Source organism: Helianthus annuus, chromosome 12 (genome assembly GCF_002127325.2).
Source record: "Helianthus annuus cultivar XRQ/B chromosome 12, HanXRQr2.0-SUNRISE, whole genome shotgun sequence".
Lineage (NCBI taxonomy): Eukaryota > Viridiplantae > Streptophyta > Magnoliopsida > Asterales > Asteraceae > Helianthus > Helianthus annuus.
In genome coordinates this window covers 150,073,556-150,145,644 of record NC_035444.2, presented here as the reverse complement: position 1 = coordinate 150,145,644, position 72,089 = coordinate 150,073,556, and the positions used below count along the sequence as shown (strand labels likewise).

Sequence of the window (72,089 nt, the reverse complement as noted above, 5' to 3'; positions counted from 1 at the left end):
TAATATCAATGTATTACAGAAGTTGAATATCCACAGTGGATCGTAAATAAACATAAAGTTTTGTTCCATCAGATACTGCAATCAAGCTTGCGAGACTTATCACGACGCTAGGGAGCTAATACCAGCCAATTTACGTTTAGGTACCTGCACTTAATCTTTTGGGGAAAATACGTCAGTTTACACTGGTAAATACATTCAACTGACACATTTGAAAATGTTTATTAAAATTGATTTGAATGCACAAGGCACAAACTCTTTTATAACTTGGGAAAATTATAATAAAATCTTGTGAACGTTTTACATGTTCTTTTATGCGTTCAGTAGCCCGGGTCGTGCCGGGTTAAAGATTTATAGACACACCACGTTTGCGTAAAACCGTAGTATAAAAACCAACGGCTACGTCTTTTAATTTAATGTCGACACTTTATACCGGGTGTACGCCTACACCGGGATGTCGATGGTCGTGGCCATTTCGTAAAATGATGCCAAGGATATCCGGGACAACGGTCATTAAACCCCCCAAAGGCTTATAAGCAACAAAACTGTTTAAATGAGCCGATCATATTTAATCAATTAACCACCTAAGCGATGGAATTATATAATGCTCAATCAAGCGGTATTAATATACCGTAACCCAAGCCCATATAGGGGAAATAAGTTAAAGTATTTACCTTTGCAAGTATATTTCCTTATTTTGGATTAAATCACCGATAGCTTTTACTGGGGCTCCTAATCTGGAACGAAGGTTTTAATTAACCTCTTAGAATCCTAACGGGTCGTTATAATGGCCGTGGCCTAGACCGGTTGGTTCCGATATATATATATATATATATATGGTTTAATCGCGTGAAAGGCGAAAACCGAGAATGGAGTGTGATTCTGACCCAACAAGTTCAGAGACTTGTTTTATATGGGTTAATGGTTCACACTCTGGATTTTGGGGTTCAAATGATAATATTTGACCCGTATCGGCTAAATTATGAAAACTAGTTTCATAAGCCGAACCGTGCGCGCAATAGGCGAAACGGTTAACCATGAGAGTCGTACGCTTATTTCCTAAGTCAATATGCCTTAAATAGGTTGTGGTATCAGTAGGATACCTTCCGTGACGCCCGTAACGAGTTTAAGTTAATATTATGCCCCGTAGGGGCTTTTCGGTCATTTTAAAGACTTTAAAAGGGCTTTTCGAGTTCTACAGGAAATCTGAGTTTCCCGAACAGCTTATTAAGCTTAAAATACTTTATTTATTATTTAAAACCAGTAGCAACTGGAATCGGGTCAAAAGACCTTGTAGAACTCATGTTTTGGCCAAAAAGGGCATATTCGGTATTTACCGAACCGTAGCCATAACCGCAGGTTATGAGCAAGGTAAAAATCATTAAAAAATCTTTAAAATTCCCAAAATATTATTTTAATACAGTGGGTAAAAGTTTTGGTGACGAAATCTTGGTTTAGATAGGTGTTATGCTAATTGCGCCGTTTATTACAAAAGTTTATTTAAATTGCGCTAATTAGCATAACTCTCATTCTAGACCTCGGATTGACGTGAAACTTTAAGGACATGCTTATAATTTAATAAGCAAGGTTTTGGTCCGTTCACGTGTCCGAAATACTCGTTTTAATTTTGAAAGGCCGTTACGGTCAACTTTTAGGCGAATGACGGAATTGCGCAAAAGACTCGGATAACTCATGAACCGACCACAGAGGTTTATACCAACATGTGACCTGGTCCTAAGAGAGTCCTAAGGTATATTTATACCTCACTAAAATGGGTCAGAACTGAAGTCAAAGCAAAAGTCAAACTTTTGCGACTTTCGGCTCCGAACCGGTTCAATATAGCAAATGATCGATTCAAACGAGCGCAAACAAGTTTATTTACTTATTATCATGTTTTATGATTATCAAAACAGGTTCCATAACATATACATTACAGATTATGCATAAATCGCTAAAATAGCTTTCTGTTGACTTTTTAACCGCACGTTTGACTCGACATTTGACATAGTTAGAGTGGTGATCAGGGGGAACCTTTTTAGAGGTTTATTACCCACATAAATACCAACTCATAACCACTTTTGATTCGTCATATGACTGAACCATTACTGATTTATTGTAAAGTCAAACCGTAGTTACGACGGTTTGGTTCTTAGCCATTTACTAAGGAAATGTGAAACCACAAAGGGTTAGATCACTTACAGAAGTTGTGTTCTTGCTTATAGAGCAGAGAAAAGGACTTGAGAGCTCTTGAAATGATCAGAGATGTGTGTTTTTGATGTTGTGAATGTTATGTGCCTAAGGTGACTATTTATAGCCAATGTCAAGCAACTATGATCATTGCAAACACTCACAATAGTCCAGAGGTGATGGGTAGGTGTCCCTGAGAGCTATGGGTCAAGTGTAGGGTGCCCATGCCTCATTGATTGAGGTTTGATCGTTCAAAGGCTCCAAAAGGCAAGTAACTACAACAATTCTGCATCTGGGCGTCTAATGCGGCCCGCATGGAAGTTCCATGCGTTTACAATGCGGGCCGCCTGGGATTTAAAGATCAGACGCGTAAAAGGGGAGGCTCGCGGCCCGCCTCAACTTAACCCAATTTGCAATGCGGGTCGCGTGAGGTTAAGATTTCAGAAATTTTAAATCTTTTGTCATGATTGCGAAATCCTGGTAATTAATAACGAAATCTTTCGTAATGATTTACCTGACCTTTCGGTTTTGAAGGGGTAACTTTGCGGTTTGGCCCTCGGTTATTTACCGATAGGGGCCTCGTGTTATTTACCCGCATTATTAAGTCCCCGGTTTATTTATTAATTATTCAGAAAGTCTTAACTTCTGTTATTGACGCTTTTAACCCTTCTCATACGAATCTGAGTATAACTCTCTCGTTTTAAGACGGAACTTCACGGAATTTATACAGTATATTCTAGTGAGCGTATAATACTGTTACGAAGTCTTGGGAACGTTAAAGGGTCACTCAGAGGTATAATTAAACATGTTGACACAGTTAACCCCTGTAGTTCGTAATCTCTCACTTTCTTCCGCGTTTCGCTTCCGTACGATTTATGATTTATTCGTTTGAAGGTACAAGCATTTATTTAGGGTTACTATACAGTATATTACCCTTGTTGACATTTATAACCCTCGAATTTATATACTTTCAAGGTTTGACAAAATTAGTCCTTTATTTATTATAGATGCCACGTGTAAACAAATGACACGTGTTAACACATCATTGGACACAAAAATTCGAGGTGTTACAGAAAGGCGCGTACAAATTGCAAACACTAGAAGGCGAACCTATCGCACGCACATGGAATGCACAACAGCTTCGACGCTGTCATATGTAAGCCATGTTCTTACATTTCTCTATGTAACCTATCGGGCCGCAGGCCATTTGCAAATAAATAAATAAGCAATTTTGTACATTATTGTTTGTTACTACTATTACAAATGCGTGTTCCACTTTGCGGTATCCCAAAAACAGATTGGCAAAATCTTCATTCGCGATACCCATACAAAGTGGTACCCACACACAAATATTGTAATAGGCCAGCAGAAGGCAAAAAGACTTGCATATTTATCCGGCCGGATAAACAAGTTTTTGATAATACTTAACACAATTCCTGAGCCCAAAAAGGCAAACAATGGAATTGACGCGTACCCATACGACAAAGGTATGGAGTACACTCGACCCCATTCACAAATGGGTAGAGTCCCGGATATATAAGCTTTTACAAAGCTTACACAATTCTAAAACCCTAACGCGGTAAATACCAGAATTGACGCGTACTCATACAACAAAAGTATGGAGTATACTTGACCCCGTTCATAAATGGGTAAAGTTACGCATACATACGTTCAGACATGCAAGAATTAAAAACACTTGTACAAACTGAACAAAGAAACTTTGTATTCAAAAAATTCAAGCACCCACATGATGCTTAATGAATTTACATAAAGTTCCTATTCTATACAAGAGGAACACAAAAAGGAGGCACACTAGCCAACCTAAACCCTATTTTGTACCGCTGGTTCCCGCATTTCCTCCGGCACCACCAGCGGGTTCTTCCTCTTACGCATCCAGATAAAGCATCCGCAAGCGATCAACATAGTCCGCAGCCTCCAAACAATCGTCCAGTTCCCCTACACAGGCAAGGGACGTATTATAAAAGGAGACTTCGGCCGCCTTAAGAAGCGATTCGGTGTCCACACCATGGAACCCGGATCGCTTATCAGTATAACCGCCCGCGGATAATACATTGATATGCCCAATGCAGCGGTTATAACCAGCTTTAAAACCAGCATCGCGCGCACGTTCCTTAACCAGGTCCAAACCAGATGCGGTCTCAGGGGCATTCATGATAGCCTCAACAATCTGCAATAAAAGGATCATAAGTCTTGGATACTAATCCAAGCAAATGTAAAGGCAACGGATACTTACACGCGCGATACCGTGAGTCCGCAACCACTCACGGTCAGCCTCCAACTGGTCAACAGAGGACACTAAGGCATCCTTGGCCTCAACAGCGGCATCAGCCCGCTCCTCCGCAACCGACACGCGGGCAGTAAGGTCTGTAACCGCGACCTCCCGGGCCTGAACCTCAGCCTGTCAAAAAACAGCAAACACTTCACTCGATAAGCATTTTCGAAACAATGGAGGAAATATACAACAAAGGTAACGAAACATACCTGAAGGCTGGCAACAACCTTACCCAAACGAATGCGCTCCGCATTCGCCTCTTCAAGAGCCTTAGAAGAACGGCTCTCCTTCTCTGCGGCCTCTTCAACGGCCTTTGCAGCACGCGCCCCGGCTTCCTTGGCCTCCTCAAGCGCCTTCAGGGCCTCGGCCTTCGCCTGCTGCGCTTTCACAGCAATGGCCTCCGCTGCAGCTTTTTCTTTACCCAAGGCAACGTTCGCTGCCTTGGCGTTTGTTAACTCCTGCCGAGCATAAAACAGAGTGTCATTCTGCTTAGCCCAGGATTCGTTCCACTTCTTACGCTCATTGGACAACTTTTCATTCCAAGTCTTGCGTTCATCAGCAAGGAGTTTGGTAAGAGTACGAACCTGTTTAAGCTGAGCAGCGGCAGCCCACTCCGCGGTCTGTTTCTGCTTCTCAAAAGCAGCTCTATCCTTCTCAAGCTGCTCCGCACCCGCACGGGCAGCCTTGACCAACTTCTCCGCTTCAGCCCGCATGCGAGCAGCCTCTTCCTCGCGGCGGCCCAACACCTTGTAATCTTCCAAAATGGCATTCGCCACAATGGAAGATCCTATCAACATTGTTGAGAGCTGGTTTATGCGCAGCTCCCGGGGTGCAGCACGGGCACGTTCCACTTCAAAAGGGGTGCCCAGACCACCCAAAATCTCTTTGCATGCAGAAGGGTCATTAGAAATATCATCCCCCTGCATAACAGTCCAGGGGGGTCGGTGATACACAGTACTGCGACCCTGCGTGTAAGTGCGGTAGTAATACTCCAATTCAGACTCCCCAGGCTGAATTGGAGGCCCATCATAACCCGCACCACCAGCAGACGAGCCGGTACCCTTCTCACCAGCAGGAGACTTCTGCGGCTCAGCATCCTGCTGCCGCACCTCAGCATCAGACTTCTGCTTACCAGTATCTGAAAACCTCAAGTCCAATCCATCACCCTCATTAGGAGAGATCAGATTGTCTGAGGAATCCACAGTGTCGAATATCTGGTCAGCAGTCGTTTCCACCGTTTTCTCCAAGGGGGGATCGCGAACCGGCCCAACAAAAGGGGCCGTAGGCTCCTTGGGCACGACAGTCTCCTTCGATACCCCCGCACCCGCAGCAGCGGTATGCAGAGGAGACGAAGGGAAGTCAAAGAAAGAATACCCTGCATCTCGGGATTCTGCAACACAAAGAGCATCAATGATTATTCCCACCTATTGTACATACAAAACAATGAAAAGGGATATACTTATCAGCAGCAACTGCAGGTTTCTTTTGCGCCGGAGCAACTCTCTTAGTCTGCAGTCTCCGACGCTTCGATTCACCACCACCAGCAGCCTTCTGCTCTGGTCCTCTTTTCTCACCAACAACGGGGGGAACCACAGCAGTTCCACCCGCAGCCGCACCACTACCTATAACACCCAAACCCTCAAGGGTGTCAGATACTACCACGTAATCGGTATATCCGCGATAACAAGATCGATAGGTACCTGCGGCTTCAGAAACTGAAGAAGGGGCAACTGAGCCTTCAGAACTCCCCTTGCCACGACCCCGCACGGTTTTCTTCACCGGTTTCTTCTCCGCATTCTTTTTGGGAATGCGCTTCTCAAACTTCCCCAAATCCGTAAGGATACCTGGATTGACACAATCAACAAAACCAGTCAAAACAATAAACTGAAAAAACTAATGCCACGTACGACATACCTCTTGCGTCTCCCAGCACCGGGGCATCCAGCACCGCACGCGACGGTACGCGGAAGTTGCTAAGAATTTCAAGGTTGAAGCCTTTCTTCAGCTCAACCGCAATAAGTTCAACCCGGCCCTCGAAATCGGGCTCAAACATTCTCCACAAGCCAACCGCATCCGCTGATACATGCATGCAGGTTACTACAAGGCTTAGGAAGTAAGGAAAATAACAAAGTGTAAAGAGCTTACCACCACTCTTTTCCCGCAAAACGGGCCTTGCCTTCCTATCTGGTCTCGTGAGCATCATCCGCAATACCCACAGTTGATTGTTATCCAACTTCTTGAGTTCAATAGGCCGCAGCCTAGAGAACCAGTCCACGGTCTTTGCGGTAGCAACAGGAATATCTTCATCGGAAACTCCAACGTTGACATTCCTGAAAGACATGCTGGCGTAGACCGCACAGGCTTTCACATAGAAGAACCTCTTCTTCAAGCCTGTCACACCCTTAGGAGGCGTCATCAACTTCAAGCTCCCATGCCGTTGAGTAAACGAGAAAAAACCGGTGTTCACCGTCAACTGGTAGAACCGTCGGAAATTTTCCACTGTAATGGGCAAGCCATGGGCACGGAATGTATATTCAAAGTTCCTAATTCGGAACATTCCAAAGGGACTAAGTTGGGAGATATGGATATGATAATACTCCAATACCTCCGCAACAAACACCGTCACCGGCAACCTAAGGTTGCCGTCGTTGAAAAAATCAGCCCACAAGGTTATATAACCGGCCGGAGCATCGGCACCGGTGTCCCCCTCTTGTGGGTAGGTGGCATCCCAATCGTCGGCCATCTGCACAGTGGCCATCAGGAGTTTAAAACCACCCTTTGACCACTTCAACACCGGTAACCCACCACCGGGAACGTCAACGTCATCATCTTCGTTTTCATCAGCCGCTACTACCGGCTGTTCAGGGTTTTCACCCTCCACATTATGTGGACTTGATGGTTCAGCCATCAGATATAACAGAGAAACAGACGACAGTGAGTGGAAAAACTAAAAACCTCACCGAAACTTCAAGAAATATTGTCAGAGAAGACAAAGAAAAGATTTTCTCTCACCGGCAAATTTTTGAAATTTCGAACAAGTGAGGGGAAACCATGAACGGTTTCCCCTTATATACCCATCGCAATTAATGCGGAGGGAGAAAACAAATCATCACGTTCAAAAAGAGCGAATCGTATGACACCACATGTCAAGCGCCGTTTTCGCTGACGGTTATCACGCGCGCGTGGCCGCTCACGCGCCTGACAAAAGAGACGTTTACACTCTTTGCTACAGTGCATTTAATGCCTCGGTGTCACACCCCGATTTCCACGTGTCACCGGTGGGCCCGGTGTGGGGTACAGTGACGTAGTTGGCATCGTCATAGACAATCAACACAATATAATAATGCACAGCGGAAGCAGAATAGATACATTTCAACTTTTAAATAAAATGACATAATAAATATCATAAGTAGTTGAAACGGATCCACAGGCGGATCAAATAAAAATAAGAATAAATAGTTCAACAGATATTTGTTGTCCGAGCTTGCGAGACTATAGTGGACGCTCTTAGGAAACAGCCAGCCTATTTTCGTATAGTACCTGCACTTAACCTTTTGGGGAAAATACGTCAGTTTACACTGGTAAATACAAATCAACCGACTCATTTTGAAAATGATTGAAAATTGATTTAAATGCACAAGGCATAAATATTTTTATTAACTTGGGATAATTATGCAATATAAACTTGTGAACGATTTACATGCACTCGTATCTTTGGTGGCCCGGGATCTGCTGTCCGGGCTAAGAATTAAATGACACACCACATTAAAGAGTTATACACGCCGAGTGTACGCCTACACCCCGTGCTCTGGTCGTGGCCATCTCGTAAGATAATGCCAAGGATATCCGGGACACGGTCAATAACCCCCCAAAGCCTAAAGTAAGACAAGACTGTTTAAACGAAGTCGCACAAGCTATTCAAGACTGTACACCCATAAGGCGCAGGACTTGTGCGCCCGATCAAGCGGTATTTTAAATACCGTACCCCAAGCCCGTATAGGGAAAATAAGTCAAAATGTATTTACCTGAGCAAGTATGTAACACAAACGGTAGGTGTGGTAGCTTTTACTGGGCCTCCTAATCTGGAACAAAGGTTTATAATAACCTATTAGATTTCTAACGGGTCTTTTATTTAAGCTTAAGCTTTGACCGGTTAGTTTTAAGGATGATACGGTTTACGCGCGATTAAGCGAAAGACCGGATAGATTGTGATTTAGACCCGACAAGTTTGAATACTTGTATAATATGGGTATACTAAATACATTCTGGATTTTGAGATAAAAATGATAACGTTTGACCCGTTTCGGTCAATTTACGCAAACTAGTTACGTAAACCGAACCGAACGCAAAAAGGGCGTTACGGGTAGCCAAAAGAGTAAAATGCAAGTTCCCTGAGATAATATGCTTTAAATGTGATATAACATCAGTAAGTTATGTTCTATATTGCCCGGAATAATTTTAAACTCAATTTATGCCTTATAAGGGCATTTTGGTCATTTAAAAGATCATAAAAGAGTAAAATTAGAAATCTGAATTTCGGGTCGGGTTCATACAGTAAATATACTTAGTTCAACATGTTATAACAGTAGGGAATGACCCATATATCAAATTTATCATTTAAAACCAAACTATGCACCGTAGGGGTATTTTAGTAATTTCACAAGGGCTAAAAATGCCAAAACTGGAAATCTGAGTTCAACATATTATACTTACTGTTATTACATGAAAATATGCTAAACACATCAGTAGGTATAAGTCTTATATGTTTAAAACGAGTATAACGCTTACTATGCGCTTAAAACGCTAAAAATGCGATTTAGAGCCGTTTCCGGGTTTATATATGAAAGCTGAGATTTTTATATTTCCAGAAGGCTCAAAATAATTTATTTAACATATAAAATCAGTAGGAAAAGGTTTCGGGTCAAAAGGATGTATAAAACTCGTTTTATGGCTTAAACGGTCAAAACCGACATAAACCGAAATAACTAAGCGATCTAAGATCCGTTCAGCCAAAAATTAATTAAAAATCATCTAAAATCCCAAAATATTATATATCATCAGTAGGTAAAAAGTTTTGTATCAAAACATGGCCAGAAATAGGTTATACGCGAAAAGGGCCGTTTATGTAACTTTAGAATATAGTTTTACGCTAATGACCATAACTCAAAATCTGGACCACCAACTGAACCGAAATTTTTGGTGCAAGTTTATATATTAGAAATAAAGATTTATACTCTTTCACTTTTCCAAAAATCACGTTTTATATCAAAAAGGGCAAAATAGTCAATTTTATCCATAAATCGGAAACATGCATTCGAATCGGCTAATCATAGACTTAATCAACAAAAATTCCAGAAAGTTTTACCAAAATAAAAATGGTAAAAAATACTCTCCAATACAGATCTCAAACATGCATGTACGAATCCGAATCGATAGTCTACGAAATAGTCGTTTTATAGGACTTTCAGTTCCGATTCGTATCTATACTAAAGATTGTCGAGTTGATCATAGTAAAACACATTCTTATATTCATTATAAAGCTATCTATGATGATTAAACAGATTGCATGTCATTTATATTACCATTTAAGCTATTTTTCTCAAAAATCACTTCTGTTGACTTTTTAGAAACACGTTTGACTCGACAATTAGCATGCATATAGTGGGATTCAGATAATACCCTTTAGAGGGTTTGTTTCCCACATAAATACCAATATATATCAGGTTTCAATTCGAGAAATGACTGAGTAATTCTCGTTTAATCAGAAAGTCAAAGTTTATGAACAAACAGTTTGACTTTTAGCAATAATCAAAGCAAGAACGGATTAGAGATCGAATTAGAAGCTTACAAAGGTCCTATAGATGCTTAGTGAACACTAGGATGCTGCCTTGACGTTCAGATTAGCTCCAGAAATCTGTCTTGAAGGTTCTTGCAAATGAGAGCTTCTTGTTACAATTGCAAATGCCCAAGAAATGGTCTTGTGAATTGATTTAAAGCTGGAATTCAGAGGTTACTGTGTCCTAGGCATGCATGGCATCTCATTGGAGCTTTTGGAAGCGAGATACAGCTGGTTAGCACTTAAATTCGGAGCCAAATAGCCCAAATTCGCGAATTCTGTCGCTGGCTGCCCCACGCGGCCCGCTTGGGTCAGACCAGACGGGTCGCCTGACCCCTGATCAGCCAAACTTGTTTCCATTTTGACAGCTTTAGTCCCTGAACTTGTATGCGATGTTTCGGCTGCTTATTTCGACTCGTAAACCCCCAAACTTGGTTTTTAAGAACCTTAGGACATTTACCAACATGGTAATGTCCTCGGATAACTTTGCGCTCAACCGAAAAGCCATGAAATTCGACGTTGACGCTTTTAGTCCTTTAAGTACGGTTTTGGCCATAACTTTCTCATACGTTGACGAAACTTCACGAAATTTTAACCACATATTCTAGTGAGTATATTTTAGCTTCTCAAAGCTTCGGGTCTGCCAAAAGTTCACTCAGAGGTATAAATTCAACATGTTGACACTTTTGGCCCCTATAGTTTGTAATTCCTCACTTTTGTGCAATTTCCGCGTCGTATGATCCATGAACCATCCGTTTAGGGTTATAAACATTATGTAGGGTTATCATAGAGTCTATTTATCCATTGTTGACACTTTGGACCCTTATGTTCCATAGTTTTCACTGTTTGTCACTTTTAGTCCCTCTAAAGTATACTTTCACATACCGGAACCTTATGACACGTGTCAAGACATTATTGGACGAAATTTTTCGAGGTGTTACATCCTCACCCCCTTAAAAGAAATCTCGACCTCGAGATTTACTGAAACAAATGGGGATATTTCTCTTGCATCGTGGATTCCACTTCCCACGTGTATTCGGGACCTCTACGGGCATCCCATTTGACCTTAACAATAGGCACGTGCTTCCTTCGAAGCTTCTTTACCTGTCGATCCTCAATCGACAAAGGTTTTTCTACGAACTTCAAACTTTCGTATATGTGTATATCTGTATGCGGTATAACCAGTGATTCGTCAGCGAAACACTTCTTCAAATTACAGATGTGAAACACATTATGAATGGCGCTAAGCTCTTCAGGCAAGTTTAACTTATAAGCGACTGACCCGACACGTTCGATAATCTCGAAAGGTCCTATATATCTCGGGCTTAGCTTGCCTTTCTTTCCAAATCGCATCACACCCTTCCAGGGTGATACTTTAAGCAATACTTTTTCACCTACATCAAAGTGAAAATCCTTGCTCTTAGGATCCGCATAACTTTTCTGCCTATCCCTGGCAGCTTTCAGACGATCGCGAATCTGAACGATCTTGTCTGTCGTCTCAAAGACGATATCTGGTCCTGACAGTTGGACTTCTCCAACTTCGGCCCAACAAATGGGCGATCTACACTTTCTACCGTATAGGGCCTCAAAAGGCGCAGCCTTTATGCTGGAATGGTAGCTATTGTTGTAGGAGAATTCAATCAGTGGTAGGTTCTTATCCCAACTACCACCCAAGTCGATCGCACATGCACGAAGCATGTCTTCCAAAGTTTGAATAGTACGCTCACTCTGACTATCAGTCTGAGGATGGTAAGCCGTACTAAAATTCAAACGAGTGCCCAACGATTGTTGGAAACTCTTCCAAAAATGCGACGTATATCTAGTATCTCTATCGGAGATAATAGATATAGGTATACCATGTAACGCTACAATCTTATCGACGTATAATTGAGCTAACATATCGGAGCTATACGTCTCCTTGATGGGTAGAAAATGGGCTGACTTAGTCAGTCTGTCTACTATGACCCATATGGTATCATTTCCCTTTTTCGTCTTCGGCAACTTGGTGATAAAATCCATTGTCACCATTTCCCATTTCCATTTGGGAATTTCAGGTTGTTGAAGCAAACCTGACGGCTTCTGATGCTCAGCTTTGACTTGCGCATAAGTCAAACACTTTGCTACATGTTCAGCTACTGACTTTTTCAAACCAATCCACCAGTAGTTTGCTTTCAAATCCTGGTACATCTTATCAGCTCCAGGATGAACGGAATATTTAGAGCGGTGGGCTTCCTGGAGGATAACATCCCGAAGTCCTCCATAGACTGGAACCCATATTCGTCCGTTTAGTCGTAGCATTCCATCTTTGTCGTAGGATAACTGCTCCTCAGTTACTCCTAACTTTTCTGCAGGATAGTTAGCTTCCAGCACAGCTTCCTTCTGTGCAGCTAACACCCTATCATTCAAATTATTTCTTATTTCAATGCGCTTGGCATTGATTCTGATTGATTTCACCCTTTCCTTTCTGCTTAAGGCGTCGGCAACCACATTTGCCTTGCCTGGAGGGTATCTTATCTCGCAGTCATAATCATTGAGAGTTTCCATCCATCGCCTTTGACGCATGTTCAATTCCTTCTGATTGAACAAGTGCTGAAGACTCTTGTGATCCGAATAAATAATACACTTGGTTCCATACAAGTAATGTCTCCATAGCTTCAAAGCAAATACAACCGCACCCAATTCCAAATCGTGGGTGGTGTAGTTCTTCTCATGCACCTTGAGCTGTCGAGAAGCGTAGGCAATGACTTTTCCTTTCTGCATGAGTACGCAACCCATGCCAGTATGTGATGCGTCACAATACACCACAAATTCTTCTATTCCATCAGGTAATGTCAACACTGGGGCATTGCTTAACTTCTTCTTCAAAATATCGAAGGATTCCTGCTGCTTAGGGCCCCAATCAAACTTAATCTTCTTACAAGTCAGCGATGTTAGGGGCGCAGCAATCCTAGAAAAGTTCTCGATAAATCGCCTATAATATCCTGCCAATCCGAGGAAACTGCGAATCTCGGTAGGAGTCTTCGGCTCCTGCCAGTTCATGACTGCTTCTACTTTAGCGGGATCTACTTGGATACCATGCTCGCTTACTACATGTCCAAGGAATTGGACTTCTCGAAGCCAAAATTCACACTTCGAAAATTTGGCATAAAGCTTCTCTTGATACAGAAGTTTGAGAATACAACGAAGGTGTTTCTCGTGGTCAGCTTGGCTCTTCGAGTAGATAAGGATGTCGTCAATAAAGACGATGACGAACTTATCTAAATAAGGCTTGCAGACGCGATTCATGAGATCCATGAATGCGGCTGGTGCGTTAGTGAGTCCGAAAGGCATCACTAGGAACTCGTAATGTCCATAACGAGTCCTAAACGCGGTCTTGTGTACGTCTTCCTCCTTGACCTTTAACTGATGATAACCTGACCTCAGGTCAATCTTGGAGAAATAACTTGCTCCTTGCAACTGATCGAACAGATCAAAGATCCTGGGTAACGGATACCTATTCTTGATAGTGACCTTGTTAAGCTCACGGTAATCGATGCACAGACGCATCGAACCATCCTTCTTTTTAACGAACAAGATTGGCGCTCCCCAAGGAGATGAGCTAGGTCTAATAAAACCTTTAGCTAAAAGCTCATCCAACTGCGTCCTCAACTCCTTCATCTCCGTTGGTGCCAATCTGTATGGTGCTCTTGCTACTGGCGCTGCACCTGGGATGATGTCTATCCGAAACTCTACTTGCCTATCCGGTGGCAAACCGGGTAGTTCTTCAGGGAAAACCTCAGGATATTCCGAAATAACAGGAATATCTTCAATCTTCGGCTTCGGCTCGTCAATGGTAACTTGTGCCATATAAATGACACATCCTTTCTGCATGCATCTCGATGCCTTGAGCATGGACACTTGCTCCGGCAATCCATGCTGGGTGTCTCCTTGAATAGTAAGTGACTCACCAGACGGAGTCTTAACTATCACTTGCTTTCTATTGCACACAATCTGGGCTTGGTTACTCGACAACCAATCCATGCCTATCACTATATCAAATCCAGCTAGCTTAAAGGGAAGCAAGGATAACGGGAAAGAATGATTCCTAATGGATATAACACATCCATCTAGAACAGTCGAGGCGGTTTCTATAGTTCCATCGGCTAATTCCACCTCATATTTCACACTTAAGGTTTTAACAGGAAGGTTCAACAATTTACAAAACTTATCATCTACAAACGACTTATCAGCTCCTGAATCAAACAAGACTCTAGCAAAAACATCATTTACAAGAAACGTACCCGTAATGACGTTGTCGTCAAGAACTGCCTCCTTGGCGTCCATTCGGAAGACTCTCGCATTAGTCTTCTTTCCTTCATCTGCCTTCCTCGCATTCTTTGGGCAATTGGGCCGAATGTGCCCTTTCTCGTTGCAACCAAAACAGGTTGCATCCTTCATTTTCTTGCAATCCACAGCTTTATGATCTGTGGACTTGCAGATCCCACAACGTTTCTCGAAAGACTGGGACTTAGACTCCTGCCTGCATCTCCCAAAGTGATGCCTCCTACAAACCTTGCATTTGGGTTTCTCACCCGACTGATCCCCTTTCTTGAACCCCGACCCTTTCCTATGGTCGTTGTTTCCCTTGTGTCGTTTCTCAGATCTTCGTGAGGTGTCATCCTCACGTTTCCTTTTGTTTTCCTCTGAGCTCTTCATAGCTCTAAGTCTGATGACATCTTGAGTGAGGGAGAGGGATAGATCGGCTACTGATCTAAATGTAGTAGGCCTTGAAGCCTTGACGCTTGCCTTTATCTCCGGTGCCAGACCCCCAATAAATCGAGCAATCCTACGCGGCTCCGGGGTCACCAGATAAGGCACTAACCGGGATAAGGTGTTGAACGTAGTAAGATACGCTTGACAATCGAGATTCTTCATAACTAGAGACACAAAATCCGATTCAATTCTCTCGACCTCATGCTGCGGACATAAATTCTCCTTGATCAGTGCTACAAACTGATCCCATGTCATGCTATACAGAGCGGTCTTTCCAGTAGCTTGTAGAAGCGACTTCCACAATGCTAACGCGTCTCCCTTGAACGACTGGGACGCGTACTTCACAACATCCCTATCAGCACACCCGCTGATATCAACCACAGTATCCATCTCATCAATCCACGTCATACAATCGACGGCTCCCTTTTCCCCAGTGAAATCTCTGGGCTTGCAAGATACGAAATACTTGTACGTACAGGACTTGCTGTACGTATCATGCTTCAGCTTAATCTCTTGCTTTGGGACGCTGCTGTGGTTGGAGGAGTGATTATCATCCTCAGCTTTCTTCGGCTCACTCTTTTTAGAAGGTGGCTTACTATGAGCCTCAGAATGAGTCTTGGGCTTTGCGTGCGTTTCTGTTCGGGTCCTACTCCGAGTACCACTAGGTTCCCTGAATTGCCTATCCATAGCTTTGGCAACAGCGTTATCTATTAGTGCTTGCAACTCTGCACCGGTGACGTGAATCTTTGCATTATCTGAGTGTTCCCCAGAATGACTGTTGGTCTCCTCCGATTTGGCCATTGTAGCTTTAAGCTACAATAAAGGACAAGATCTAATTTAGAACCTAACAGTATTATCGTTCTAGACGATTTATTAACCATGGTATCAAGAACCTTAACAGTTAATTTGATAAATTTCATTCAGGCTCTTAATAGCAATCAAGGAATGAAAATATATATATTGGCACCATAGGCCTAGTCACATGGACAATTACTAAATTATAAATTTAGATTTTTATAGGATTATAAATTGTATAATTAAACAAATAATCCTTTACTAGACAGAGAGTCATAAACCACAACTGTCACTATATGACATAGTCATAACCCGTAGGTATCAAGTCATTAATAGACTTGTATACAGATATAATCTGTAGATAATTTATTAAAAAGGGTGGCTTGTGTGATTTTACAGATCACGCTTAGCCAGGAATGTTAACATGTTTTCAGATGTTAACAGGGAGTTGAATCCTTTCAACCAGGTTTTACCATCATGGCCAGGCCTGTTAATAAGGCATTCAAGCTAGGTTATACCTTACTAAGATTCTTATAAATGGCAAATCAAATAAAAATTGATATTTTCCATTATTTAAATATTAAATTCATGCACATAAATAAAATGAGAAATTCAAATTAACCATTTCAAATTTCAAATAAAGTACTAGTACATCTTTGCCCTAAACGGGACTTTAATTCAAATAACATGAATAACATGCCCGCGCAGGGGCTAAACAACTAACAACACAACAAATAAAATAAAACAAACCCACGCAGGGGTTAACAGAACAACATACCCTCGCAGGGGTAGAATAAGGGAAATATACCCACGCAGGGGTAGAGTACAGGAATAGATGTCCACGCAGGGACATGAGTAAATGAGATAACAATCAAAGGATTCAATGATCCTTCTTACTCTTACCCTTGAGTAAGTCAAACACCTTCTTGAACATGCCACTGTTGCGTCGGCGATCAGCTCGCATCTCGTGTTGCAACTCACGTCGCATACTGTTAATCCCATGCAGGATTTCCTGAACCTGCGGCGGAGACATCATAGGCGCCGGTGGCGGTGGCTGGTACTGCTGTGGCTGCGGTGGCTGTGGCTGCTGATAACCCGGAGGGTAACCAAAAGTAGACTGCCCAGCAGTCCAAGTGTCTCCAAATGGACCACTAGGTGGGAGCGAGCTGTAGTTCACAGCTTGCCAATAAGGGTCTCCTGTGTAATCATAACCCTGAGGGAAAACCTGCTCAAACGGGTTAAACTGGGCTGCACTAGCGTAAGCCGGAATCGGCTCTCCGTAGTTCTGCGGCGGCAGAGGAGGGATCGGTACTGAAGTGACCTCCGATACGGGATGCGGAGACTCTCCCGTCTCGGACTCCTCGTGAAGAGGCTTGTAGCGGCTGCTACCAACATGTGGAGGGGTGCCTATGCGAATTCCTCCGCGCGTAGACATGCGCGCGTTCCTCCTTGGCCTCTGAGGCGGAGGAGGTAAGACTGGTGGCGGCGGTGGCGACGGAGTGATCACGTCGCGCCATAGGGCCTCAGATAGGTCCTGCTGCAAGGGCGGCTGCTGAAGCTGCTGCTGCTGAGAGTGGTGCTGCGAGTGCACCGGCGAACCATGGCGAGACTGGAGCATCGGAGAGTTGTGGCGGCTGGGGGTGTAATACCAATCGTGTTGCCGAAACCTCTCCTGAAAGCTATCAACACCATTGTAGGGTGATCCCCTAAATGGTAACCCATCCGATATCTCGATGGGATGGTTGGGCGTACCTGACGGCGGCAGTGAAGGGTCCGTGTCTTCATCAACTTCCATCTCGTGATCACCAGGAAAGTGGTCCTCCGGTCCTAGTGGGTTATGACCCACCGGCTCGTCCAAATAAGCATCAGGGTTATACACACCCTGGTAAACTGGTGCTGGGTATTGGTGAGGCGACTGCTGAAGAGGTATATAGGATCCATGAGAACCATGGGGCCCATTCTCCGAGTGGGGCCCAAATGATTGGGGTAGTGATGGCGAAGTGCTCATAGACACCGAGTGTCTAGCCGGCTCGGCGAATGATCCCCAAAGATCATTGGCTGCAGTGTTGTGCATGGCTGACGGGGCTCGCCTGTGTGAGGGTCCTGCCTCATGATCGTGAGATGTAGCGAATCCTCCTCGTCCTCGCATACGTGGCGGCATGATGGTCCTGTCAAAAATTAAACAAGTTGCACAACAAATATATAAGACAAAGCAAATAATAAAAATAAAATAAAATAAACGAAATGTTGAACATTTCCTAAGTTCTTTGTCTAGACTCGAAAATCGAGGAATGTGCAATTGTGTAACCGAGATTAAACACAAAAGACTAGTGTTTAATTCACTCAGCGTTGGCTCTGATACCAACCTGTCACACCCCGATTTCCACGTGTCACCGGTGGGCCCGGTGTGGGGTACAGTGACGTAGTTGGCATCGTCATAGACAATCAACACAATATAATAATGCACAGCGGAAGCAGAATAGATACATTTCAACTTTTAAATAAAATGACATAATAAATATCATAAGTAGTTGAAACGGATCCACAGGCGGATCAAATAAAAATAAGAATAAATAGTTCAACAGATATTTGTCGTCCGAGCTTGCGAGACTATAGTGGACGCTCTTAGGAAACAGCCAGCCTATTTTCGTATAGTACATGCACTTAACCTTTTGGGGAAAATACGTCAGTTTACACTGGTAAATACAAATCAACCGACTCATTTTGAAAATGATTGAAAATTGATTTAAATGCACAAGGCATAAATATTTTTATTAACTTGGGATAATTATGCAATATAAACTTGTGAACGATTTACATGCACTCGTATCTTTGGTGGCCCGGGATCTGCTGTCCGGGCTAAGAATTAAATGACACACCACATTAAAGAGTTATACACGCCGAGTGTACGCCTACACCCCGTGCTCTGGTCGTGGCCATCTCGTAAGATAATGCCAAGGATATCCGGGACACGATCAATAACCCCCCAAAGCCTAAAGTAAGACAAGACTGTTTAAACGAAGTCGCACAAGCTATTCAAGACTGTACACCCATAAGGCGCAGGACTTGTGCGCCCGATCAAGCGGTATTTTAAATACCGTACCCCAAGCCCGTATAGGGAAAATAAGTCAAAATGTATTTACCTGAGCAAGTATGTAACACAAACGGTAAGTGTGGTAGCTTTTACTGGGCCTCCTAATCTGGAACAAAGGTTTATAATAACCTATTAGATTTCTAACGGGTCTTTTATTTAAGCTTAAGCTTTGACCGGTTAGTTTTAAGGATGATACGGTTTACGCGCGATTAAGCGAAAGACCGGATAGATTGTGATTTAGACCCGACAAGTTTGAATACTTGTATAATATGGGTATACTAAATACATTCTGGATTTTGAGATAAAAATGATAACGTTTGACCCGTTTCGGTCAATTTACGCAAACTAGTTACGTAAACCGAACCGAATGCAAAAAGGGCGTTACGGGTAGCCAAAAGAGTCAAATGCAAGTTCCCTGAGATAATATGCTTTAAATGTGATATAACATCAGTAAGTTATGTTCTATATTGCCCGGAATAATTTTAAACTCAATTTATGCCTTATAAGGGCATTTTGGTCATTTAAAAGATCATAAAAGAGTAAAATTAGAAATCTGAATTTCGGGTCTGGTTCATACAGTAAATATACTTAGTTCAACATGTTATAACAGTAGGGAATGACCCATATATCAAATTCATCATTTAAAACCAAACTATGCACCGTAGGGGTATTTTAGTAATTTCACAAGGGCTAAAAATGCCAAAACTGGAAATCTGAGTTCAACATATTATACTTACTGTTATTACATGAAAATATGCTAAACACATCAGTAGGTATAAGTCTTATATGTTTAAAACGAGTATAACGCTTACTATGCGCTTAAAACGCTAAAAATGCGATTTAGAGCCGTTTCCGGGTTTATATATGAAAGCTGAGATTTTTATATTTCCAGAAGGCTCAAAATAATTTATTTAACATATAAAATCAGTAGGAAAAGGTTTCGGGTCAAAAGGATGTATAAAACTCGTTTTATGGCTTAAACGGTCAAAACCGACATAAACCGAAATAACTAAGCGATCTAAGATCCGTTCAGCCAAAAATTAATTAAAAATCATCTAAAATCCCAAAATATTATATATCATCAGTAGGTAAAAAGTTTTGTATCAAAACGTGGCCAGAAATAGGTTATACGCGAAAAGGGCCGTTTATGTAACTTTAGAATATAGTTTTACGCTAATGACCATAACTCAAAATCTGGACCACCAACGGATCCGAAATTTTTGGTGCAAGTTTATATATTAGAAATAAAGATTTCTACTCTTTCACTTTTCCAAAAATCACGTTTTATATCAAAAAGGGCAAAATAGTCAACTTTATGCATAAATCGGAAACATGCATTCGAATCGGCTAATCATAGACTTAATCAACAAAAATTCCAGAAAGTTTTACCAAAATAAAAATGGTCAAAAATACTCTCCAATACAGATCTCAAACATGCATGTACGAATCCGAATCGATAGTCTACGAAATAGTCGTTTTATAGGACTTTCGGTTCCGATTCGTATCTATACTAAAGATTGTCGAGTTGATCATAGTAAAACACATTCTTATATTCATTATAAAGCTATCTATGATGATCAAACAGATTGCATGTCATTTACATTACCATTTAAGCTATTTTTCTCAAAAATCACTTCTGTTGACTTTTTAGAAACACGTTTGACTCGACAATTAGCATGCATATAGTGGGATTCAGATAATACCCTTTAGAGGGTTTGTTTCCCACATAAATACCAATATATATCAGGTTTTAATTTGAGAAATGACTGAGTAATTCTCGTTTAATCAGAAAGTCAAAGTTTATGAACAAACAGTTTGACTTTTAGCAATAATCAAAGCAAGAACGGATTAGAGATCGAATTAGAAGCTTACAAAGGTCCTATAGATGCTTAGTGAACACTAGGATGCTGCCTTGACGTTCAGATTAGCTCCATAAATCTGTCTTGAAGGTTCTTGCAAATGAGAGCTTCTTGTTACAATTGCAAATGCCCAAGAAATGGTCTTGTGAATTGATTTAAAGCTGGAATTCAGAGGTTACTGTGTCCTAGGCATGCATGGCATCTCATTGGAGCTTTTGGAGGCGAGATACAGCTGGTTAGCACTTAAATTCGGAGCCAAATAGCCCAAATTCGCGAATTCTGTCGCTGGCAGCCCCACGCGGCCCGCTTGGGTCAGACCAGGCGGGTCGCCTGACCCCTGATCAGCCAAACTTGTTTCCATTTTGACAGCTTTAGTCCCTGAACTTGTATGCGATGTTTCGGCTGCTTATTTCGACTCGTAAACCCCCAAACTTGGTTTTTAAGAACCTTAGGACATTTACCAACATGGTAATGTCCTCGGATAACTTTGCGCTCAACCGAAAAGCCATGAAATTCGACGTTGACGCTTTTAGTCCTTTAAGTACGGTTTTGGCCATAACTTTCTCATACGTTGACGAAACTTCACGAAATTTTAACCACATATTCTAGTGAGTATATTTTAGCTTCTCAAAGCTTCGGGTCTGCCAAAAGTTCACTCAGAGGTATAAATTCAACATGTTGACACTTTTGGCCCCTATAGTTTGTAATTCCTCACTTTTGTGCAATTTCCGCGTCGTATGATCCATGAACCATCCGTTTAAGGTTATAAACATTATGTAGGGTTATCATAGAGTCTATTTATCCATTGTTGACACTTTGGACCCTTATGTTCCATAGTTTTCACTGTTTGTCACTTTTAGTCCCTCTAAAGTATACTTTCACATACCGGAACCTTATGACACGTGTCAAGACATTATTGGACGAAATTTTTCGAGGTGTTACACTCGGGCAGTGCAAACGTCCTTTCATTTCAGCACATGCCAGGAAGATCTCACCAACTTCCACCAACTCACACGTGAGATCAGCCACGTTTGCAACAAAAAGCGACTACATTATCCAATTATAAGCGGCATGCGGTTTCTCTGGTATACCGCACCATAACCCATACCGCATGTCGTTTTTAACATACCCCTAAAAATAGGTAAAAATATATATCTCTACACTATAAGGGGGTATAATACCTATCCGCACTACCCACGAGCACACGTGGAATATGCGGACATGACACACACGAGCCCGTTCAGGTGTGTCAGATGCTCAGAACCAGCGTAGTCCGTTGGACTGAACCGCATCTCAGACACAGGGGAACCGCATTGCCTTCATTCTCTTCAAGCTTCAAATCCCTCCTGTCCGGTTCACAACCGCAGAGGGTACATGAACACCTTCTTTAACAAAAGGAAGGAAGGGAATGTACGCGAACGCACATCAGCAACCCTGTCTCCTGAACCTTCAAGAGCTACATCCGAGCAACACACCCGCTTCGAGCGAATGTGGTAATGCAAAACCACAGACACTCACGAGGAGCTACGGACATAACCATAGCTTCCGCAGAGTGGTTGCTACGGAAGAGCCAAGCTCACTCCACATCACCGAGCAATGCTACTTCAAGGCAAACTCGGTATTGGAGCGGGAAGGTAAGTGGCTCCAAAACGAACGCAGATAAGCGCTCTAAACGAGCCCTTGTCGAACAACAAGCGTCCGAACAGCGGTAACAAGTCTGCTTATGACTTTGTCTGCCCGCCTATGGGCCGCATAGAATAAACAATGGTGGGCATACCCTTGCTTATGACCATGTTTATTTACCCATAGTACAAACCTACATTGTTCGACCAAACATGGCCAACAATGACGCAACGAGGTAACCGCAAAGGACGTGCGGTTACTAGAGAGCTATGACGACGAACACGAAAACCCAACAAAAAAGGGATCGTCATCTCGTAACTAGATGCTGCACATAGAGCTTGAGCAAAGCACTTACAAGCATCCACTACTTTTGATCCCAATCTCAGAGATTGATCCAAAAGTTTTCTTTTCTTCTTCATGCACCAATTCAACAATTGGTTTGAAGAAAAGACCACCTTTCAGAGGTGGGAAACCTCTGCATACCTTCAAACCACCATCTCAGAGGTTGGTTCGAAGTTTGTGCAGCATTACTAACAAAGTCTCCAAGAGACCTTCGGCACAACAACAGGTGGCAAGCCACCTGGTGACATAAATCGGCTTTGAATTTCGCATCAGACGAGATTCCTTCACCGATACGGAAGAGGCGTCAGATAACCCTTCCAGACCTCCAGCTTGATTTACATACAGAAAAGACCACACATGGTCTAGGATCTTCTCCAGACTCCAAACTACCTTCCAAACACCATAGTCCAGTACTCCTCCCACATACAACTTGTATGTGGCAGCAACACTAGACTGGGGGGACTTGAAGGGGTATGGTCCCAGATCTCGCGTCAGCATCGACCGCGAGTGACCATTACCCTTATCAAAACCCCCACTAGCTAACAACCTACTTGTGCCCATGCGAGAACGCGTCGGTACAAGGGTTGAATCCAATCTATCTAGTAACGAAGGAGGACTTACATGGAATATGAGAACGGTAGAGTGATGCGACAGAGCATCACATCTGGTGTACGAAAACGGAAGTATTCACAGCGATGCGGCATCGCACCACATCCAGTGAACACTTCTATCAATACAAGAAAGCCTTACCTTAGGCATAAAAGAAGATGAACGTAACGGTGCGGCTGACACCGCACCATATGGGCATTTTCGTCACGACAAGGGATGCAGGCAAATAGTCTCCGCGGACGACGATGCGGCTAGCACCGCATCTCGCGTATTCCTTGATCACAAGTAGGAGACGCGGTAACTTCAGATGTTACCGCACGTAGTGATGCGGCTTGCACCGCATCCTATGCACTCAACAAGTGGGACTGACACCACAGTGCAAGTGGCACCAATGGCAGTTACCTGTCAGAGCTACGTAAGCAATGGACTGACGTGGCGTAACCTCCACAACCGACAAGCCTGACACACCTGCAAAGGTGCAGCACGTCGTCAGTCCATCCATCATCATCCTCCTTCACTCCTCGGCTATAAATACCAACCCCAAACCAGGTTTGAGGTATCTCTTCACAACTCTCCCACTACTACTACTATCTTACTTTGCTTCCCAAGCAAACTACTGATTCTCACGCCGGAGAGTGGTAACAAGGAGCACCCCCCACCCCATCCTCCTTGTTACGAGTCACGGCTTGTTTCCTTGTGCAGGAGATCAACCACCGGTGATCCAGCCAGCGATCCTCGAGAGGAAGGGATTAACCCTTCTTGACGAGACCAGTGTGTTAACCCTGCCCGGTTAACCATTGTTTCATCATTGGCGCCCACCGCTACTCTTAGCATTTTCTAAACCATCCTTTTCCCTCTCTCACGATCATGACTGATCACCAAAACAACACTGCGGATAACCAAAATCCTCCAATCCCACCTCCGGTAGGGGTCAATGCCTCGACCTCCCAACCCGGACACATCGGCACGTCCACACAAAGGAGTCCCTCCTTTATGTTTGGACATGACTTATCACAGTTCCCATCTGTGATCCCACCAGGCATGACCGTTCATACCTGGTACGAGCAGCAGGCAGCCATGCTGACCGCAGCATACAACCGCGCTTGTACGGAAGCGAATGTACGAGCTGGGCCTACCCCAGCACCGCACACCCCTGCTGAGCGTATTTTACAATACGACGGCAGGATACATTCACGCCTGGCTTCAAGAAGCCGACGTGATGACCGCGGATCGTCTTACTGTTCTGTCCACACCCTCAACGAGGACGATTCCTCATACGGGTCCCACACCAGAGGACCGGTGCACACCCGCCTTGGCCCCCATGGCGAGGACAGGAGGCGATCAACCTCCCGGCGCGGCCCAGGCATTCAAAGCCGATTGGGCCCGCAACCATACACCGAAGGGTACGGTCATACCGACCCTGACGACCATAGCTACCGCGGTGATTCGCATGACACCAACAGCAGACCGGGAGGACGCAACTATGTTCCTCCCAGTCACCCCCGCAACACATACCTCAGGGCGACAAAGCGCCCTGCGAACGAGCCATACAGGCCAAATGCAGCGGCCGAAAATTCCAAGTTCGGCACGAGGATTGCCAACGCCCATGTCACCACGACAAAGTTCCCATTCAACGTTGGGAAATACAGTGGTTCGACCGACCCGGACGACCACATGAACATCTTCATGGGCGCGGGCATCAACGGCCAGTGGGATGAACCCACCTGGTGTAATTTTTTCCCCCAGACCCTTACGGGCCTGGCCAGGGCATGGTTCGATTCTTTGCCAGTGGGATCACTGGATTCATTCGAGGACTTGCGTACCAAGTTCCTCGCTCATTTTAGCCAGCAGCGACGCCACGAACGTGATTCGTTGGACGTCATGAACATCTGGCGAAGGGAAGACGAATCGCTCGAAGCATTCGTCGTCCGATATAATAAAGAGTGCCTGGAGATAGGTGACGTGGCAGACCAGATGGCACGAAACCACTTCATCCGGGCCGTCAAAGACAGAGAGATGATCATGACCATCTCTGGCAAGGAGGGCTTGCCCAAAAAATGGGAGGATGTCATGACCGCGGTCAAGACATACGCCCAGACACAACGGTCACTTGAACTGCATGTGACAAAGGCAAAGCCCCAAGCCGAAACATCCCACCAAGGGTCCAAGCGTAACAATAAACGCAACCGGGACGTTGGAAATCGCGATATTTCCAAACCGTATTTCCCGCGAACCAACACGTTCGACCCAAAGAACTACAACCCCGCCCGAGACAGTCGGGCGTCAAAAAAAGATTCTCGGGACCGCAACTGGACCGAGATCACCATGTCGCCAAGTGAGGTCCTCTTTGCGGACCCACAGTTCTTGCGACCGGCCCAACCGATGAAGTCCAAGAAAAATCAGGACCTCACACTCTACTGTGAGTACCACAAGGACTCGGGCCACACCACCAACAACTGCATCAGTCTCCGGCTGGAGATTGAGCGGGCCTTAAAGGAGGGGAAACTGCAACACCTTTTGCCAGGTGGGCAAAAACCCACCAAGCGCATTACCCCTCATGGCGAAGGTACCACCTCCGGGAAGAGAACTATGCACGTGGCTTCCACCCACATGATCCACGGAGGCAAGGGCAGGCCGCGCAAAGCGGCGAGAAGGCCGGAATGTGACTGGAAAGACGAGCAAGTCGTCTTTCCAAAAGTCCGAGGCGGACCGCGCGATAGGCGCGCCGTCGTCATTTCAGGCCAACTGGCACATTACTGCACCGAGCGTCTATTCATAGACCCGGGCAGTACATCTGATATAATCTACGAACAATGCTTCAACCAGTTCGACCAGGAGGACAAAGATCGGTTGCAAGCAGTAGATTACCCGTTAACCGGGTTCGCAGGGGAAACTGTCTTTCCCCTGGGCCAGATTACTTTTCCTGTGCGTCTTTCCAGCGGAAATCGCACAAGAACAGAAGAGGTAAACTTCATGGTTTTACCTCACACCTCCAGATATGACGTACTCCTCGGGAGAGAATCCCAAGGAGATTTCAATATGATTACATCCGTCCCCCACTCTGCGGTTGGTTTCCCAACCGAATCGGGGGTCGCGATAATCTATGCCCGCAGGGACGTCATGATGTCGGACGAAGTATGTCCGACCAAAGTCGCAAGGCCCACTCCCAACGACCAACCAGAAAAATGGGTTCTCAATGCGAGATACCCAGAACAAAAGGTCACATTGGGTCACGCCTTATCCCCGACCACCAAAGCGCAACTGAAGCAGCTTCTCTCCAGGAACCAAGACATCTTCGCGTGGACACCCGCAGACATGACCGGGGTCCCACGTGATATTGCGCAACATCACTTGAATACCTTGCAAGGTATTAAGCCAGTGATCCAAGGCCAGCGCCACCTTGGGTCAGCTAAAAATCAGGCGATGCAAGAGCAGATCGAAGAACTGCTCTCCGCAGGCATCCTGCGGGAAGTCAAATACCAGACTTGGTTATCCAACCCAGTCATGGTAGAAAAACCGTCCGGGGGCTGGCGCATGTGCGTCGATTACAAAGACCTTAACAAAGCCTGCCCCAAGGATTGTTACGCACTTCCAGAAATCGACGAAAAAGTCGATAATCTAGCACCATTCAGATGGAAGTGCTTCCTCGATTGCTACAAAGGGTACCATCAAGTACAAATGGCAATCGAGGATGAAGACAAAACGGCATTCCGGACTCTCACCGGAAATTACTGTTATACAAAGATGTCGTTTGTGTTGCGCAACGCGGGCTCAACCTACCAAAAGTTGATGAACGACACTTTCCGCGGGCAAATAAGCAAAAGTGTCGAAATCTACATGGACGACCTGGTCGTCATGAGCATGGAAGAGGACACCATGCTCACGGACATCGAAAGAACATTCCAAACTCTGCGAAGCGTTAACATAAAGCTCAATCCAGGGAAATGCTCGTTTGGAATGGAAGAAGGCAAATTCCTTGGCTTCATCGTGACTAAAGATGGATTCAAGGTAAACCCGGAGAAAGTCCAGGCGATCGAGCGCATGCCATCGCCTTCATCGATGAAGGATATGCAACGGCTAGCCGGCAGGCTAGCGGCACTCAATAGATTCTTAGCCAACCATGCAGTTAAGTCTTATCCGTTCATCAAGACCCTGCGGAGCTGTTCAAAGAAAGAACAATTCCAGTGGACCGCAGAGGCTGAACAGGCCTTCCGGGAAATGAAGGAGTGTTTGATACAACTCCCAACTCTAACCGCACTACGCAAAGATGAGCCACTCATATTATATCTATCCGCCGCGGATAACGCGGTGGGTGCGGTATTAATAGTGGAGCGAAAGGGGGTTCAAACACCCATCTATTACATCAGCAAGATGCTCAACGACCCTGAGACGAGATACTCAATAATGGAGAAATTGGTGCTAGCATTAGTGCACGCTTCAAGACGGTTGCGACGCTACTTCGTAAACCAAGTCATCACAGTGCTAACCAATTACAGGATCGGCCCGATCCTATCCAAACCCGACATCTCTGGGAGATTAGCAAAATAGGCAATCGAGCTGGGCGCGCACACGGTACACTATAAACTGCACCCCGCGATTAAAGGCCAGATCTTAGCTGATTTCGCCGCCGAAGTACCGGTGAATCGCATCCAAGAATGCGAAGAAGCACAAACTCCTGCACCAACGCCATCCTCCTCAGAGACATGGGCACTATTCACAGATGGTGCCTCCAACGACGAAGGTGCGGGTGCAGGTCTGCGACTCGTCAGCCCTGACGGCCAAGAGCTTACATATGCAATCCGCCTCGAATTCAAAAGCACAAACAACGAGGCAGAATATGAAGCCCTGTTAGCGGGACTACGTCTAGCAGTCAAAATCGGCATGCAACATCTGGAAGCACACGTCGATTCCTTGTTAGTTGCGGGCCAAATACGTGGCGACTACGCCGCAAAAGGGGATATCATGATCCTCTACCTCGAGCAAGCCCTGCAACTAATATCCAAATTCGCTTCGTTCAATATTCGCCATATTAATCGAAGCGAAAACAAGTCCGCAGATGCACTATCAAAACTTGCATCTACCAGCTTCCAACACTTGGCAAAGGAGATACGCATCGAAATCCTGCAAAATCCTTCGGTACCCCTGCGCCAAGTCAACGTCATTCAATACGGTTCAACATCATGGATGACACCTATTATCGCATATCTACAGTCATGTGTGACTCCCGAAAGCAAATCAGAAGCACGCAAGCTACAATACAAAGCGTGCCATTATCAAATGGGAGACGGTATCTTGTACCGCAAATCATACCTCGGGCCACTACTACGATGCGTCAACCCCCAGGATGCCACATACCTCATCCGAGAGATACACGAGGGCATATGTGGCATACATGCTGGACCACGCATGGTAGTGGCCAAAATCATGAATGCCGGGTATTACTGGCCCGGCATGCACCTGGACGCCGTCAAAGAGTTGCGCAAGTGCATCGACTGTCAACGTCATGCTCCAAAAACCTTGCGGCCAAAAAACAACTTAGTCCCCGTCACAACCGCATGGCCCTTTCAGAAATGGGCAATTGACGTTGTGGGACCATTCCCTGACGCTCCGGGTGCGGTTAAGTTTATCATAGTAGCGGTCGATTACTTCACAAAGTGGGTAGAAGCAAAACCGCTCGCCTCAACCACTGCTATGATAACGAGGAAGTTCATTTGGGAACACATCATCTGCCGTTTCGGTTTACCAATGTGCATTGTCACCGATAACGGCACCAACTTCGCTGCCGATGAATTCCAAAAATGGCTAAAAGAACTACATATTGAGCACATATTCTCATCAGTCGCACACCCGCAAGGGAACGGCCAAGTCGAGAGTATCAATAAAAGCCTAGTCGAAGGGATCAAGGCACGGTTGGGAACGGCCAGGCGTGGCTGGGTCGATGAACTCCCAAGTATCTTATGGGCTCACCGTACAAGCCCAAAAACAAGCAACAGGGAAACACCCTTCAGCCTAGTCTACGGTTCAGAAGCGGTGATCCCCGCGGAAGTAGGTCTCCCGTCTCCTAGAATGTTGGCTATTGAAAAACTTGACAACAACACGGAACGCAGGATCGATTTGGAACTCTTGGAAGAAAGGCGCGAAAACGCTGCCATCAACGAGGCCAAATATAAATCCAAACTTGAAAAATACTACAACACGCGCGTCCGCGTTTGTACTTTCAACCCAGGAGATTACGTCCTACGTGACAATGAGGCATCTAATGCCGAGCGCCCAGGCAAACTTGCCCCCAAGTGGGAAGGACCCTACCTCATCAAAGAGGTCTTAGGGAAAGGCGCGTACAAATTGCAAACACTAGAAGGCGAACCTATCGCACGCACATGGAATGCACAACAGCTTCGACGCTGTCATATGTAAGCCATGTTCTTACATTTCTCTATGTAACCTATCGGGCCGCAGGCCATTTGCAAATAAATAAACAAGCAATTTTGTACATTATTGTTTGTTACTACTATTACAAATGCGTGTTCCACTTTGCGGTATCCCAAAAACAGATTGGCAAAATCTTCATTCGCGATACCCATACAAAGGGGTACCCACACACAAATATTGTAATAGGCCAGCAGAAGGCAAAAAGACTTGCATATTTATCCGGCCGGATAAACAAGTTTTTGATAATACTTAACACAATTCCTGAGCCCAAAAAGGCAAACAATGGAATTGACGCGTACCCATACGACAAAGGTATGGAGTACACTCGACCCCATTCACAAATGGGTAGAGTCCCGGATATATAAGCTTTTACAAAGCTTACACAATTCTAAAACCCTAACGCGGTAAATACCAGAATTGACGCGTACTCATACAACAAAAGTATGGAGTATACTTGACCCCGTTCATAAATGGGTAAAGTTACGCATACATACGTTCAGACATGCAAGAATTAAAAACACTTGTACAAACTGAACAAAGAAACTTTGTATTCAAAAAATTCAAGCACCCACATGATGCTTAATGAATTTACATAAAGTTCCTATTCTATACAAGAGGAACACAAAAAGGAGGCACACTAGCCAACCTAAACCCTATTTTGTACCGCTGGTTCCCGCATTTCCTCCGGCACCACCAGCGGGTTCTTCCTCTTCCGCATCCGGATAAAGCATCCGCAAGCGATCAACATAGTCCGCAGCCTCCAAACAATCGTCCAGTTCCCCTACACAGGCAAGGGACGTATTATAAAAGGAGACTTCGGCCGCCTTAAGAAGCGATTCGGTGTCCACACCATGGAACCCGGATCGCTTATCAGTATAACCGCCCGCGGATAATACATTGATATGCCCAATGCAGCGGTTATAACCAGCTTTAAAACCAGCATCACGCGCACGTTCCTTAACCAGGTCCAAACCAGATGCGGTCTCAGGGGCATTCATGATAGCCTCAACAATCTGCAATAAAAGGATCATAAGTCTTGGATACTAATCCAAGCAAATGTAAAGGCAACGGATACTTACACGCGCGATACCGTGAGTCCGCAACCACTCACGGTCAGCCTCCAACTGGTCAACAGAGGACACTAAGGCATCCTTGGCCTCAACAGCGGCATCAGCCCGCTCCTCCGCAACCGACACGCGGGCAGTAAGGTCTGTAACCGCGACCTCCCGGGCCTGAACCTCAGCCTGTCAAAAAACAACAAACACTTCACTCGATAAGCATTTTCGAAACAATGGAGGAAATATACAACAAAGGTAACGAAACATACCTGAAGGCTGGCAACAACCTTACCCAAACGAATGCGCTCCGCATTCGCCTCTTCAAGAGCCTTAGAAGAACGACTCTCCTTCTCTGCGGCCTCTTCAACGGCCTTTGCAGCACGCGCCCCGGCTTCCTTGGCCTCCTCAAGCGCCTTTAGGGCCTCGGCCTTCGCCTGCTGCGCTTTCACAGCAATGGCCTCCGCTGCAGCTTTTTCTTTACCCAAGGCAACGTTCGCTGCCTTGGCGTTCGTTAACTCTTGCCGAGCATAAAACAGAGTGTCATTCTGCTTAGCCCAGGATTCGTTCCACTTCTTACGCTCATTGGACAACTTTTCATTCCAAGTCTTGCGTTCATCAGCAAGGAGTTTGGTAAGAGTACGAACCTGTTTAAGCTGAGCAGCGGCAGCCCACTCCGCGGTCTGTTTCTGCTTCTCAAAAGCAGCTCTATCCTTCTCAAGCTGCTCCGCACCCGCACGGGCAGCCTTGACCAACTTCTCCGCTTCAGCCCGCATGCGAGCAGCCTCTTCCTCGCGGCGGCCCAACACCTTGTAATCTTCCAAAATGGCATTCGCCACAATGGAAGATCCTATCAACATTGTTGAGAGCTGGTTTATGCGCAGCTCCCGGGGTGCAGCACGGGCACGTTCCACTTCAAAAGGGGTGCCCAGACCACCCAAAATCTCTTTGCATGCAGAAGGGTCATTAGAAATATCATCCCCCTGCATAACAGTCCAGGGGGGTCGGTGATACACAGTACTGCGACCCTGCGTGTAAGTGCGGTAGTAATACTCCAATTCAGACTCCCCAGGCTGAATTGGAGGCCCATCATAACCCGCACCACCAGCAGACGAGCCGGTACCCTTCTCACCAGCAGGAGACTTCTGCGGCTCAGCATCCTGCTGCCGCACCTCAGCATCAGACTTCTGCTTACCAGTATCTGAAAACCTCAAGTCCAATCCATCACCCTCATTAGGAGAGATCAGATTGTCTGAGGAATCCACAGTGTCGAATATCTGGTCAGCAGTCGTTTCCACCGTTTTCTCCAAGGGGGGATCGAGAACCGGCCCAACAAAAGGGGCCGTAGGCTCCTTGGGCACGACAGTCTCCTTCGATACCCCCGCACCCGCAGCAGCGGTATGCAGAGGAGACGAAGGGAAGTCAAAGAAAGAATACCCTGCATCTCGGGATTCTGCAACACAAAGAGCATCAATGATTATTCCCACCTATTGTACATACAAAACAATGAAAAGGGATATACTTACCAGCAGCAACTGCAGGTTTCTTTTGCGCTGGAGCAACTCTCTTGGTCTGCAGTCTCCGACGCTTCGATTCACCACCACCAGCAGCCTTCTGCTCTGGTCCTCTTTTCTCACCAACAACGGGGGGAACCACAGCAGTTCCACCCGCAGCCGCACCACTACCTATAACACCCAAACCCTCAAGGGTGTCAGATACTACCACGTAATCGGTATATCCGCGATAACAAGATCGATAGGTACCTGCGGCTTCAGAAACTGAAGAAGGGGCAACTGAGCCTTCAGAACTCCCCTTGCCACGACCCCGCACGGTTTTCTTCACCGGTTTCTTCTCCGCATTCTTTTTGGGAATGCGCTTCTCAAACTTCCCCAAATCCGCAAGGATACCTGGATTGACACAATCAACAAAACCAGTCAAAACAATAAACTGAAAAAACTAATGCCACGTACGACATACCTCTTACGTCTCCCAGCACCGGGGCATCCAGCACCGCACGCGACGGTACGCGGAAGTTGCTAAGAATTTCAAGGTTGAAGCCTTTCTTCAGCTCAACCGCAATAAGTTCAACCCGGCCCTCGAAATCGGGCTCAAACATTCTCCACAAGCCAACCGCATCCGCTGATACATGCATGCAGGTTACTACAAGGCTTAGGAAGTAAGGAAAATAACAAAGTGTAAAGAGCTTACCACCACTCTTTTCCCGCAAAACGGGCCTTGCCTTCCTATCTGGTCTCGTGAGCATCATCCGCAATACCCACAGTTGATTGTTATCCAACTTCTTGAGTTCAATAGGCCGCAGCCTAGAGAACCAGTCCACGGTCTTTGCGGTAGCAACAGGAATATCTTCATCAGAAACTCCAACGTTGACATTCCTGAAAGACATGCTGGCGTAGACCGCACAGGCTTTCACATAGAAGAACCTCTTCTTCAAGCCTGTCACACCCTTAGGAGGCGTCATCAACTTCAAGCTCCCATGCCGTTGAGTAAACGAGAAAAAACCGGTGTTCACCGTCAACTGGTAGAACCGTCGGAAATTTTCCACTGTAATGGGCAAGCCATGGGCACGGAATGTATATTCAAAGTTCCTAATTCGGAACATTCCAAAGGGACTAAGTTGGGAGATATGGAGATGATAATACTCCAATACCTCCGCAACAAACACCGTCACCGGCAACCTAAGGTTGCCGTCGTTGAAAAAATCAGCCCACAAGGTTATATAACCGGCCGGAGCATCGGCACCGGTGTCCCCCTCTTGTGGGTAGGTGGCATCCCAATCGTCGGCCATCTGCACAGTGGCCATCAGGAGTTTAAAACCACCCTTTGACCACTTCAACACCGGTAACCCACCACCGGGAACGTCAACGTCATCATCTTCGTCTTCATCAGCCGCTACTACCGGCTGTTCAGGGTTTTCACCCTCCACATTATGTGGACTTGATGGTTCAGCCATCAGATATAACAGAGAAACAGACGACAGTGAGTGGAAAAACTAAAAACCTCACCGAAACTTCAAGAAATATCGTCAGAGAAGACAAAGAAAAGATTTTCTCTCACCGGCAAATTTTTGAAATTTCGAACAAGTGAGGGGAAACCATGAACGGTTTCCCCTTATATACCCATCGCAATTAATGCGGAGGGAGAAAACAAATCATCACGTTCAAAAAGAGCGAATCGTATGACACCACATGTCAAGCGCCGTTTTCGCTGACGGTTATCACGCGCGCGTGGCCGCCCACGCGCCTGACAAAAGAGACGTTTACACTCTTTGCTACAGTGCATTTAATGCCTCAGTGTCACACCCCGATTTCCACGTGTCACCGGTGGGCCCGGTGTGGGGTACAGTGACGTAGTTGGCATCGTCATAGACAATCAACACAATATAATAATGCACAGCGGAAGCAGAATAGATACATTTCAACTTTTAAATAAAATGACATAATAAATATCATAAGTAGTTGAAACGGATCCACAGGCGGATCAAATAAAAATAAGAATAAATAGTTCAACAGATATTTGTTGTCCGAGCTTGCGAGACTATAGTGGACGCTCTTAGGAAACAGCCAGCCTATTTTCGTATAGTACCTGCACTTAACCTTTTGGGGAAAATACGTCAGTTTACACTGGTAAATACAAATCAACCGACTCATTTTGAAAATGATTGAAAATTGATTTAAATGCACAAGGCATAAATATTTTTATTAACTTGGGATAATTATGCAATATAAACTTGTGAACGATTTACATGCACTCGTATCTTTGGTGGCCCGGGATCTGCTGTCCGGGCTAAGAATTAAATGACACACCACATTAAAGAGTTATACACGCCGAGTGTACGCCTACACCCCGTGCTCTGGTCGTGGCCATCTCGTAAGATAATGCCAAGGATATCCGGGACACGGTCAATAACCCCCCAAAGCCTAAAGTAAGACAAGACTGTTTAAACGAAGTCGCACAAGCTATTCAAGACTGTACACCCATAAGGCGCAGGACTTGTGCGCCCGATCAAGCGGTATTTTAAATACCGTACCCCAAGCCCGTATAGGGAAAATAAGTCAAAATGTATTTACCTGAGCAAGTATGTAACACAAACGGTAGGTGTGGTAGCTTTTACTGGGCCTCCTAATCTGGAACAAAGGTTTATAATAACCTATTAGATTTCTAACGGGTCTTTTATTTAAGCTTAAGCTTTGACCGGTTAGTTTTAAGGATGATACGGTTTACGCGCGATTAAGCGAAAGACCGGATAGATTGTGATTTAGACCCGACAAGTTTGAATACTTGTATAATATGGGTATACTAAATACATTCTGGATTTTGAGATAAAAATGATAACGTTTGACCCGTTTCGGTCAATTTACGCAAACTAGTTACGTAAACCGAACCGAACGCAAAAAGGGCGTTACGGGTAGCCAAAAGAGTCAAATGCAAGTTCCCTGAGATAATATGCTTTAAATGTGATATAACATCAGTAAGTTATGTTCTATATTGCCCGGAATAATTTTAAACTCAATTTATGCCTTATAAGGGCATTTTGATCATTTAAAAGATCATAAAAGAGTAAAATTAGAAATCTGAATTTCGGGTCTGGTTCATACAGTAAATATACTTAGTTCAACATGTTATAACAGTAGGGAATGACCCATATATCAAATTTATCATTTAAAACCAAACTATGCACCGTAGGGGTATTTTAGTAATTTCACAAGGGCTAAAAATGCCAAAACTGGAAATCTGAGTTCAACATATTATACTTACTGTTATTACATGAAAATATGCTAAACACATCAGTAGGTATAAGTCTTATATGTTTAAAACGAGTATAACGCTTACTATGCGCTTAAAACGCTAAAAATGCGATTTAGAGCCGTTTCCGGGTTTATATATGAAAGCTGAGATTTTTATATTTCCAGAAGGCTCAAAATAATTTATTTAACATATAAAATCAGTAGGAAAAGGTTTCGGGTCAAAAGGATGTATAAAACTCGTTTTATGGCTTAAACGGTCAAAACCGACATAAACCGAAATAACTAAGCGATCTAAGATCCGTTCAGCCAAAAATTAATTAAAAATCATCTAAAATCCCAAAATATTATATATCATCAGTAGGTAAAAAGTTTTGTATCAAAACGTGGCCAGAAATAGGTTATACGCGAAAAGGGCCGTTTATGTAACTTTAGAATATAGTTTTACGCTAATGACCATAACTCAAAATCTGGACCACCAACTGAACCGAAATTTTTGGTGCAAGTTTATATATTAGAAATAAAGATTTATACTCTTTCACTTTTCCAAAAATCACGTTTTATATCAAAAAGGGCAAAATAGTCAACTTTATGCATAAATCGGAAACATGCATTCGAATCGGCAAATGAGAGCTTCTTGTTACAATTGCAAATGCCCAAGAAATGGTCTTGTGAATTGATTTAAAGCTGGAATTCAGAGGTTACTGTGTCCTAGGCATGCATGGCATCTCATTGGAGCTTTTGGAGGCGAGATACAGCTGGTTAGCACTTAAATTCGGAGCCAAATAGCCCAAATTCGCGAATTCTGTCGCTGGCAGCCCCACGCGGCCCGCTTGGGTCAGACCAGGCGGGTCGCCTGACCCCTGATCAGCCAAACTTGTTTCCATTTTGACAGCTTTAGTCCCTGAACTTGTATGCGATGTTTCGGCTGCTTATTTCGACTCGTAAACCCCCAAACTTGGTTTTTAAGAACCTTAGGACATTTACCAACATGGTAATGTCCTCGGATAACTTTGCGCTCAACCGAAAAGCCATGAAATTCGACGTTGACGCTTTTAGTCCTTTAAGTACGGTTTTGGCCATAACTTTCTCATACGTTGACGAAACTTCACGAAATTTTAACCACATATTCTAGTGAGTATATTTTAGCTTCTCAAAGCTTCGGGTCTGCCAAAAGTTCACTCAGAGGTATAAATTCAACATGTTGACACTTTTGGCCCCTATAGTTTGTAATTCCTCATTTTTGTGCAATTTCCGCGTCGTATGATCCATGAACCATCCGTTTAAGGTTATAAACATTATGTAGGGTTATCATAGAGTCTATTTATCCATTGTTGACACTTTGGACCCTTATGTTCCATAGTTTTCACTGTTTGTCACTTTTAGTCCCTCTAAAGTATACTTTCACATACCGGAACCTTATGACACGTGTCAAGACATTATTGGACGAAATTTTTCGAGGTGTTACACTCGGGCAGTGCAAACGTCCTTTCATTTCAGCACATGCCAGGAAGATCTCACCAACTTCCACCAACTCACACGTGAGATCAGCCACGTTTGCAACAAAAAGCGACTACATTATCCAATTATAAGTGGCATGCGGTTTCTCTGGTATACCGCACCATAACCCATACCGCATGTCGTTTTTTAACATACCCCTAAAAATAGGTAAAAATATATATCTCTACACTATAAGGGGGTATAATACCTATCCGCACTACCCACGAGCACACGTGGAATATGCGGACATGACACACACGAGCCCGTTCAGGTGTGTCAGATGCTCAGAACCAGCGTAGTCCGTTGGACTGAACCGCATCTCAGACACAGGGGAACCGCATTGCCTTCATTCTCTTCAAGCTTCAAATCCCTCCTGTCCGGTTCACAACCGCAGAGGGTACATGAACACCTTCTTTAACAAAAGGAAGGAAGGGAATGTACGCGAACGCACATCAGCAACCCTGTCTCCTGAACCTTCAAGAGCTACATCCGAGCAACACACCCGCTTCGAGCGAATGTGGTAATGCAAAACCACAGACACTCACGAGGAGCTACGGACATAACCATAGCTTCCGCAGAGTGGTTGCTACGGAAGAGCCAAGCTCACTCCACATCACCGAGCAATGCTACTTCAAGGCAAACTCGGTATTGGAGCGGGAAGGTAAGTGGCTCCAAAACGAACGCAGATAAGCGCTCTAAACGAGCCCTTGTCGAACAACAAGCGGTAACAAGTCTGCTTATGACTTTGTCTGCCCGCCTATGGGTCGCATAGAATAAACAATGGTGGGCATACCCTTGCTTATGACCATGTTTATTTACCCATAGTACAAACCTACATTGTTCGACCAAACATGGCCAACAATGACGCAACGAGGTAACCGCAAAGGACGTGCGGTTACTAGAGAGCTATGACGACGAACACGAAAACCCAACAAAAAAGGGATCGTCATCTCGTAACTAGATGCTGCACATAGAGCTTGAGCAAAGCACTTACAAGCATCCACTACTTTTGATCCCAATCTCAGAGATTGATCCAAAAGTTTTCTTTTCTTCTTCATGCACCAATTCAACAATTGGTTTGAAGAAAAGACCACCTTTCAGAGGTGGGAAACCTCTGCATACCTTCAAACCACCATCTCAGAGGTTGGTTCGAAGTTTGTGCAGCATTACTAACAAAGTCTCCAAGAGACCTTCGGCACAACAACAGGTGGCAAGCCACCTGGTGACATAAATCGGCTTTGAATTTCGCATCAGACGAGATTCCTTCACCGATACGGAAGAGGCGTCAGATAACCCTTCCAGACCTCCAGCTTGATTTACATACAGAAAAGACCACACATGGTCTAGGATCTTCTCCAGACTCCAAACTACCTTCCAAACACCATAGTCCAGTACTCCTCCCACATACAACTTGTATGTGGCAGCAACACTAGACTGGGGGGACTTGAAGGGGTATGGTCCCAGATCTCGCGTCAGCATCGACCGCGAGTGACCATTACCCTTATCAAAACCCCCACTAGCTAACAACCTACTTGTGCCCATGCGAGAACGCGTCGGTACAAGGGTTGAATCCAATCTATCTAGTAACGAAGGAGGACTTACATGGAATATGAGAACGGTAGAGTGATGCGACAGAGCATCACATCTGGTGTACGAAAACGGAAGTATTCACAGCGATGCGGCATCGCACCACATCCAGTGAACACTTCTATCAATACAAGAAAGCCTTACCTTAGGCATAAAAGAAGATGAACGTAATGGTGCGGCTGACACCGCACCATATGGGCATTTTCGTCACGACAAGGGATGCAGGAAAATAGTCTCCGCGGACAACGATGCGGCTAGCACCGCATCTCGCGTATTCCTTGATCACAAGTAGGAGACGCGGTAACTTCAGATGTTACCGCACGTAGCGATGCGGCTTGCACCGCATCCTATGCACTCAACAAGTGGGACTGACACCACAGTGCAAGTGGCACCAATGGCAGTTACCTGTCAAAGCTACGTAAGCAATGGTCTGACGTGGCGTAACCTCCACAACCGACAAGCCTGACACACCTGCAAAGGTGCAGCACGTCGTCAGTCCATCCATCATCATCCTCCTTCACTCCTCGGCTATAAATACCAACCCCAAACCAGGTTTGAGGTATCTCTTCACAACTCTCCCACTACTACTACTATCTTACTTTGCTTCCCAAGCAAACTACTGATTCTCACGCCGGAGAGTGGTAACAAGGAGCACCCCCCACCCCATCCTCCTTGTTACGAGTCACGGCTTGTTTCCTTGTGCAGGAGATCAACCACCGGTGATCCAGCCAGCGATCCTCGAGAGGAAGGGATTAACCCTTCTTGACGAGACCAGTGTGTTAACCCTGCCCGGTTAACCATTGTTTCATCAAATACCGAAACTTTATTAATAAAGTTGATCGAATTGGCTTTTGCCTTTCTACTCATCACTCAATCTCCATGCCTTCAAAACCTTATGATGGTTTTGTGCTTGATGATCGATTCCGTTCATATTATACCTATCTCTTCTAGAAATTTGAATATGTAAAATTAAAGTTAACACGTCGACGCGCTCACATATTTATTTATTTGTGTATGTATTATGTGTGTACACAATCATATACATATCCATGACAAAATTATCAACAAATTTTATAGCGTCATAAATTCTATTGTTAACTTAAGTGTCTTTTGTAAACTTGCAGAGCTGCATACACATATATTGTATCACGTCGAGCATTATTGATGTTAAAACCCTCTGGCGACTCTTAAGACTTAAGAGTATGCCATAACGGTAAAGCAATAAAAAAAACTTCAAATGTACATATAAAGTAGAAGAAATCGTAAAATTCATGTTTGCATTCATTGCACATTTATACAAGTCAACGAAACATAGATGCATAGGTTTGACACATTATACATCGATATAGATGTATAAATAAAAGAAATTTGATTTTGCTTCAAAGTGTAATTGAGCAATTCAAAAAAGATATAAAAAAATGTGAATTAAACTAAACTAGTGGGTTGGTCAATACGATGTGGAGGAGATTTTATATATGCACATATGCAATCTGGCCAGGGCCAGTTCAACCATTTTAGTGGCCTAAAACGAAACAAAATCTTTTGGCCTTTTTCCCAAAAAAATGTACGTGATTGAAAGTTAAACTTGAAGAGCCCAAGTAGTGGTGCACAAATCGGGTTTTCTGAATATCCGGTTCCGGGTATGGAACCGGGTTCGGGTACGATCGGGTTCTACAAAATCGGGTATTGACAATACCCGGGTCGGGTCCAGGTCCGGGTTTTATATAAAAACGTATACCCTATATACCTGGGTTCGGGTCGGGTTTTCTAATACCCGGGTATTATATTACCCTATTTTCGGGTTCGGGTAGGGTCGGGTATGGATCGGGTTGGGTTCAGGTTTGGTTCAGGTATACCTCGGGTATTCATTTTTTTTGGATAAATCATAGAAATATAAAATGCAAAACATTTTTATTTCAAAAAACATAGAAATACATGACAACTAAATAATCATTGAACCGAATCGATTAAGATGATGAATATAGATAGCTTCGAATAACTTGATCGTCTTCTTTTATTGTTCGTCATCAAAGACCCCTTTTATAGAATATAGAGATACAATGTAAACCAAACAAATGATCATAATACACTTTCTAACGGCTATATAGTCTTTACCAAGGTACAAAACTCGAAAAAACACAAAAAACGAAAAAACCTGAACAGGGTATTGGGAAACCCGGACCGGGTATTGAAAAAACCCGGTTCCGGGTTTGGGTTGAAACCGGGTACTCGTAAAACCCGGGTTGAAAACGGGTATAAAAAAACCCGGTTTCGGGTTCGGGTTTTATAACAGAAATGCATACCCAACCCCTACCCTATGGGTAGGGTCGGGTTCGGGTATTAAAAAGCCGGGTTTTATAATACCCGGTTCCGGGTTTTATTTTTGGGTCCGGGTCCGGGTTCAGGTTTTTTGTGCACCACTAAGCCCAAGTGTAATTATTTGAAAGATTGTGTTAAAATTAAAAAACAAGAAAAAATAATGGTGAACCAAGGATTCGAACCCGGGTATCACCAATATCCATACATACACAAAACCACTACACTACCAACCATTAATCTATTGATAATCCACACCCTAAATCTTTTATAAATGGATTGTGGTTTCATCAAATTGTGGAGGCCCTATAGTTTTGGTGGCCCAAGGCCCAAGCCTCATTAGGCTTACCCTTGGGCCGGCCCTGAATCTGGCATATTACTAACACGAGGTTTTCCTAGCACTTTGCGGTTTGCGCATTTATGGGTAGTGCTAAAAATACTAAAAGCGATTCATACAAAAACCGAAAACCATAAATATGAATACTGGTTTATAGTACCGATATTGTTTGGCTAATACTGGTTCGGTACGATATTAGGAGTCGATAAAAATGCTTATCCCAAGTTTACAATAACTCAATAAGTATCTTTTATTTGAAAATGAGTAAATAGTGCTTTACTTATATTTGTCCTTGTAATTTCATTGTTCCCTTGTTTGATATGTTTTCCTCTTATTTTACTTTTATAACCTAATATAAAAGAGATCAGCTTCTTATGTTATCTTGTGCATCCCCTCAAACTCAAACCTAAATAAAGTAGAACTCCCCTAACACTAATCCATCTAATTCAAAATTCTTCCATACCGTTATATACTTTCTAACACGTCGTTATCTACATCAACAAAATTTCAATACAAGACGCCTGGAACGATTTTATTTCTTTACTTATAGCGGATCCACCTTCTCGAAGAAGCAATGAGTCAAATTGGTGACTCCACTTACGCATCCACATCTGAGCTAAATGCACCTCTCATGCCACTTGTTAGACCAATTATTTAACTCATATGCTTAACATATTAGCTTCATAGAAGTTCATTCTAAAAAGCCAATTAGCAATAGAAGAAGTATCTTATACAATTATAATATATATGCATTAGTTTTTTTTACATCATCTAAAGTGACTAATTAATTATTTAAATTTGGTGAATCTGATTATAACTTACAATGCATTTAAATATGTTTAATTAAACATTCTAGGGATAACGTTAGTGAATAAAAATACTTATTAAACTGTTTGTTATCTATTTTACTGTGGGGTGAAGTGTATGACATAATTGGCCCCATTGACAAATGAACATTGAAATAAAGTAGCTTTGTTACAAAAGTCTACAAAAAGTGCCTTTGTTCCACAAAAGTAAAGATGAAATGTGCTTTCAAAGCCACCTCAAAATCATTCCTCGATTTTATCATCTTTTGTATGAGGATTACTACAAAGGTATATATTCAAATGTTTGGTACTTGAGCATATGCATGAACATGAAATAAATATTTACAAAAGGTTATTATAGCATTTTTAAATACAATTCTTTTTTAATGGAAAATATAATTCTGTATAAACTAAAAAAAAAACAAAAAAACAAAAAACAAGTTGCCTTCATATTAAAAATTGTAAAAACGAAAAACTGGTTATGATTTGATACAACAAACATTAGATATAGGTATGTTTGGTATGGAGCTTTTAAGATTTTCTACCTTTAAGTTTTTAAGAAAAAGCTCCTACTCAATAGAAAACGTTGTTTGGTTGAAGGAGCTTCAAGCTTTTAGGTTAGAAGTTTGAAGATTTTGGTTGAACGCTCCTACTAGTAGCGTTTAGAAGGAGCTACAAGCTTTTAGGGAAACATAACTATTTTAACCTCTAAAAATAATGAACTTTTTAATGTACAAACTTTTTAAATTTTTAGTTATATCAATTTTGGTCATTTTATACATTTTATTAAATGCTCCAGCTACTCTGTCAAACACCAAATATATATATATGAAAAGCTACAGCTACTAGCTAACAGCTTCCGGCCTCCAGCCACCAACTTCTTTTGCCAAACATACTCATAATCTTACAAGCTAAAGATCCCCAAAGTTAGTTTCTTATAAAATAGTTTAGTTTTATACATAGAAAGTTAGAATTAGAACACTTTAAAACAACATTATTTGATTATATAATTTGAATATCTACGAGACGTAGCGCAACACACACAATGAAGTGCACATATCAACCACACCCGAGATTCTGAAAATCCGATTCAAAACAAGTTATGTGATCGTTGGCAAATATCGAACGAACAAGAACAAACTTCGTTTGCTACCAACATAAATCTTAACTATAGTTATAATGAAATCAGTGAAATCACAAAGACAACTAGATTCCTATAAACATATCATGGTACAGTCTTTTAATCATAATAATAATTCTAAAGTAATTACATTAAATAAAACAAACAATAATAGTGCTTATATTACAACACTAAAAAGCCAATATACATCAAAGATAATCTTTTAGTCCATCAAATTTGTCATCTTTCCTTGTTTTCATCTTCAAAGGCCATTCATCTCTTTGATTGCTTTCTTGGAACTATAGCACCTAATTTTCGGGTTGTACTTTTGGGGGAGCAAGATCCGGATATCAAGTCAAAATTTTCATGGGTCAAACAACTAAAATGTTTCCTTAAACAAATCAAACAAAAGACATTTGATCTTGAAGATTTCTCTCTCTTCCCCATGTTTTGTACCTTAATCCCATGCCTTACAAACCAAGAAGAATGTAATAGAGTAGAGTTATTGGCAATGCAATCAACATTCCAAATATCACCCTGTAAAATCCAAATTAAAAGAATTAATTATCATATTAATTTGTGACCTCAAACGTTTAGTTTGTTGCAAAACTACTATCGAGCACTAATCGGCCTTTGTCTGCTAAGTGTTATGTGCCTTATGTCCAAGTCTTGATGAAAAACTATTATCGAGCCGGGGGTCTCACTGGAAGCAGTCTCTCTATTCCTATGGGGTAAATGTAAGACTATCTACATCTTACCCTCCTCAGACCCTACCTTAGTTTTGCTATTGGTGGGATTTACTGAGTATGATGATGATGAAAAGTTTAGTTTGTTATATTTACTTACCCGGTGCTAAGAATTGTTGGATGAACATTGTATTCTTTGGCAAAGACAAATGGGACGATTCCTTGTGGAAGTGCAGCCTGTTGTTTAGAAAATTATTGTCAAATTAAAGTTAATTGTGAGATTAGATCATAATCATAATAATATATATGGGTGATGATAATTAAGGTATTTATGTATGTGTACCTGTACAATGGCAACACGCAGGAGTGTTCCTCGGAGACCAACGATGATGGAAGCGGCTGCCATCACAGCTGGTCCAGTTAAGAATCTTACAGCCATCGAAAAAATAGCAACGGAATTTCCACACGCTATTATTTTTGGTTGAAGTGCCATAAACAATCCTTCAAAACACAAAACATCGTAATTTAATAAATCAACAATAACCCGCTTATAAATCTTTAATAAAGTCCGAGACAATTTTTATGTTTGTATTAAATTTCCGAGTTATTGTAAGGTTGAACCTACCAATCCATAAACACGATCTATTTCCAATTTACATACCATCAATCTACACAAATATAAAACTCTAAATTCGTCTCAAACTATAGAAATCATAAGAGTACCCGTTGCGACCCGCTAGCGGGTGGCGCTAGCCACGCGGCTGCCACTGAGCTAGCAAACACCACAACATAGAGCCGCTAACGGGTGCGCGAGGGAGTCAAAGTGAGGGGGCTAGCAGGATAATTGGAACGTTGGGGTGTGTGGATATATGTGTCGACCGTTAAATTTATAAAAAAAATTCTAAAATTTCTATAAATATCCATTTCTTACCCAAATTTCTACCATTTTCTTTTTTTTAATGTGATATTTTATAAAAAAAATGTTTTTCTATTAATATTAGTCTACAAATTTAGAAAGAATAAACATAAAATAAAACAATGAAAGTTCGCTGAAGCCCCTGCTCACCCGGACCACAACAAGGTCATGTGGTTTTATCCAGTGCCCAGCAGCACTAGGTATAACAATATTAATTACAGGATAAATCTAGGTGTTGAACCGAAGCACAACGAGTATTCAAAATATGCATCCATTTGCAGGTTTTTTTTTTTTTTTAACAACCAATAGAAGAAATTTTATTAAATAACTAGCGAGCGGCTAACACCACACTTACAGTCACCAAATGGAGCAAAAAACAAACAGAACGAAACCACACGCCAACCAATTAAAAGACATCAAACTGGCGCCATTGGTCCCAAGTCATAGAAACCGTTGAGGTTTTGTTTGTAATTTATCAAAATAAAAATAAAAATTAAACCTCAACTTTTAACAAATCATTGATAAGATTGATGTTGATTTTGCCATTATAAAGGTGTACCCACCTCATGGGACCGCAATGAAGTCTATTCCGCAATCATTATGGTCCCCGATAATACATTTAACGATAACTTTTAAATAATAAAACAAATATAATAATTATTAATCATAACCATGCGCCATTAACCAAAAACACTAAATTAGAATGTTCATAAAGTTTAATTTCATATTACTTACCTAAGCTAAACATAGCCATCCCAAGACCAGCATCCGAGAGTATTGATATTGAATTTTTTATTATTTTTGGCATCGCCACATCCCACCTGTCATCATTAAACTCCTTCAAACATATATTTATTACTATTTATTACCAAATTTAGATTTATTCTACATTATCATAAACATTATCCTTTTATAAAATAATTTACTAAAGACTATTCAAACCTTCCAAAATATTTTCTTTCTTTTCACAGATAGAAAAGTATATAAATTTTGTTACGTTAACATGTCATTTAAAGACGTTTGTAGCGCACAAAATTCATACCACTAGACGAATAGATCATAGTTGAATATAACTCAGTTACCTGAATGAAACAAGAGCCCATACTAGACCAATAAGGCTCGAGTATGTGTTCGGGTTCCGGATAAGTTTCCGCCACACCATAATCAAAATCAAACGGGTCATAACACTCGCCGGTGGCATCATCTTTCCGACATTCCCTTCAACCTCCTTAGGATTGAGCGCCGCCGTCGAGCTCGAACCTAGTTTTATATCCTTCTCCCTCTCTTGATCTCCATCTTTACCGCCAACAAAACTAAACTCGTCACGCTTCAATTCTCCGGCCACTTTTGTATCCGGTTGATCTGAAGAAACCACCATCCGGATTTCTTTAGCGTCGTCGTGTTCAGGTCGACCCGAATTTTCATTTGTCGCTCCGAGTTCAGTACTGCCAAACACGTGGAGCCCACCACCTTCGGAAACCGGTGAAGCACTAGAGCTCCAGACAAACATGTGGAGTTCTTTGTCGTCATTCTTCGCTTTGGTTTGTGAGCCGTTTAGCTGAGCCGTCGTATTTGTCGGCTGCAAGCCTTTAACTCCTTTTGTACCCATGGATGTAATCTCCGGGTTCGGAGCCGGGTACGCCCCGAATTTCGGAGAATTTAACGGGCCCGGAGCCGTACTCTCTTCGAAATTCGACGGACGGGGCGTCGGACCTCTCGACGACTGAACCGAATACATATCCGCTGGACCAAAATTCGATAAACGCCCACCTGGAAACCCCATCATCGAGTAAAAATCCGAGTGGTTAAAATTCGACCCTCTTGGAGTTTGGTTTCTCGACGAGCTCAAGCTGTAGATCTCCGCACCCGTTAAATTCGACGGGCGCGGAGTCATTCCGGTGAGCCCGACCGAACGTCTCGAAACGTTAGACTTCCTCACCGTTACATGAAGCTTCCCATCATCTCCAATCTCCGCGTCCGTTTCCAAAAAATCATGTCCGTCAAGCGACACAACGTCAGATTCCACCTTATAACAAAAATATATATTAGTTAGAGTTTACTAGTATAAGTAAATAATAAATAGTTTTTAAAAGACTTAGTTTAGCTATTAAAAAATTGTTACACTACTTTATGTTACCTGTTTGAGTTGTATATTTGATTAAAAATAATAATAATACAAAATATCTTACGGGGTTTTCATTATTCTATACCTTAAACGACACGATCGAAGCGGCGGTTTCCGGGAACTGTTCCATGATCAGAATTTTCGCACCGCGATACTCGAACAAAAAAAGCAGCAAAGTATACCAAATAATACACTGCAGAACCACCACTTGAACCATCAAGGACCCAGAATACTCCCCATACATAGCAATTAGCAACGGAATACCCATAACCAAAGTGTTAGGTAAAGTCGAAACCGAAAAAATCGTAATCATCCATTCAAGACTCCCATTTTTCGTAAAATTCGCCCAAATCGCAAGCACCACAAGCATAATAATCTTCTGTAATGTATCCGCAGCGATAAACCGAAAATTCATCTCGTACGGATTGTTCAACGAGATGAAATGGAAGGAAAGGAGCGGAACGGCGAATATAGCGACGAAACGGTTGATACCCGAACACTGGTCGGGTGAAAAGATTTTCCACCAGCGTACGCTGCCGTACGCTAGGATCATGGCGACGTATAACGGCACCATGGCCGCCATGACGGTGTAGAAGTCATGACCGGTAATCATTATGGGTTCAAATCCTGCAAGGTACAGGTGTAATAGGTTTATGGGTACAACAGTTTTATCGACAAATGTGTGAATGTTTTGTCGGTAATGTTTGTGAAATGGAGGACTGATTGAACAGGAGGAAGCAGTGGTTAGAGAGAGAAAGTGGGCATGGTGGTGTTGGAGAGAGAAAGGGGTTGAGTGATTGAATATATGAATGACAGTGTATGTGAAGGATGGGTATATATAGGTGAAAGATAAGGTGTAGTTGTACTGTGTGTTATGTGCACGTGTAATGTGGGTGATAGTTGACTGTGGAAACGGGTCGGGTTAAGGAAGGGTTTGAGAAGTTGTAAATTTAGATGGTGAGATAGATGGTGAGATTTGATGAGAAGATATAGAAGTGAACGTAAAGAATCAGGAATGTTTGTTTTTAGTTTTTACTCTTCTGTTTTACTCTTTTTTATATATGAACTAGGTTAGTTCCCCGTGTGTTATACGGGTTGAACAATTTAAACTATATAGTATAGATATTTCCTGTAAATGCAAAACAAAGATAGAGACATTTACATACCATATTGACATAAATGAGTTAATATAAATGTTACCCATCAACTCGTACATGTTAATTAATGTCGTAGAGTTCGATAAGACGGCTCTAATGTCGGTTGAATGAGGTCAATCAGAGTCCATTTGATACCCTTTCAGGGCCGGTCCCGAAACGTCTCGGGCCCTATCAGGCCCCGTGCCAAGAAAAAAAATTGGGCCCCACATACCAAAGTAAAAACACATAAATATATATAAAAGTAAACAAAAAAAAAAAAACCTTGTATTTTTTCCAAAAACTGATTGTTTTACATTAGTTCATAAACCGTGTTGTTCTCCTAGCATTTTCCGAAGCAAACTTATGTATCAACTCTTCATAATTCATGTTCCTTAAAAGCTCGTTCTCAATAGATATCAAAGCCAATCCATTAAGTCTCTCTTGGGACATCGTTGACCGTAGGTAAGACTTTAACAACTTCAACTTTGAGAAGCTTCTCTCCGCCGATGCCACCGTAACTGGAATCGTCAACAACACTCTATATGCTACCAATGCATTAGGAAAATAACTGACTTGAGCCAGATATTCAAAAGCTTCAAATGGGGTGATAATTTCACTTGGTAAAAACACGTCCATCAACTTCAACTCCGAATAGAGTTCGTTAGCATCAATATCCGATGCTTCACCATGCTTTAAAGCATCTTCAAGATTACTACAATACGACTTCAAGTCTTCATCATCAAGTCTCCTCAATGTTTGGGGAAACAAAAAACCAAATAGTTTTTCGTATGCCTCGTATTGTGTAAATCTCGACTCAAGAGATTCAATTGCTTGATCAACGATAGTCAAAAAATAATTCACTCTAAAATCTTCTTCCGGTGAAAAAACAACTTCATTGTCATTTACCTCGTCAAATTGTCTTTTCCTACGAATTTGACGCTTTTGAGGAAACACTGGTTCAACATCCATTTCAAGTGCAATTTTCTCCAACATTTGAATTGCACTAGATAAACCCACTTCTCTATAACTCTTGAAGAACTTAACCAAGTTTTTTACTTCTTTCATGACAACATCAATAAGCATATTCTCGCCTTGCAACTTTTTGCTTGCAATATTGACCGTACTTAGTATTTGATACCAAATGACAATTGATACTATGAACTCAAAGTCACCAATTTCCGTTCTTGCAAGTGATTTGGCTTCACCTTGAATTTTAATATCATTATCCTTGTCTCCAACCTCAAGCAAAGCTTCTCTAATATCTGAAAGTTGGAATCGAATAGCCTTAACACTTTCAACACGGCTTTCCCAACGAGTAGTAGATAATGATTTGAGAGTTAACCCTTTAACATTGTCTTTCAAAATTTCCCATCTCTTGGTAGAATTGGCAAAGATGGTATATACTCGTTGTATGGTTCCAAAAAAATCTCTAGCTTTTGCACACGTATTAGCCATGTCACATAATGCAAGGTTAAGACTATGACAACCACATGGAGTGTAAAAAGCTCTAGGATTTATTTCTATAAATCTTGATTGAACTCCTTTATATGGTCCTTTCATGTTCGATCCATTGTCATACCCTTGACCTCGCAAATCATCAACATCAAGGCCAAGAGACACCAACTCATCACATGCAACTTTAAATATTCCCTCACCGGTGGTATCAACAATATTCAAAAATCCTAAAAATGATTCTTCAACTTTAAAAGAATTGGAGTTGTGATTGACATGCCTTATGATCAAAGACATTTGCTCTTGATGACTTACATCGGGTGTGCAATCAAGAATGATTGAGTAATACTTTGCTTCCTTTATGTTGTTAATAATATGAGATTTAATTTCACCGGCTAGCAAAAGAATTAACTCATTTTGAATTTTGTGCCCAAGATAATGCACATGTGCTTCATGACTTGTGATACGCCGAACATGTTCTTTCATGATTGGGTCGAACTCTTCCGTCATCTCAACCAAACCCAAAAAATTTCCATTGTTTTCTTCATACAACTTCTCATTTGACCCACGAAATGATATGTTATATTTTGCAAGATACTTAACGAAAGCAATAATTCTCAATAGTACTTGATTCCAATAATCTTTTTCCTTCTTAAATAGCTCGTAGGCTACTTTATCAATTGTTTCGCTAGCTTTTAACCTTTGACGCATTTCAAACCAAATAGTCATATTCGTAAGATGCTCCATGCTAACTTCATGCTCTTTAAGTCGCTGATGAACATGTACCCAATCATTGTAACCATCGTCATCCAATCCTCCCTTCGGCATCCCCTTTCTAAAGAGTTTACAACAAAAACAATAAGCTTTCTCATTCTCTTTAGAATATACTAGCCATGTTCGATCATGTTTCTCCCTATTTGTTAGTGTTCTAATATAAAAACTAGAACGAAATCGTCTTCCGGTTTTGCCTTCTTCATCCGGACCCTCAATGGTCAAATCTCGTTTTGGGCCTTTTTCTACCAAAACATTCTTCATATTCGGGCTAAGTTTATCCCAATTCTTAGGATTATAATGTGTCAACAACCGGTTCTTCAACGTTAGCATTTGTTTCATCCACATCATCTTCTTCACCGTTAGCATTTGTTTCATCCAAATCATCGACATCATTGACATTATCATTGACATCATTGTCAACTTCATTAACACCACCATCAACATTAGCTTCATCTACTTTAGGTTTTTTTGTTGAAAAAAAATAATTTTCAATTTTCTCCGCTTGTTTAACGTTTTTCTTTTTCTCTAGCTCCTCTAGTGCTTTTTTACGCTTTTGACAACCGGATAAATATTTATAAGGAGGCATGATTCCGAAAAACATTAGGAATAAATCTAACTTAATTTAAACCAAGTAACACATTCAAACCCAAAATACAACATCAAACTAATATTATAAACCTAAGCAACTAACCAAACAACTAATATAGAACAATAGAACATTATTAGAACCAAAATTGAATAACTATTTGTTCTTACCTTGTTGATTTTGTGCTTCACAAATCAATAAACCGAAATTGAATGTTTCTCTTCTTTGCTATTCCAAGTTTTGAACCCTAAATTCACAAAACAAACAACAATCTAACTTACTACATACACAAATATAAAAAAAATCAAAATCAAAAGCTAGGGATTCAAGTTTAAACACAAACAATAAACAAATAAAAAAAACTTACCAATATGTTGCAAAACCAATTTGTTGCAAAACCAACGTCCACCACTTAATTGCAAAAGCAATTTCTTGTTGAGGTTGCGATCGGCTAGGTATTCGGGAATGGAAAAGGCCGACACACAAACAGATCCGTATAGTATTAATGAATTGTTGAACTTGGTTTTAATTAATCAAGTTGGGCTATTTAATGGGTTAATTGGGTTTATAAGTTGGGGTTTTTTAATTCAGTTTTTTTATAAAATATATCGGGCCCCAACATACATATATATAAAAAAATTTCGAAAAACTTCGGGCCCCTAAAAATGTCGGGCCATGTGCGGTAGCACGACCGGCACACCCTCAGATCCGGCCCTGTACCCTTTGTACGACTTCTTATTTTTTGAATTTTTGAATTTGATTCTAAACCTATTATTAATATTATTGATAATAATTTTAGTTATATATATCAATAATATATTTTATATATATTATCAATAATATACTTAGTCTAACATATTAATATTATTATGAATTTCGAAACTTGTTTAGCTAGGATTTAAGATTCTATTGAAGTTTTAGTTTAACAATAGGTTATTGAATTAATAATAAGAATTTGTGTTAGATTAGATTAAATATTATTATTATTAGTATTATTAATAATTTTAATCAATTAAATGAGAGAATAACAAGTGTCCCAAAACAGGTTTCTTTTATTATATAAGTATATAGATTAATAATAAAAATTTGTATTAATTTAGATTAAATATTATTATTATTATTATTAGTATTATTAATAATTTTAATCAATTAAATGAGAGAATGACAAGTGTCCCAAAACAGGTTTCTTTTATTATATAAAGTATATAGATTAATAATAAAAATTTGTATTAATTTAGATTAAATATTATTATTATTATTAGTATTATTAATAATTTTAATTAATTAAATGAGAGAATGACAAGTGTCCCAAAACATGTTTCTTTTATTATATAGTATAGATTTTTCCGACTTTAGACTATACTGAGTGGTAGGGTTTGAAAAGGGACGTAAAGCGTCATGTGACAGCCACATCAACACATATTAGAAACGTGGTGTGGTGCAAAAGAAGGTAGGATGGGATGGGGCTTGAAAGGGTGGCGTGGCGCGATGCGACACGTGACATACCCTTTTTATATTTATTTTATATTTAAAAAAAAGAAAATCAAATGAAAAACTTATCACATATCAAAACAAGCCAAACTCGAGCTTTCATAAGTGAAATAAGCTTGAAGCTTAGTTGAGCCCCGGGTCTACTCCTTTGCACCAATGTGCAAGTCACAAAGGTCTAAATTAATCATTTTACTTTTTCCTTTCCAAAATTTTAAATCAATAATATTTACTCATAATCTTAGAAGATTACTCACCAAGAATACTTTTATCAAAATATAAGATTTACTATATAGTAAACAAAAGGATCGTATTCTAAAAAACAATTGTTATGTTTATTTATTTTATTTATTTAGGAACAAAGTTCACAGCTTCCTTCTGATGAAACCTTTGAGCACCCATCCTGTTATGCTTATGTTGGATCATGGATGACACATATGGACATCCACAGTAAATCACTCCTCTTGGCCCACACTCACAATAGTTCGACCCACCAAAACGGTCGTTAGATGGAGAAAGATAAAAACGCGGGAAAGGGGTTCGAACTACATCGCCCCTTTAAGGCGTATGGCCATTGAAAGCTCTGAACTTTGTCGCTCCTCGTCGTTGTTGCCCAAAGGGTCTTAAAATGTTCTAAGATTACAAGGAAAGAAGGATACAAAGGATTTTCAGGTTGTGGATAGTGAAAAAAAACGTGACACTCAGTTAGGATTCGCTCATCAAAAAATCAGGAAAAAGGAGATAGCCTGTGAATTCTAAATATTGTGCATTCATAAACATGAAAGTAAAATGTAAAAAGTTATATTTATAGTGTAAAGATCAAATACAAATGAGTATTAAAATAAAAAATGCACTGTGACTCGTGAGAAGTGAATGAAGCTTTTTTTTCGATTTTTTCCCCTACTACGTAAAAATGATGTTTAATTGCAAAATGTTAAAAAATTATGATTTTACAGTAGTAGAGTAATTATTGTAGGGTAATTATAATTACTCTACCAGTGTAAAATCACAATTAATTTTTAGATTCTGTAACTAAAACACGTGCTTAATAAGTAGAGAAAAAATTTCATAAAAAAATTCTACCATTCACTTATTATGTTAAGGGTATTTTGTATGTTAAGGCCACCCGTAGTGAGGCGGTATACCGCGGTGGAGGGTGCCATAGCGGATAGCGCCCCATAGCGCCCGGCCAAACCGCTACGGCTGGTGCTATAGGTTGATTATTTTGTGTCCTCGCAAAGGTGATAACGCCATGCATCTTCCTTCTCCCTTCACATATATAGATACATACATATGTATGTATACTTGAATGGGTTATATAACCCCTTACCATTACACCCGCTTGTGATATAAAGCCTCATAAAGCCCATTTTATGTACTTTTTGCCACTTGTTGTATAACGTCTCCTAAAGGGCTTTATTTGAACGATAACTTAACCCTTTATTTATAAAATGTAAATATGTCGTTAACTAAAAAAATCATTTAAAAATATTTGAAATGTTTGTAGAAGTATATATGACATTGTCCTATTTTCAAATTATAACATTTAAAATGTTCATTTATACAAGTTTAATTTATTTCTAATCATTACTTATTATTTATAATTATTAGAAAAATAACACATCTTTAGAAAGACGGAACAGTAGCTTAGTCTACACATAAACAAAGTAAAGTAGTGGAAGCCATAATCGTCATTGACATTAAGTGGACCAAAACCTTAATTAAATGAAAACGTTGTTTCCATTTTCTCATTTCTTATCTTGATTGGGTTTGCATGGCAAATGATATCACAATGGTCGGACATAATCCCACAAAGTACACTTTTTTATATTATTTTTTTATGAATAGTTACTCCTATTTCAAACAATATTAATAGAAAAGGTAGCATAAGTAGCTATTTTAGTAATGGCGGCATTTTTTAAGAAAAAAGAATATACAAGTAACCCGATCCAAATTCATATACAACCTTTATTGTGTGAGATAATATATTAAAGGCCTTTTAAACGTAGATAATATTATATTTGGTTAATAACAAATAAAAAAAAAAGTATAATCCTTTTTCTGATTTATGAGATTTATATGGTGTTATTTTTTTCCCTCTACTGAGATTTATTTGGTGTTATTCTTTTCCCTCTACTCAAATAAAGAGTCGTTGAACTTGAATCTGAATTTTTGTATGTTCGGGTTTGGTTTTTCGTGTTTGAGCCGTACCAAGACCGGTTCAAGCTTTTTGGAAACCTAAATTGAAAAGAAAACCGAAGGCCCTTTTTTCGAATTTCATTGTAATAAACTAGTAAGTTGCCCCGCGTGTTGTCGCGGCATTGAAACGTAAAATACCTCGAATTTATACTGTCTAACGAAAACGTCTTATATTTGACCCAACTGGTTTCCAAAATAAAATTTACGTTAAATCATAGACCAACTGAAAACGTACTTAAAAATAACATGAAAACGTATTATATTTTACTCGGTTCATTTATGGGAAAAAAAATAAAATATACGTCAAAATGTAGACCAACCGAATACGTACATAATAATAAGCCTAAGAACATAATATATTTGATCCAACTCATTTCCGGGAAAAATCTACGTCGAAACGTAAAGCAACTTGAATTTATACCGACACCTACATAAAAAAACATGTAAAACTCGATCATAAAGTCTTTAAAAAATTAAAGGGTTACAGGTGTCAATGCAGAAAGTTTGAGAGGTAAAAGTATAAAAAAGACAAAAAAAAAAAGTTAAAGTACTATTCACTCAAGTAGATAATTTCCAGCTACAAATTTTCTTTAAGTTTTTTTAAAAGACAAGATCTATAATTCTTATTATAATTTGACATTTAGTTAACCATAAAAACCAGATCAAATTTTATAATTGGCATTTGGTTAACCATAAAAACTAGATCAAACAATTAAAATGGAGTCATAAAAAAACTTGAAGGATTTTATTTGTTGTTGCTACACCACTGTTTGGGTCGACTGATCCATCATGTTTTTCATACAAAATATTCATCTTGATTAATTATTCAAGTTTCTCTCAATCTGAAACATGATTAAATAACTTGGTAAAGTAAGTGATGACTAAAATTAATTAGTTATTGTCTTGTCCATATTGTTTCGTTTCGATTATCCGGGATGATTGCACATCCAAATGGACGATTTCTTTGATTTTTTTCTACTTCACTTCGGTTATTCCTCGTAAGCAGTCCAAAACAGACTTCCAAGACTTGGTCCAACACTCCAACTTGCTCTATATAACTTTTCTTCCAGAAATGGGGCGCTATTTCTTTCCAGAACTTATACTGTTGGGCCGACCCCAAGGCGAAGCGTTATGGTTTCTCGCCCGCTGCCACAATCTGGAAAAAAAAAAAAACATCGAGTCAACCAATTAAACCAAAACACTACCATATTTTGGCTAAAAAAAAACTAAAACGATGGCAATCATGTAACATAGAGTTGGGGGCAAAACGGTAATTTGTCAGGATTAATGAGCGAGTGCTAGGCAACTGCTTGGCATGAATAAAAATTACATTGAGTCAACCAAGTAAAATAAAACACTATCATAGTTTTGCCCAAAAAATGATGACAAAATTGTAATTTTGAACTGAGCGTCAAATCATAATTTTGAACTGGTGGCAAAATCGTAATTTTTAGCTGGGGGCAAAACTGTAATTTTATTTTGAACTGAGGGCAAATGCGTAATTTTAAATTGAGGGCAAAAATGTAATTTAAACTATGGATAAAATCGTAATTTTATAGGACCAATAGGAGAGTGTCATACAACTTTTGAGATGGGGTTTGAACTGCGGATGAAATCGTAATTTAACTCGTGGATAAAATCGTAATCTAATAAGACTAATAAGGGAGCGCCAGGTAGCTGCCTGACACCATTCCCCATCTTCCATTTGTGGTTATAGATAATTGATTTGGAAATAGTTTTGGACCAAACTCGAACGATTTTTTATGGTTTGGTATTTTGGCAACTAACAAATGTGAGAAAAAGTAAAGGTGAGAAGGCCCATTTCTTGTACAGCTAAGTCTACTATACTCCCATGGAAGCTTTTGCCATGGACATGTGCTTTGAGGGCCAAGACTCATTTTCGGATTTTGGGGGTTTCCTAATTGTCGTTGCCACTTCTTGCACTTTTAATAATTTAAAACTACAAAGTAAAAACCCCAATTGGAATAGAAACACTAAAACGAGTATGTCGTTATTATATAAATTGTTTACATCCTGTCATATTTTGTTTGTATGAGATCGATGGATAAAGGAGGACAATAATTATGGGTCTAATGCGAAAAACTTATGAATGTGAAAATGTTTCGAAATGATATCGACACAAAGCCCTCATAACCACGGGCGAGTCTAGGTCATTTTTATGGGTTCTCAGGAACCCGTTCGGTTTGAAAAAAATGGAAAAAAAAAATAGTGAAAACCTTATATGATTTGAAAAAAAATAAAAAAAGTTTTTAGAACCGTCATTGTTGATAACAAGATTAAAAAATATAGAAATTTTAGTAAGAGTTAAGTGCCATTTACTTCCATGTGGTTTGTCCACTTATATCAATTCAGGCCAAATTTCAAAATTGCATCATTGGACTAAAATGGCACGTTTCGAGAATGCCAGGAAGGGAAATTGTGCAATTTTGAAATTTGGCCTGAAATGGCATAAGTGGAAAAACCACAGGGACGTAAATGACGCTTAACTCTTTTAGTACAGTGTAAATGAACAAGGTTACACAATGGCTTAGAGCATTCACATCACATCCATCATTTTTTACACTGTAATTTAACTGAAAATTCGGTCAAGCTTGTACGGGAGGAAATGAGTGAATACAAATGTACCAGGTGCTGACGATGTGGCTATGATCTGGTGCAAGCGGGTAACTCCGAAGGCAAACATGCTTGTATGGCGGGCTTTAGCCCGAAAGATCCCAACTAAGGTTGAGTTACTAAAAAGAGGTGTACAAGTCGGAAGTGACATATGTCCAAGGTGCGGATACGGTAGTGAAACAGTGGATCATTTATTAGGAACATGTCAAGCAGCTAAGTCAGTTTGGTGGCCAGTAGAAAAGTGGATTGAGGTGCCAAAGGTCGCCTTTTACACTTCGGTTCAGGAGATCTTAAAGGCAGTGAATGATCAGTTTTGCTCACGTATTACAAGGAAGGCTATGCTTGCAGTTGTGATAATGGTTTTTTGGTCCATCTAGAATAGCAGGGATAGTAAAGTGTTTGATGATAAAAGACTGTCTACACAGTGCATGCTGGATGAGATCAAAGAAACAACTTTTCTGTGGATGAAACACAGGGTGAGACGGAAGAGCTTAGATCACCCATACTCGTGAGATTTTGGACGTTTTTTTGGACGAAAACGCCGGAGCACGCCCCCCAAGCGGCCCCGTGGGCTTTTTTTTGACAAAATCTGCTTTTGGCGTTTTATTTTCTACGCCCAAGATGAAAACATTTGACCAATCACTGTTTTAATTGAATATTATTTGTCTTAGTAATTAAAAAAATAATAATTGGATAATTATGGGAGTGCCATGTGTCGAACAACGCCCAAGGGTGGGGGCGTTATTCCACTACGCCCTTTTCTTCAAAACGCCCCTTGGCTGACTAGGACGACACGTGGCGGACAACGCCCAAGGGTGGGGCATTATTCACCATAACCACTACGCATGGTCTTATCTCTCGATAAATGGCTTAAATTCGATGTAAACTTATTTTAGTGTCTTTTGTTGGCGGTTTGGTGTATGTTATTCCCCTCCTAGCATCTTGCTAGCTGGGTGTTTTTGGTTTTGGTGTAATAAAAGTGGGGATTAGGATCAAATACAAAGGATCCTAATTGTAAGAAGTGTAAGAAGGATTTATAGAGTGACAAGTGTCCAATAACCTAAAAAAACCCACTACACAAAAAAACTCCACTACAAAAAAAAACCTCTAAACATCCACCACCACCAAAAACCTAACCCCGGGGTGGGGGGGGGGTGGGGGTGGGGTGATGGTGGTGGGTGTTTAGTTTTTTTTAGATTTTTTTTTAGGTTAATTTTTTTTTTGGGAGAGGGGGGGGGGGGGGGAGGGGGGTTAGGTTTTTTTAGGTTTTTGGGGATGGGGGTGGGGGTGGGGGGGGGGTTAGGTTTTTTTTTAGGTTTTTGGGGGGTGGGGGTGGGGGGGTTAGGTTTTTTTTTAGGTTTTTGGGGGGTGGGGATGGGGGGTTAGGTTTTTTGGGGCTTTTTTTTTGGGGGGGGGGATTAGGTTTTTGGGTGGTGGTGGGGTGGGGTGGGGGTGGGTGTTTAGGTTTTTTGGTGGTGATGTAGTGAGTTTAGTTTTAGCTTATTGGACATTTGTCACTCTATAAATCATTCTTACACTTCTTACAATTAGAAGCCTTTGTAGAATAATTTGACCCATAAAAGTGGATCCCTGGTCTGTTATAAAAAAATTAACTGAAAAAATATTTCTCATTTTAAAAAACTCTCAAATCCTATTTATTTTTTATTTTTATCATACTCACAAACACTTATTTTATTATATTTTTCGTTTTTATACATTCGTAATAATTTGTTTGATAATGAATATTTAAAAATTTAAAGATGGTGGATTTTATAAATTTAAAGTTCGTGTAGCAATTTAGTGTGCTTTTATAAGATTTATTTAAAAATTTAAAGATGGTGGATGTTTTGATGGATGAATTGTTTTATAAGAGCATTCTCATCTAAACCATCAAAATCTGTGTGGGGGGTTTTTAAAATATAAGAAGTATAAAAAGTGGTTGTGAGTGGAGGAGAGAGAAAATGTTACTGTTCATCTGTATATTTGGGGGGACACTGTTCACCCCCTATACTTTTTTAATATATATTGAAAGTGGTTGTGAGTGGAGGAGAGAGAAAATGTAATATATATTGAAAAGGAGAGAGAAAAGTATTTGTTTTTAGTAGAAATATATTGATATAGGAGTTGTTTTTTAGTAGAATGTATGTATATTTTTAGTGGATTGGATGTGAATGCTCTAAGGGTATAGGGAGTGGTTAGACACTAACCAATGAGAGTGTGTCATGTCAAAGTGGTAAACTATGCTCAAAAGTGTTGGCAATGGTTAGACACTTCTTGGTAAACTATTTAAAAAAAAGAAAAATGTGTGATTGGTTGAGATGGCATGGACCCCACCCCACACTACCCTCTCTCTCTCATACCCTCCCTCCCCGCATCGGCAACCAGTCCCCGATCGACATTCACACCGAGCGGCAAAGGGGGGGGTAGGCGGCGGTGTTCCCGCGCGGCAAACCCCTTTGCCGATCCCCTTAACCGCACCACTCCGTATCCCCTAACTATCATTGTGAAAGCTGTAGTGTGAAATAGAACCTGCATTTTTTCTTTACTTATTATTAGTTCGATTTGTGAGGTAATTTGTTTTTAACAAGTCAAAAACACATTTTTTTAATGCAATACATATAATTTTTATAAAGACACATTGGATTTTAATCTTTTAATGCAATACATATTATTTTTATAAAGAAAAATTGGATTTTAATAGTTCAAACTATTTTCTATTGACAATGTGAACAATAACACACATAACATTCACTTTCGTTGTTGCGAGGAGTCATAGCCTAATATTTACAAAATTTTGGTTTGGGTAAATATTAGTTTTTTTTTTCAACGAAGAATGTTATTCTACCCATACTCACTCCTAAATTACAACAAATTAATAACAATCTACTCATGCTTGTGAAAGATCTCTCACCTAAGAAGCTTGTGCCTCTACTTACTATCTGGGCTAGTCTCACAATACGAGGTAAAAATTAGTTAATTGTTCATTAGGGGTGCTTTTCCAATAGGTTAAGATTATTATCGACAACAGAAGAAAAATTAGAAGCGTTATTACTCACATTGCTAGAATGTATTATTATCGACCAATAGATCATAATTTAGAATATAAAAATCCAATTTGCCTTTTTAATTTTGCATTAATAATATAATCAAATCTAATAAAAAATATATTACATTTTTTTAACGACAAATTTGGATCACTGACAGATCACTTCAGTATCATCGTACCACCAGCAGAACCACCCGATCATATCCATCTCCACTAGGTTATAATGTCTATACACCAATTCAGGAGGAAAATCAATAAATCTAGAAAAAAGTCCCTTGTAGGAATCGAACCCTCAACACGGTCCGTAAACCTTGTCTCACCCAAAAATGCTACTAGGCTATAATAGCATCGCCAAAAATATATTACATATAGTTTGACTACCAGAAAATGCGTTTCAAATCATGCAATTATTAATTAAAGTTGATGTTACATTTGTGTAGCTAAGATACAAGAGACCAATGAGAAACACACAAATTTGTTGATGGGTGGTAGGTTTGATGATGGCGTGGGAAGGTTGGCTCGGTATGGCTAGATGGGCATGGTACATGGGTGAGTGGGTGTGGGCGGGTTAGGACATTTGGCCGACAAGACGCGACTCATTGGGCTCACATGCCCCTCCCCTAACTTCCATATAAAAATCACTTTAAATCACTCACCTTGGACCACTCTATAGTCTATATCTTAGCTTCTTTTTTATTGAAAAAAATATATAATTTAATGAAATCATCTTTTTTTAACATTAAAATTGGATCGCTAACAGATTACTGTAGTATCATCGTGTCACTTGTGAAATCATCTGATTATATCCATCTTTATTAGGCAATAATGATTATACACCAATTCAGGGGGAAACCCAATATATCTTTGAAAAACCTTTTTGTGAGAATCAAACCCAAAACTTAAGCCTTATCCCACCCCAAGATGCCAGCATCAAATCATCTTTTTCATTATGTAATCTTCATGTAAGTATTTTTCGAGTAAATGAAACATGTAACAAATTTTAGGCTACACGTTTATGTTTAGACGAAAGAAAAGATCGGTTTATGAATGATCTAGAAATGATCGACCGATAGATGACCGGCCTCTAGAGTAGATATTTTTTTTCTGACATTAGTTTGCGTACGTTATACTTTACACGGATGATTCATTTTAGGCTACACGGGTGACGGCGCAATTTGTGGCCCGACTACCTGTCATTGCTTTGTAATTGCCCTTTTTCGTGTGGAATGAAAGTGAAACTCATTAATTTATCTTTGAGCTTAAGTCAATATGGAATTCTTGAAACATCCACTGCGATTGTGACCATCTCTATTGCAGAAATCACAATGTTCTTCGTCGCCGGCCATGGTACACGGTTCAGTGAGAAGCGAATTTTAGGGCTTTGGGGTTTTGGTTGAGCGGTATATGACCCGCTCTATACCATGAAAAATATCAGAGGGAATTTACATTAAACTTTGTTGTCTTTTTCACAAGAATAAAGGAAGACCAGTACATAAATACAGGAAGGTTTAGGCATGAATCAAAGAAAATAAACCAATACATGGAAACTAAATATATGGTGCATATATTTTGACGAATAAAATATCTCCAATATAGTCTCTTAAGTAAAAGGTTCTTGATGTTTGAACAATGATTGTCCATATGACCATATTGTGATATTGTCTCGTTTCAATTATCCGGGATGACTGCACATCCAAATGGACGATTTCTTTGATTTTTTTTTTCTATTTCACTTCGGTTATTCCTCGTAAGTAGGCCAAAACAGACTTCAAGACTTGGTCCAACACTCCAACTTGCTCTATATAACTTTTCTTCCAGAAATGGGGCGCTATTTCTTTCCAGAACTTATACTGTTGGGCCGACCCCAAGGCGAAGCGTTATGGTTTCTCGCCCGCTGCCACAATCTGGAAAAAAGAAACATCGAGTCAACCAATTAAACCAAAATACTATCATATTTTGGCTAAAAAAACTAAAACGATGGCAATCATGTAACATAGAGTTGGGGGCAAAACTGTAATTTGTCAGGATTAATGAGCGAGTGCTAGGCAACTGCTTGGCATGAATAAAAATTAGCATGAATAAAAATTACATTGAGTCAACCAAGTAAAATAAAACACTATCATAGTTTTGCCCAAAAAATAATGACAAAATTGTAATTTTGAACTGAGCGTCAAATCGTAATTTTGAACTGGTGGCAAAATCGTACTTTAGCTGGGGGTAAAACTGTAATTTTATTTTGAACTGGGGGCAAATGCGTAATTTTTAATTGAGGGCAAAAACGTAATTTAAACTTTGGATAAAATCGTAATTTTATAGGACCAATAGGAGAGTGTCATACAACTTTTGAGATGGGGTTTGAACTGCGGATGAAATCGTAATTTAACTCGTGGATAAAATCGTAATCTAATAAGACCAATAGGGGAGCGTCAGGTAGCTGCCTGACACCATTCCTCCATCTTCCATTTGTGGTTATAGATAATTGATTTGGAAATAGTTTTGGACCAAACTCGAACGATATTTTATGGTTTGGTATTTTGGCAACTAACAAATGTGAGAAAAAGTAAAGGTGAGAAGGCCCATTTCTTGTACAGCTAAGTCTACTATACTCCCATGGAAGCTTTTGCCAAGGACATGTGCTTTGAGGGCCAAGACTCATTTTCGGATTTTGGGGGTTTCCTAATTGTCGTTGACACTTCTTGCACTTTTAATAATTTAAAACTACAAAGTAAAAACCCCAATTGGAATATAAACACTAAAACGAGTATGTCGTTATTATATAAATTGTTTACATCCTGTCATATTTTGTTTGTATGAGATCGATGGATAAAGGAGGATAATAATTATGGGTCTAATGCGAAAAACTTATGAATGTGAAAATGTTTCGAAATGATATCGACATAAAGCCCTCATAACCAGGGCGGGTCTAGGCCACTTTTGTGTGTTAGGAACCCATCCGGTTTAACAAAAAAAAGAAAAAAATAATGAAAACCTTATATGATTTGAAGAAAAATAGTAAACCTAGTAAAAAAAAAAAAAAGATTCACCACTCCTCATAACAAGATAAAAAAAGAGAAATTTTAGTAAGGTAGTGTTTGGTATGCATGAATGAGAGGTGAAATGGAATGGATGATTACGAGGGAATGAAGAAAATGGTGTTTGGTTGGTCAATGGAATGGAATCACTCATTCCAAAATGCATTCCATTTCCTCAAAATCATTCCTTCCACCCCCATGTTTTTTTTCCATTCCATCCCCTCTTCCACCATTCATCCACAACACCACAACCCACCACCTTCGCCACAACCCACCACCACCACCACCCACCACCCACCACCGACGCCATCGCCGCCACCCACCACCACCTCACCTCGACAGCCACCGTCGCCGTCGCCACCCGCTCGCCACCGTTATCACCCACTACTGCGACCAATCGCTAACGACACTCGCCTCCACCGCACACCACCATCGTCGACGCCACCACCACCGCCACCATCAGCCGCTGCCGCCACCACCAACCGCCACCTCTGCTGCCACCCACCACCAACAACCACCTTGCCACCACCACTATTTGTCGTCGCCGCCGCACCGCCACTCGCCGCCACCACCACCACCCATTGCCGCCGCCGACACCCACCACCGCCACCTATAACCACCCACAATCACTACCACCGACCACCACCACCACTCACCGCTGATTTTATTACTCCGTATTTCTTGCCTACCGAACAATACACAATAATAACTCATTCCATTCACACATGGTAACCAAACAAGACATGGAATGGTAATGATCCATTGCATTTCCTCGTCCATTCCATTACCTCGTCCATTCCATTCCTTCGTCCATTCCATTACCCTATACCAAACAGACCCTAAGAGTTAAGTGCCATTTACGTCCATGTGTTTGTCTACTTATGTCATTTCAGACCAAATTTCAAAATTGCACCATTTCCCTCCCTGACATTCTAGAAACGTGTCATTTTAGTCCAAAAAACTAACCACAGTTAAAAACTTTAGTTTAATGAAGGGTAAAAATGTCATTTCCCTTTTTTCTTTTAATTTCCATTTTTTTAATTCTTGTTAAAACCCATCCAAATCACAGGGATGTAAATGACAAGCACTTTGGACATTCGTTGGTCTTCAAACATCTAGGAAACATTACTTGAGAATACCCCTGAAGCTGTAGAATGAGATCCTCCACTGTTGGGTTATCATCTTTCAACCCCATTTTCCCTAAATTTATCGATTATGTTTTTCAACATGGATGTAATGCAATGATTCCTCTCAATTGAATAGACTGACACTTGCTTCATAGGGCTCACTTGAATCGTCTCGGATGTAATAACAGTACGTTTAGCATCCGTGCCTGCTTGAATTGCAGAAAGCAAAGGATAACGAAGATGAACATTGTATTTATCACGAAAGTACTGAACAACCGAGATAACAGCTCCGGTTTCATCGGCTGCATTTGGAACAGGAGAGTTGAAAAAACTGCAATTGGAATTGATCTTGGAACAACATACTCTTGTTACCATATAACACATGATAAAAGCACTTCTCTAGACAATCTGGGATTATGTTCCGCAAATTGGGGACCACATATTTGCTTCATGATTTACGTTTGATGTCCAAGTTTGATCACATTTGACTTCATTTGCGGCAGTCTAATGACTTTCTTCCCACGTGTCTGCACCGTGATGTTCATATTCTTGGTTCAATACCAACTCATCTTTAGTAGTGTTTGTTTGAGAACCTGATTCAGATACACAACGGTTCTCCAATTCCAGATCTGCAAGCAAATACACAACGGTTCTCCAATTCCAGATCAGTAATGTAAGGATAAGCGTTGAGATAACGGACATCCATCAAGCTCAAAAAGAAAACTTGTGTTTCCCATAGTCACAAACGATTGCGGTTTGTATTGCGCATAGCCACCATTTCGGTAGTCAAAAAAGGTTGCGGTTTGCAGATTCAATCTTCATTGCTTCATTAAAATTAACAAGGCGGTCTCTTTGATTCGTCCACTAGAACTATTTGTGTATGCATTCTTTTGGTAGTTAAAGCGCTAATGAGGCGCCATTAGAAGAAGTACCCAAGCACTCTCTCTCTCTCTCTCTCTCTCTCTCTCTCTCTCCTCAGCTATATAACTAATTCCTCTGGGTTTCTTAAATCGGATTTTCACTTAGGGTTTTTATTATTTGATCAACGGAAGTTGAAATCGACATAAAGGACATCGATGATTCAATCACAAACAAAACCAAACACGATCAGGTATCGGAGAATGTGTACTTCAAAAATTCGGTTACGTTTTTCAACAGGGATGTAATGCAATGATTCCTCTCAATGGAATAGACCGACACTTGCTTCATAGAACTCACTTAAATCGTCTCGGATGTAATAACAGTACGTTTAGCATCCGTGCCTGCTTGAATTGCAGAAAGCAAAGGATAACGAAGATGAACATTGTATTTATCACGAAAGTACTGAACAGCCGAGATGTTTTTCAAGAATTAGTAGTGTTTTTGTGGAACTATTTGTGTATGCATTCTTTTGGTAGTTAACAACGCTATAACAGGATGGATGTGACACACACAGATAGATAATATCTGATTGTTTTAGTTTTTTTTCAGACTGTTTCAGTTGTGTTTCAATAAATAATATCTGATTGAGAAGCACTAAATTAACAACGGTTCTCCAATTCCAGATCAATAATGTAAGGAGAAGCGTTGAGATAACGGACATCCATCACGCTCAAAAAGAAAACTTGTGTTTCCCATAGTCACAAACGATTGCGGTTTGTATTTCGCATAGCCACCGTTTTCGTAGTAAAAAACGGTTGCGGTTTGCACATACAATCTTCAATACTTCATTAAAATACCTCTAGTAGAAGAACCCGACACGTCTTCATATTACGGAGAATGTTCTCGAACTTGAAAGAAAAGGAGTAAAAAAGATGAATTAAGACGTGCATTGTTTAAATCTGAATCAGTTGTTAGGGTTTCGTTTCTTCATGCTCCAACTAAACCCTTGAATCCCAATGCTTCTCAAAAAATATTCATTGCACATTCAATATTCACAGTTGCATTTGGAAGCACGCAATGAATTTGACAACTGTTACGATTTGCAGATTCAATGGTTCTCTAATCTTTGTTGCGTACTGACTATTGAAAAGATTTGTTGAAATCGAAGAAAAGAGTAAAAAGATGAATTGAGGCGTACATTTGGAACAAGAAGTCCAGCCATCCGTTCATTATATGTTGTTGTCTAAAACAATATGAATGCACGCAACGAATTTGACAATTGTGAATAACAAACTATGGAGAACTTGTTTGCGTTATCCTTCAACATAACAATTTTGAATGTATATAAGAACGTGATCAACTACTTTGGGTATATTCGAAACCAACTAAAATACGTTAAAGTACGTTAAAATACGCAAAAATACGCTAAATTACGCTAAATTACGCTAAATTACGTTAAATTACGTTACAATACGCTAAAATACGCTAAAATACGTAAAAATACCCTAAAATAGGTTAAAATACGCTAAATTACGTTAAATTACGTTACAATACGTTAAAATACGCTAAAATACGTAAAAATACCCTAACATAGGTTAAAATACGCTAAAATACGTTAGAATACGCTCAAATACGTCAAAAATACTATTAAATACGCAACAATATGTTAGAATACATCAAAATACGCAAAAATACGTCAAATATGCGACTAACGATATTTACACACACGTATACATATAACACGACACTATGGAGTCTAAGTGGATTTCAAACTAAACTGTACGTAATAATGGAATACGATATTCGCACACAACCGAGCGGCACCGAAACGAATTATGTTGAAGGTATACGTCATGAAACGACAAAATATGCGAAAGTTCGGCAAAAAACGAGACATATACGCGTCGAACCGAGGGAAACACGATAAAACTAAATCTGAAATAATGTCATATACGATCGTATAGGCCTATGTTGTATCGTATATCAGCTTAATACGAATCGTATAGGCCTATACGATTCATATTAAACTTTGAATTTTCTCAAAAATACCCCTGACTTTATCAGAAAACAGGGGTATTTCAGTAAATTCATCGATTAATACGCATCGTATAGGGCTATACGATGCGTATTGAACTATAAATTTCTCAAAAATGTTTTTCAAATCAAGGGTTCCATCATTACAACCACTTGTTTTCAACGGGGATGTAATGCAATGATTCCTCTCAATTGAATAGATAGACACTTGCTTCATAGGACTCACTTGAATCGTCTCGGAAGTACTGAACAACAGAAATAACAGCTTCGGTTTCATCAACTGCATCGTTTACCGTGGAATGCATCCGTATTTTTGTAAATCGCACAAACAAGCATGCCTTGAACGAGTCTAGAACACTCGTAATCCTCAACCGGCTTTGAAACCGGACGGAATCTACGAAGAAACTGTTCGATTTCACGGCGAGTGGAGAAATTAGCGACGGAGAAACTGTTCGATACAGACATGCATCAGGAAAGAAGCATATAATGATTCCTCTCAATTGAATAGTGTTATTACAAGCAACTATGTAAACATTTTAACATCTCATTAACTTAAATGCAATACTTACAAAATTTGATAGGCACTAGTTGTCAATATAGAAACTTAACAAGAGAAGCAACTAAAAAAGCGATGAACGGTATTTGACGTACACACCGCATTTGAAGATCCTTGTATTAGACACAATTTGTTGGAATTTGTGGATTTCGGTTGGTTCAGATCTCTATTCGGTCATCTTTCATCTCAATTGAATAGACAGACACTTGCTTTATAGGACTCACTTCAATCGTCTCGGAAGTACTGAACAATAGAAATAACAGCTTCGGTTTCATTCTGCTGTGAACTTGTTCTCTATGAAATGTCTCACTTAACAAGAGAAGCAACTAAAAAAGCGGTGAACGGTATTTAACGTACACACCGCATTCGAAGATCCATGCATTAGACACAATTTGTTGGAAATTGTGGATTTCGGTTTGTTCAGATCTTTATTCGATCATCTTTCCTCTCAATTGAATAGACAGACACTTGCTTCATAGGACTCACTTCAATCGTCTCTGAAGTACTGAACAACAGAAATAGACACAATTGGTTGGAATTTGTGGATTTCGGTTGGTTCAGATCTCTATTCGGTCATCTTTCCTCTCAATTGAATAGACGAACACTTGCTTCATAGGACTCACTTGAATCAAACAGGAATGCTTTGAAGTACTGAATCAACAGAAATAACTAACAGCTTCGGACTCACTTGAATCAAACAGGCATGCCTTTGTGGATTTCAGTTGGTTCATACACTTGCTTCATAGGACTCACTTGAATCATCTCGGAAGTACTGAACAACAGAAGGATGAGATATCGGCAGTTAGCTCGAAGAAGTTTTTCTCAATTAGGTGTTCCAATAGATTCTCCCTTGCTTCATTATAATTAATAATGCGGTCTCGATTGAAGATGTAATTGCAAGACTGTTTGTCGGGCTTCCAATACTCACACAGGGTGATAAACAACGCTGATATTGAACGGATTATTGAACCAACTACTCGAAATCCCTTTCGTTTCTCGAAATTGAACGGATTATTGAACCAAGAAAGTCATTGGACTGCCGCAGATGAAGTCAAATGTGATCAAACTTTGACATCAGACGTAAATCTTGAAGAAAGATCCAAGGGCCCTATTGTCAGATTTGTGACTCAATGGAAGATGTGATTAAGGTAAGCGTGTCGTATCATGTGTCATAAAACGGAACATAATCCCAGATTGTCTAAAGAAGCGCTTTTATCATGTGTGATCCAGAGGTCGGTCTCGGGTGGGCATAAGATCCGTGGGCCCTATTGTCGGATCTGTGACTCCATGGAAGATGTGATTAACGTAAGTGTGCCATATCATGTGTCATAAAACGGAACATAATCCCAGATTGTCTAAAGAAGCGCTTTTATCATGTGTGATCCAGAGGTCGGTCTCGGGTGGGCATAAGATCCGTGGGCCCTATTGTCGGATCTGTGACTCCATGGAAGATGTGATTAACGTAAGCGTGCCGTATCATGTGTCATAAACAGAACATAATCCCAGATTGTCTAAAGAAGCGCTTTTATCATGTGTGATCCAGAGGTCAGTTGTCACACCCTGGCTTTGGGGAAGCGTGGTTAATTTGGTGTGACTTCTTAATACCATAACTTAAGCATAACAAAGCTATATGAATAAAATCATGCAAGATCATCCATTTAATTAAGTTTTAAAATCTGAAAACAACAACATTGTTTTAACGGAACATACCCTAACAACATAAACATTGTTCAACAAACATAAACATCAACAAACACAGTTTAAGGACTGTGACTTGTCCAGGAAAGAGTCACATTCCCTAAACCCGGATGACCTCGTACTAGTGCAGCGGGAAAACGTGCCATACCGTGCCAGATCCTTTAATTCCCTGAAATACATGTAAGTTGAAAAATCAACAATAATGTTGAGCGAGTTCATGTGTAAGTGGGTAAATAAACCTTTGTATTTATCAAAATCCTGGTATGTAGCAAATAAGGAAAAAGAGATCACCAATGGTTTGCAAGGCCATTGATATGTGTGAAATGCAAGTAGGAAGGCTCAAACCTAGCAGATTTATGCGCCGGGTACAAAGTCATCCCGAGGTCCGTTATGCTGGGCCTGGGACTGGGCTCGCTACACCCAAATAGATCTATCGCTCCTGCCCCTCGGTCCTACCCTGAGGATTAATGACCTCAAGTTTCCGCCTACCCATTCACATGATCTAAGTAACAACCCTCCTTACGCTAACCATACCATGTAAGAAATATTCGTAATCATAGTAACATGTATTTCACCCCCGCAGTTTAGAAAACTGAAAACAGTTAAGAGAAAAGGGGGACATGAACTCACAACGGTGCGTCTCTACCAAGTATGTCTCCGAATGCAAGCAACTGTGCAACGACCTACAAGTTCTAACTCTATTAGACGGACGGCCGTGCCTTAGCTTTATGGTTTACGTTTTAGGAAAATAGTTAGACAACTATTTCATGTTTACATTCCGTATATACTTGGTAATAATTTTCCTTCCCAAGGATGGGGGATTTAATACATGTGCGTTCGAATTATATCATTAAGTCTCACTTAATATATATTTATTTCCAATCCCAAAATATAAATATTTTTCTCAAAAATATTATATTTTTACTTTACAAAAATTTTCCCAAAACAATACTTTGTCAAATATTCGCGTGAATGAATATTTCCGTAAATTGCGTAAGTTACGTTTTAACGATCGAGTGGTAATAGTAATTACCGGTGTAACTTATATGATTATCGTGAAAGCGTTCGTATTATTTTGGATACGTTACGTTTGATAATATTATTTTTACCCTAAAAACAATATTATATATACTTCACAAAATAATGACAAATAATGTTGTGAAAAATATATTTACTAAATACATATTTATCACGTTTAATTTTGTGAAAATCCCACCTCCGATATTTTGTAAATAAAGTCGTGGCAAAACTTATATATTTTGAAAACATGTCAAAAAGTATTTCTAACACTTCAAATATTCGCGTGAATGAATATTTCCGTAAATTGCGTAAGTTACGTTTTAACGATCGAGTGGTAATAGTAATTACCGGTGTAACTTATATGATTATCGTGAAAGCGTTCGTATTATTTTGGATACGTTACGTTTGATAATATTATTTTTACCCTAAAAACAATATTATATATACTTCACAAAATAATGACAAATAATGTTGTGAAAAATATATTTACTAAATACATATTTATCACGTTTAATTTTGTGAAAATCCCACCTCCGATATTTTGTAAATAAAGTCGTGGCGAAACTTATATATTTTGAAAACATGTCAAAAAGTATTTCTAACACTTATGGTGAAAATAATTCTAAGTGTTAGGTTTTTGGAAAAATTTCGCCAGAGTTTCCTCTGTAACTGGAGGTGTCCACGCTTTCAAGCGTATCATTTTCTTTTACAAATCAATTCAACAATTTTCTTATTCAATCAAAACAACGTTCAACACAACAAACTAGTTAATATATATGTAAATCGCATAAATCACATGAACTTGTGATTTACTCAAAAATACGAAGTAAATCTCGTTACTTTTAGCGGATCTTAATATAAATTAGTCCGGTTTCGTAAAAACCCCGTTTTTATAGAAAGTCCGTCTTTACATCTTCTTGTAAATTTTACAAAAATAGTTATTTTGTCGAAACTTTGCGTTACACAAGTGTTTACACACTTGTGTGTTCTAAAAATCATACTTATTAGTGTAAGATCCGTTTTTAGAAAACATGATTTCCTTGATTCTTGGTTCTTTGAAAATACCACTTGTAGATCCGTAGATCTACTAGTTTTAAACACCATTTCACAAGTAAAAACGCTTTTACACAAGTTCATGATTCGTGTGTGGTAGAGTTTCATCCTTTAACCCTTGCTTCATTCAAAACAACCCTATGTCATGATTCATGATCATAACCAACCCGGGTTAAATGATGATCCGAGCTACCACACATAGATCGGGTCCAAATAACCACACAAATCAATTACTACAACATTTACACATCATATGAGCTTTTAACCATCATTATTTGTGTTTTTAGTAGTCTTTAAAGCATCATCTTGTAAGATTTCGAGTTTTAACCGTTACACATCATATTAACCACTTCAAAATAGTTCGAG

The 72,089-nt window shown here is 40.7% G+C and overlaps 2 protein-coding genes across 2 annotated transcripts; both read right to left on the bottom strand.

Moving 5' to 3' along the window:
• Positions 1 to 43,369: 43,369 nt before the first annotated feature.
• On the bottom strand, positions 43,370 to 47,844 carry LOC110943084 (auxin efflux carrier component 3). The gene is made up of 6 exons (XM_022184845.2): positions 47,113 to 47,844; positions 45,985 to 46,928; positions 45,638 to 45,723; positions 44,330 to 44,487; positions 44,147 to 44,223; positions 43,370 to 43,837 (listed from the first exon to the last, which is right to left on the bottom strand). Exons 1-6 carry the CDS (start codon positions 47,638 to 47,640, stop codon positions 43,771 to 43,773), a joined length of 1,860 nt encoding a protein of 619 aa, XP_022040537.1. The 5' UTR covers positions 47,641 to 47,844; the 3' UTR covers positions 43,370 to 43,770.
• A 634-nt stretch (positions 47,845 to 48,478) lies between these two features.
• Positions 48,479 to 50,650, bottom strand: LOC110889685 (zinc finger MYM-type protein 1-like). Its single transcript, XM_022137517.1, has 2 exons — positions 49,235 to 50,650; positions 48,479 to 49,192 (listed from the first exon to the last, which is right to left on the bottom strand). The coding sequence occupies exons 1-2, from the start codon at positions 50,648 to 50,650 to the stop codon at positions 48,479 to 48,481; spliced, it is 2,130 nt and encodes a 709-aa protein (XP_021993209.1).
• Between the last annotated feature and the right edge of the window lie 21,439 nt (positions 50,651 to 72,089).

Bases quoted from the DNA above. Each gene is read 5' to 3' on its own strand.
- LOC110943084 (XM_022184845.2), bottom strand. From the start codon at position 47,640: ATGATTACCGGTCATGACTTCTACACCGTCATGGCGGCCATGGTGCCG. The intron at 44,488-45,637 runs GTAAGTAATATG...TGTGTTTTGAAG, and splicing joins GATGGCTATGTTTAGCTTAG to GATTGTTTATGGCACTTCAA. The intron at 44,224-44,329 runs GTACACATACAT...TCTAAACAACAG, and splicing joins TGCGTGTTGCCATTGTACAG to GCTGCACTTCCACAAGGAAT.
- LOC110889685 (XM_022137517.1), bottom strand. From the start codon at position 50,650: ATGAAGAATGTTTTGGTAGAAAAAGGCCCAAAACGAGATTTGACCATT. The intron at 49,193-49,234 runs GTTGTCATGAAA...AAGTTCTTCAAG, and splicing joins GCGAGAATATGCTTATTGAT to AGTTATAGAGAAGTGGGTTT.